This window comes from Peromyscus eremicus, chromosome 7 (genome assembly GCF_949786415.1).
Source record: "Peromyscus eremicus chromosome 7, PerEre_H2_v1, whole genome shotgun sequence".
In the NCBI taxonomy this organism is placed as follows: Eukaryota; Metazoa; Chordata; class Mammalia; order Rodentia; family Cricetidae; genus Peromyscus; species Peromyscus eremicus.
Window position 1 is genome coordinate 4901343 of NC_081422.1, and position 72089 is coordinate 4973431.

General features: G+C 45.0%; 1 protein-coding gene across 1 annotated transcript; it reads left to right on the forward strand.

Annotated features, from left to right (window-relative positions):
- Positions 1–21437: 21437 nt before the first annotated feature.
- On the forward strand, positions 21438–60652 carry Mmp20 (matrix metallopeptidase 20). Its single transcript, XM_059266653.1, has 10 exons — positions 21438–21560; positions 28868–29115; positions 32841–32989; positions 35167–35292; positions 36389–36550; positions 37611–37752; positions 43982–44118; positions 44984–45140; positions 59155–59258; positions 60552–60652. Exons 1-10 carry the CDS (start codon positions 21438–21440, stop codon positions 60650–60652), a joined length of 1449 nt encoding a protein of 482 aa, XP_059122636.1.
- Positions 60653–72089: the final 11437 nt, after the last annotated feature.

The window sequence follows — 72089 nt, forward strand, 5'->3', positions numbered from 1 at the left end:
GGGCCTCCTCCACGGGCTCCAGGGGTCCTCCTGCATGGGCACCAGGGGCCCCTCCTCCACGGGCACCAGGGGCCTCCTCCACGGGCACCAGGGTCCCTCCTGCATGGGCTAGATGTTGGATGCCCCTTTACAACAAACGTCTGAAGGACCACACGCAGGGACGGAGTGACAAGCAGACAGGAAGGGCCGGCCACCTTAGAACGGCCTGCTCACAGAGTCTGCAGAGATGGCTCAGGGCTAAGAGTGTGCACTACGATTGCAGAGGACAAGTTCAGTTCTCAGGACCCATGCTGGGAAGCTCACAACCACCTGTAATTCCAGTTCCTCTTGTGGACTCTGTGGGCATCTGTACTCACGTGTGCACATACACCTCCTCAAACACACACGCAGTTTAAAATAAAAACCAATCTTCTTTGAAATAAAGAAATCCCTGCTTATGAAATGGGACTTTAGCTGACCTCCAGAAAACTCAGAACTCGATCGTTCCCACCACCAGCTGCTAAGAATGACTCACAGTGCCCGAACAGTTTGTGTAAACAACCAGTTCACTCGGAACTCCTGCTCTCTTTCTGGAACCCTGGGACTTGGGGTGCATGCCAGGCAGAGGCAGGCACACAGAGCATCTCACCAGACTTGAGCAAAAAGGAAAAAACAAATCCTAGATATCATCAGTTCATACATGTCATTTCAACCCATGGCTGCTTGACGGACGTCTTGTGTGACCACAGCAGGACAGGAACTCTGGATACCTGGATCTTGCTTCCAGAGGGCTGGCCCAGTGTACCTTCACCTTGCTGCGACAATAGCTGTTTTCAGTTCTGGGTGAATGAGTTTATTAAGTACAGAAAAGCAACAGGTAAAAGAATAAACAGTGAGCGGGTGAATGAGTTTATTAAGTACAGAAAAGCAACAGGTAAAAGAATAAACAGTGAGCGGCAGACAGCAGAGCGTCAAGCCAGCAGAGCTGACTGGAGCACCCCCATTGAGAGAGCAAATAAAAAGTAATAGCGTCAAATCAGGACCCGGCAGGCAACCCCAGAAGCCAGCTGCAGATCCCAACTGAGAGTTGATGCAGAGCAGAGTGTCCTCCAGGTGAGACTTCAGTAAAGGAACAAGCGGCAGATAGACACTCAAACACCCGCAGAAACCGACCGGCCGGGAAGTAGAAACCGTTGGATTTCTGACTGAGCTTCTTATTGCCACTGCAGATGATTTTAAATCACAGGAAGAAGAGTAGTAACTCCTGCTGGAAGTGACTCACCATCTAGCTGTTCTCAAGGCCATGTGTTCTAATCTCTTAAATTACCTCACATTTATCTATATGTGTGTGATATACATGTGCATACCACTATATGGTCCCTGGGGTGGAAATCAGTTCACTAGGCTTTGCAGCAAACACTTTTATGCTGAGCCGTCTCACTAGCCCTGAATACACTTGCTTCCGTTTTCTATTTTGTCATACATCTGTTTGTACAATGTAATAGTAAAGATTGACATATAACTCCGCACATGCTCCATTTCATCCATCTCCATCTCAAAAAGCCTGGCTTCAGAGAGATCATTATAATTACAAAATATGGAAAAACACAAAGAAAAATTATAGTGCTCATGAAGGACCCCTGCACCCCATTCAAAGATAGCTGCTTCTGATAATTCAGGTACTTTGAGAAAAAATAAGACAACTGTAGTATACTTTAATAGATTCTATTTACAGAAAAAGAATTGGAATTCACAGTTTCAATAGAAGTAAGACCCTGAACCCTAACTTTAGCTAGAGGGACTGAAGTGAGAGAGACAGAAAATGAGATATAATAACCATGTTTCCATTTTAAAATATACCTTACAAGCAAGGATTCAAGTACCGTAGAGATAACACGGCAAAGATGCCGTCCAGAGGCTGAAGAAAGGCCGTCTGCGTGTTTGTTCGCCTTGAATCCTGGTTAATAGAAGGTTAGGAATCTATGTACCCTTTACTTATATTCCAAGGGTATCAGCAAAATAGGTGCTGGGAATTTATGTTCCAGTTACACATACACACAGGTTTTTCTAAGAATACAGAGCAGTCCATAAGAAAAATAATTGTGCTTCCATCACTACTAAACTCTACCAAAAAAGATTTAGATGGGTTTCATGGACTAAAAAGAAGTGTATATTGCACACACTAGAGAGACATAAACACACACAAATATACACAAATATACACCCCCCCACACACATGTACACACAGACACACAGAGATACACACAGAGAGACATACACATATGCACAGACACAGAGAGACAAACACGAAGAAAAACAGATACTACACACACGTGTACACGCATACACACACACACACACACACACACACACACACACACACACACCATGAAGAGAGTTAGAATTGTGGAGACTAGAAATTCCTGGTGAAGGCTACCAAAAAAAAAAAAAACATAAACACCAACAAAAGCACAAAACTTTGATCTGCAGTGATGTTGTGCCTGCATGATATGCTAGGACAGTAGTGACAGAAACCTTGTGGGATAACCAACCTGTGTCTGATGTGACTTAAGGCAACTCCATGAGATGGAACCTGACACTGCTTGGGTGACCGCAAACCAGAGGCTAGACAGCCCAGGGACCTGGGGGAAAACCAAATACTACTGGTCTTAACAGATAAAAGTAACAATAAAACAACTCCTAATGACATTCTGCTGTACTCATAGATCAGTGCCTTATTCAGCCATTATCAGAGAAGATTCCTCCTCCGGCAGATGGGAACAAACAGAGACCCATAACCAGACATTATGACACAGGGGGAGAGACCTTGAAACACACAGCTCTAAATTGGATGTCTCCATCAGATCCCACCCCTCGGAGCTCAAGGAACACTGCAGAAGAGGAGGCAGAAAGAGGATATAAGAGCCAGAAGGGATGGAGGACACCAAGAGAACAAGGCCCTCTAAAACAACTGAGCAAAGCTCATATGAACTCACAGAAACTGAAGCAGCATGCACAGGGCCTGCAGGGGTCTGCACCTGGTCCTCTGCATATATACTATAGCTTTTAGTTTAGTACTTTTACAGGACTCCTGAGTGTGTGAACGAATAGGTCTCTGATTCTAGTGCCTTCTCTTGGGGCTTGTTTATTTTTTCTGTTGGCTTGGCTTGCCCAACTACCATATGCTGGTTTTTGTTTTTCCTTATATTTTGTTTTGTAATGTTTGGTTGTTATCTCCTAGAAGTCTGTTCTTTTCTAATGAGAGACAGAATGGGAGTGGATCCAGATGGTGGGCAAGGTAGGGAAAAACTGGAGTGGAGGAGGAGAAGAGGAGACTGTATTCAGATTATATTGTATGAAAAAAGAATCTATGTTTAAGAAAAGAGAAGTAAATACACAAAAATGAAAATAAAAAAAGAAATTCCAGCCAAACCACAGTATTTGAACAACAGCAATGAACTGAGAGCTTGACCTCTAAGAATTCCCAAATCCAATTCAAGTCCCGCCACTTAGCAGCTGAGGTCTGCAGGCCATATCACTTCTCCAAGCCAACCAGTAAAACGGAGAGTGGTGTTCAGCTTGAAAGGTTAAGGTATGCATTGTTTGAGTGCCTGGCATACTTAAGAAAGAGCCAGGCGGATCTCTGTGAGTTCGAGGCCAGCCTGGTCTACAAAGTGAGTTCCAGGAAAGGCGCAAAGCTACACAGAGAAACCCTGTCTTGAAAAACCAAAAAAAAAAAAAAAAAAAAAGAAAGAAAGAAAAAGAAAAGAAAAAAAAAAGAAATGATTAGTCAGAGTTTTTGCTATGCTGCTAAAATAAGATTGTGAAAGTACATTGCAATATGTACTTGTCCAGAGTGGAGGTGATCTGTGTCTTGCTTTTGCAGCTCAGCTGCTAATCCCTGCCTCTAGAAACACCTGTCCCTGCAGATACCAATCAAGGGACCTGTTGTGTGCTCCATCTTGAGTCCTTTCACCCTGAACAGTCTCCCCCCTGAATTAGCATTGTGTAATGTATTTTCAGTGCCTCTCTTTATTGTTTTGTGTTGTTTTGTTTGATTGACTGCTTGGCTGCAAGATGGTTTGTTGGTTGCTTCACTTTGGTCTCAGTTTTGTTGTATGTTAGGTGTTCTGTTTGTCGGGCTTTGGATGGGTCTCACTATGTAATCCAGGCTAGTCTCACACTGAGTGCTCAGACTCTGCCTCTTCTTCCTACAGACACAGGTTATGACCCATTCAAAGCACACAGTGATCGCACACTGGTCACATGCAGGTCAGTGCAGGTCATGTGGGGGTGTGTCTGGTCTGCGCTGAAACTGAGGAATCACCTGATCGACAGGAAAGCTGGTGGATTCCAGAACACAGAAGGCAGGACTGAAGTGTGGTCCTTATTAGTCTTAACAATAAAAACCTGGAGTCAGACATTGGGGTGAAAGCCGAAATATCGGAGAGACAGAGCAGCAGCCACTAGAAACTTCTTACCTCTACAAATCCTCAGGTCAAATGGGGACAGGGCTGAGATCCTGTCTCCACCTGCCTTATATCCCTGTCTCCACCTGCCTAGTGCTGGGATCAAAGGCACGCACCACCACAGCCTGGCTCTGGTTCTCTTTTAGACTGGTTCAGTCTCATTTAGCCCAGGGTGTCCTTGAACCTCTGATCATCCTACTTCCTCCTCCTAAACGCTGGGATTAAAGGTGTGTGCCACCACTGTTTGGCCTCTATGGTTAACTAGTGGCTAGCTCTGCCCTCTGATCTCCAGGCAAGCTTTATTTGTCAGGACACAAACAAAATGTCACACAGCACAGGATTATCAAACCTGGAAGGCATTATCTCCACTTCTAGATGGAACTTATTCTGAAGCAGACCGTGAGAGTCAGAAAGCCGGGGGCCCTGCACCTCAGTGCTTCCCTCACGTGCTCCACTTGACAGTGAGCAGAGGCTACCCCACCTCATGTATCCAGTCCCCCTTGCCCATATTGTTCAGATTCGCCCATTCTCCCCTTCTTTAGTTGAGGGCACCAGCATCTCTACTGGCTTATCTCTACAGCCAGCCCCTGGAATCCCAGGTCCTCCAATTTTCACACCAGGCGAAAGCAAATTCTCCTAAAATATTAATAATGTGTGAAACACTTTCCTAAAACTCCTCATTATCAGACTTCTTAAAAAGACATTTGTCAGTGAGAGGAAGAGAGAACCAGGTGTTGAGTGGAACCAGGATATATTATATCCAAGTATGAAATTGTCAAAGAATAAATTAAGTTTTAAAAAAAGTAAAAGCATTTTTTAAGATTGGGGCTGTGATGGTCACTCTTCACTGTCAGCTGGACTGGACTTGGAGACACCTAGAAGATTCGCCCCTGGCATGGCTGGGCAGGAGCTTCCAGAGAGGTGTAACAGAGAGGAAAGCCACTCTGTGTGCAGCACCACCCTGTGGACTGTGATTCTTTCCGCTGCTTGACTGGATGTGGTGTGGCCAGCTACCTCGCGGTCCTGCTGCCGATCCTTCCAGGCCACATGGACTGTATCCGCAAACCCAGAGTCAAACAAACCTTCTTTCCCTTAAGCTGCTTTTTCAGGTACTTCGTTACAACACGGGGAAAAAAATAAGTAACATACACAATCTCCACCCTGCTTCCTCCTCCTCCACTCACCCAGCCCTTGCTTAGCCGAACAAGGCCAGCTTCTGCCCACCTCCAGCTCTTCGCACGTAGTGCTTTATTCTGGAAGCCTGTCTGTCCCCTGTCATCCTCATCTCCTGCCCTGTCTGATCATCTAACGATCCCTCCCATACTGTTCCCTGAGCCTCACAGGGTTCTTCTGCCACAATTATCAAAAATCCTTATGGTGACAAAAGGTGGACACCCCCCCCCACCGCCCCCGCCAAATTATCAGAATTAGCAAAACTCATATATCTTGACCTGACCAATGAGAATCAGCGAGACAACCACCACATACACTATTCTGAGCCCTCTTGACCTGACCAATGAGAATCAGCGAGACAGCCACCACATACACTATTCTGAGCCCTCTTGACCTGACCAATGAGAATCAGCGAGACAGCCACCACATACACTATTCTGAGCCCCAGAATCCTTCAGCCCTACAGAGTCAAGCACAAAAGAAGAGCCAGAAGCAGAATAAAATGGCTGAGGTAGGGATCTAAAAGTATGAAGGGAAGACAAGGATTTCAACACAAAGCTGGTGGTAATGCTCACTCCAACGACAGAGCACAGCGAACTGGCACCTGGCAGCTTGAGAAACTGAGTCACCAGCACCCCCAACAACCCATGAATGCTGCAATCTGGACTGGCCTTACTTTTTTAGAGCCCTATAATCAGTTCTGGGTCTAACTTTAGATGATAGGTGCTGGATGACCAGAAGACTAGAGGAAAGAAAACAAAGTTTGGGATGTGTGTCTGGAAAATACTACAGTGAAAGAGTGTGCAAAACTGTAATGATGAGAAATCTCACTCTCTGACAAGCTGCCTAGGGACAAAAGCATTACACTTGTTAATATTCTAGTCAAGAATGAGACTCGCCCACATCCTACAAGTGCATGCTCAAATGAAGACATAAGCAGCATGAGTCCGTGGGTTTGAATGCCAGCACCCATGTAAAAGCTAGGTGTGGTGGCATAAACGTGTAATCCCACTGCTGGAGAGAGCCGAGGACAGGAGGATTCCTGGGGTCGCTAGACAGACAGCCTAGTCCAACTGCGTGCCCTGGAAAGCTCATGTTTCAAGAAAAAGGAATATCAAGGTGGACCAGCAGGATGTGGTGGCACACTCCTTTAATCTCAGCACCCTAAAAACAGAGGCAGGTGACTGACTGTGAGCTTGAGAGCAGCCTGGTCTACACAGCAAGTTCCAGGCCAGCCAAAACTGCACAGTGTGTACCTGTCTCAAAAAAAAGTAAGGTGTTCTGCAAACACTACTCTAATGACTTCTTAGTCTGCTGCAATATACTTAATAAACTGTTTTCTTAAACAAACAAACAAAAGTCAAGGCGAATGGTTCCTGGGGAATAATGCCTGAAGTGGTAACCTCCACGCAAATGTACCCACGCCCACACATGTGCATGCACAAAAACATACTTACACACACGCACACTACACACTCACACAATGACAGACACATGCACATTTCCTTTCTTGGGTATTTTAAAAGAAAACTACAGGGTAAGCGCGTGTTTGCAAAAGCTTCAATTCTTGCCTCCTTAGACACCGTGACTGAAAGGCATCTGAGCCCTTTTCAGTCCTGATTCTATGACATTTGTGGAATCGAGAGCATGATTAGACCTGCAGAGCTATAATAAAGCAGCCTCACGTGTAATTATCATCTCTAAAAGTGCCTGCTTCGTCTCTTTTGCTGATGTTGCTTGGATTTTTCATCTAAACAGCTTGAAGCTGCAAACTAGCATTTTCCAAAAAATCCTAGGGTTTCTTGGTGGGGTGGGGGTGGAGCAGCAAACACTTATGATTGCAAAATACAATTTTGCTTCCAGGTCAATATTTCTATTACTGCGATCATTTCTATGCCAGAATGAATATCTGTCGATTGCTCTCTGTGGTTTATATTAAGTCTTGTGTGTGTGAGGAGTCTGAAATGAGTGAAATGTGAGATTGTGTGGGCATGGTGTCTGTTTCTCTTGTGGATGTAAGTAATCCAAGAAGAAAGGAAGAAGGAAAGACAGACAGAAGGAAGGAAGAGAGGGAGGAAGGAAGGAGACCCCAGGAAGCCCTGGGAATGAGAACAATTGGGTGCTGGGGAGAGGAGATAAGTTTAGAATCATAAAGATCGGGAAAGGAAAGAGTCTGAGGGAAAAGGCAGAGTACACTGTTAGAAGCACCCAGGAACTCTACACACTTCTGCTAGATCTCAGCCTAGTTGATGCAATTCAGGTCAAGAGGGAGAGGCATTGAAAAGCTTCGTAGATGACGCACACTTTGTGGTTGTAATAATTAATATGGTGTTAAACTATAATTTTATGTTGTATGAACATAATTTCATACAATGATCACAATAATCTCTCCATTACTTTCTATGTTCCAGACTGTATGCTAAGCATTCAACGCACATTCTCATGCAATCCACATGACTCAGTAGAGTAGATTTTAGCATCCTTGTTTCATAAAGAAGGAAACTAAAGTTTAGAAAGGCCAAACAGCTTATCTGAGATTGCACAGCTATGGTGTCTCTTTCTCTTGTGGATATAAGTAATCCAAAAGATTGGTAACTCGGGCTACTTCAGTCATGATACACACACTCTAGAAAGGGCTTGCTGAGACCAAAAACATCACTGATAATTTCTATTCCAAATGGAATATTACTGTAGTTTAGATTCTAGTGAATTTATTTCTTTAAATTTGTTCTAAATTATTAGAAAAAATAGGTTACAGTGCAAGACTGAAGTTTTAGCTACCCATTGTTTGAATCTTGAGATTTATTGACATGATTACTTTCTGATTATAGACTAGGGAGATATATAGTTCTACCCTCATAAAAATTAAAATTGTGTGAGAAGCTTGATACATGGCAAACACATTATTTTTTTTTTTGGCTTGGAACACTGGATAGGAATTTCCGTTGTTAACTCATCCATGTGTTCATGAATAGCTCTGATTACATGGTATGGGACAACTAGGTTTTGGTTAAATACACTTCTCTTAAACCATTACTACCCACATTGTGCTTCATTCATCATCAGAATACACTTATGTAGAAATACAATGTTCATGTTGCCTGACTTTCTGGTTTATTGAGATGGGGCCTCATGTAGTCCAGAATGTCCTTGAACTCAATGGCTTTGAAGTCTTGATCCTCTGGCCTCCATCTCCCAAGGTCAGGAATTAAAAGGGTATGCCACCATACTTGGTTGACTTCCTCATTTTTACTGAAATCCAGTATCTGAATTCTAAGATTTTGAAATATTGCTTTCCCAGAACTCAGTTTTGAAAATCTGTTTTTTACTTTTCTGAGCAGAAACAGAAAATGCAATCATGGGCATTAATGAACAACTAATGAAACTAAAAGTGAGTCTCAAATTATCTCAGGAATTCCTATTTTTGTTTGTTAGTTGTTTGGTTGTTTGGTTGGCTGGTTGTTTGTTTGTTTGTTTGGTTGGTTGGTTGGTTGGCTGGCTGGCTGGCTGGTTGAGATAGAGGCTTGTGGAGCCCGGGCTAGTCTTGCTGGGAGAGTGACCTTGAGCTTCTGTTCCTCCTACCTCCACTTGATAAGTGCTGAGAGAGCAAGTGCTCCACCATGCCTGGGTTGTTCAGTGCTAGGGATGGAACGCGTGCTTTCATGGATGCTACCCAAGGACTTCACCAGCAGGACTGCTTCTCAGCCCCTTGTGCTTTAATTTGCTCTGTTCACAGTGTGTGCTTCCTGGAGTTCTGGTGACCCTCACACATACCATCTTTTGACCCAGCTCCCTTCTGTCCCAGTGTTCTTGCCCAACTGGATTTTATTTTAAGTCCACGGGTAGCTCCTGGTACTCTGCCTTCAGGGTGCCCTCAAGGTGAAGAAGAGAGCTCTGCCCAGCTAGCTGCTCAGGGAAGGATTCTGCCATTACTGTTGTGCTTCTCTGGAGCTCAGTGGAAGGTTGGATGCGCGTCCCTGGCTTCCTGTGTGTTTCCTTCAACCTTTAGGAGCCTGGAGGAGTCTTGAGAAACGAATCTTCACTCTTATCCGGTGTTAATAGAGTCCCAAGCACCTAGATCATAGACTTTGTAGGTGGAGTCAACACTGTGGGATAATGTCTAGGTGCTGCTACCTCACACTAGAGGATTTATCCCAACACACACACACACACACACACACACACACACACACACACACACTTCTGCAGACAAACATGCACCCACACACTGAATTTTTAAACATACTCATCTCTTGTTTGTTTTTATTATCTAATGCTAACATTTTGTAGATATTCAATAATCAACATAGTAGCATATCCATTATTTAACATCCTAGACCTGGGTGACATCTACAGTAACACTGTTTCTGACCATTGTAATTTTTCCTGAGAATTTGCAAGCTCATACAACTCTCCATTCTCCATTCTTGACCTTGATGATTTTAAAACCGTAGCCCAGTCACTCTGTAGAGTGTTCCTTGATTTGGATTTGTGTGCCATAATCTCAGGATTAAGGATGGCCTTTGTGCTTTTGTACAGAAAAATGACAAAAAAAAATTGTTTCTTTCTCTTTCCAGCACATTGGGTGCCACACAAGTCTATTTATTCCTTAAGGTAACATCCACTTAGTAATTCATGTGTCTGTGGAATTATACTTTATAACTATATAAATCCCTTTTCTCCCATTTTTACCCATGGAAAAAAGAAAGCATCTTCAACAAATGGTGCTGGCATAATTGGATGTCAACATGCAGAAGATTGCAAATAGATCCATATCTGTCGCCATGCACAAAACTCAAGTCCAAGTGGATCAAAGATCTCCCATTTTTACCTGCTGGTTTTAACATTTCTCTAACTCCACTGTTCCTAAGATGGTGTCTTAATTCTTATTTTCTAAAACCATTGTCTGCCAATATTCACTCACTGGCTTTCTGCTGTCTTCAAGGCTATTTCTCTCCACCACTGTTTGACTGTCCGTAACTGCACATTCCTAAGTTAATATTTTATTCAGTAACTGCGACCCTCTATTATCATATATATTGGTGCCCAAAGTATCCCAGATTGGGCCAGGGGGAGTTCTGATGAGCTGGTGTGAATCCCTTAGACATACCTGCATCATTCTCTAAGCGCTCCCCTTCCTACCTTGCATCATGAGATCTTTTGGGTTGGTCTGTGTATTCAGGATGCTCTAACAAAACACCATAATCTGGGGAGCTTATCAACAACACAAAGCCAGTTCTCACAGCCTGGACCCAGTATGTCTAAGATCAAAAGGCCTTTCTTGATTCCTAGACTGCAGCTTTCCAATATATCCTCACATGGTAGAGGAGGAACAGCTTCTCTCTGGGGCCTTCTATAAGATCTCCAATGCCACTCACGATGGTTCTGCCCTCATGACCAAATCAACTCCCAAGGTCCCTATGTCCTAACAGTGTCACCCTGGAACATGGGAATTATGGAGGGACACACATCAGGTGCTTCACAATGGTTAGATCAGGGCCGGGGGACACTTTCAAAAGAAGCTGAAGAGCAAACCACCAACTTCCAGAAATTGCTGATTCTCATACCGAAATAGGTCTATAATTTGAACTGACTCACTAAATGCTTGGGCAACAGGGAGTGCACTCTAATCAGACTTCTGACATGGCATGCTTTGCACAGGCAGCTATCAGCACGTATCCTACCCAACATCAAGGACTCATAGGTGACTGCTACATCACAGTCCAAGGCTTCCACCAGGACAAACAAAATGCTAATTATACTGAACCGCTTGGGTCCCTCCACCATCTGACCGGTCCTCCCTCCCATCGTCCCGCCACTCAGCTGCCCCTGGCCTTCATCAGACTCTCCAATCCGGGCTGCAGGCTCCTTTCTGCACTCTTTCTGTAAATACAGACTCCATCCATCAAATCTTTCCCAGAACTCCCAGCAGTTTCCATCACACGCCTTTAGTTTCTAGGAACACAAAGCTGCCACGAGGCTCAGTCCACCACCACCCTCTCCCCACAATTCCTTTGGATGAACCCTTACTGCTGCCATGGCTGCCTCAGGCTTGCTCCCTACCATGTTGTTCACATGCTGCCTTCTTTGCCTGACAACTCTATCCCAGCCCTGTGCCGTGGAGCCAGGACTAGGGCTTCCTCTCCTGGCTTTCACCTTTGTCAGAGCTCACCCAGCAGATAACTCCTGGGCTCTTCCTGAGAGTTGCAGCCACTGGATTTGTGGGTGAGCAAATGCCCCCAACAGTCTCTGCCTTCCTTCCCAACCTTGTCTTCAGCTGCTGCTCCACCCTCATAACCATGCGTGTAGAAGTAACTTCAGTTCCTGCAGAACAGATGATTTTGGACATTGCCTCACTCCACAATCCCCTCTCTTCCTGTCACCACCTCCCATTGTCCTGTCCATCTTTTGGCTGCCCACCCTGACTCCTCTTTTCTCCTTCCCATCCCCACCATCCGCTTCCTGGGTAGAGATGGGCTTCCCCTCCTCTGCCTTCATTTAGCCCTTCAAATGACGCTGCACTAACCACACTGTAGTCTACCTCAAGTTCATATCCCAGTACCTCTCCCTGGACAATCTATGATCACTGGAGATTCAATTACCTTTACCTTATGTCCCCAACACAGCACCTGGTGCCGGCAGGTAGAATACAAGAGAGTCTCAGACTGTGTAAATGGTCAGGCATGAACAAACAACCAATGGCTAGATTATGCCACTGAGTCCGCTTTAAATTTATTCTTTTTTTTTTTTTTTCAGATACAAGTGTGGAGCATTCGCTCTCACAATCTTGTGAAAACTCACTTACTCTCTTTTTAAAATATGTAGATTATGCTGAAGGAAAATGCAGAAGTGTTAGGTATGAGAGCCTGGCACCCCCAGCCAGAGTTCACATGGCTCCGTTCCTTTCAAACACTCTCTACCTGCACTTTTCAGCTGATCTAGAATCATCTTATATACTCTCCTGCCTTTCAGTTAAAAGTCATTTTTTTACTATAAGACAGACTGTTAATCATCATAAAGTTGTGATCACTGAGTCTACTCCCCTGTGGTCATTACCAGGTTGTCTTAGCAAAAATTCTTGAGTGGAATGTAGTGCCCAAATATAGTTTCTCCACAGTTCTTAGCATGGTTGATTGGAAGGATGCAAATGTACTGCTTTGGCACAAAAACTCCATTTTTAGCTAAGGTTTTCTCCACGCCTGGTATCTCCTGTTGTTCTAAACACTGAGTTCCTGGGATACAAAAACAGGTCTCATAGTTATATCTAAAAATAATTGGCATTCAATAAATACTTTGAATACGTGAATAAGAAGAAATATTTTCCCAGGATCTCTGTGAGTTCCAGGCCAACCAGAGCTACATAATGAGATCCTCTCTCAAAAAAAAAAAAAAAAAACAGCATTTTTATTATCATGCCATTCCTAGAGAAGAAAACCTCAGTGGCTTCCCATGGCAAAATTGTAAATAAAATATATAAATTATAACTATTATGAATAAATAACATAAATTATATAAATCAATTATCAATTATACATATGAATAAAGTTTGGAATCCATATGAGTCTGTTCACACAGTCCACGCCTGAGCAGACAGGCAGAAAGGGAGCTGGGTGGTGTGCTGACAGCTGATAGCAGAACCCACCTGGCCCAGTCCTTTCTGCCCTCCACTTTCTGTCCCATTTTCCCTCCTTCCAAGCTCCTGGCCATTGAATGCACAGCCTCACGAATGCTAGGCACAGCCTCACACACTCTAGGCACAGCCCCGCACACGCTAGGCAAGTGCGTTACTACTAAGCTGTCCCCAGCCTGAGACACCTGAGCACACCTGCTCCAGTAGTTTCTTCCAGCGCTAGGACAGCTGGGTCAGAAGGCTACACAAAATCACCTGCTGTGCTGAGCATTCCTTCTCCTCTCTGGCCTCCCCTCCTCTTCCTCTTCTAGTCATGATAAAGGAACTGGCTTCTCGATTCCTTGCCAGGCCACCTCTGAGCGTCTCATCCTCACAGGGCAAGTAAGGTCATTTGTTGACTTTCCGTGTATGATTTTGATGTTAGTCTTGGGTCTCCAATACAGTTTAAAACTTTATTTTTAATCCCTCTAATTCTACAACATGTATTTACCTAGGAATTTGGGTTATTGGGTGATATTATTCTGCTTTGTTTTTGTTTTTGTTTTTCGAGACAATTTCTCTGTGAAACAGTCCTGGCTGTCCTGGAACTCACTCTGTAGACCAGGCTGGTCTTGAACTCACAGAGATCTGCCTGCCTCTGCCTCCCAAGTGCTGGGATTAAAGACGTGCGCCACCACTGCCCGGCTGCATTTTTAAAGATAGGGTGTCATGTATCCTACACTGGCTTTGAACTCACTAGATAGCTTTGAGGATGACTTTGAACTTCAGATCCTCCTGCCTCCACCTCCAAAGTACTGGCATTATAAATATGTGCCACCATACCTGGTTTGTTCAGTTCTGATCAAAGCCAGCATTTCATGAATGTTAGGCAAGCACTCTGTTACATGCTACATGCCCAGCCCTATTATTCTCTCTCTCTCTCTCTCTCTCTCTCTCTCTCTCTCTCTCTCTCTCTCTATCTCTATCTCTCTCTCTCTCTCTTTCTCTCTCTCTCTCTCTCTCTCTCTCTCTCTCTCTCTCTCTCTCTCTCTCATTTGTGTGTGTTGTGTGCATGCATATATGTATGGTGAATGTATACACCTGTACATTACATGTGGATGTCAGAGGAGGACATTGAGTGTCTTCCTGTATCACTCTGCACCTCATTTTCCACCTTTTTTCAGAAAGACTCTCTCATTAACCCTGAAGAAACATTCTCAGGTCAGTTAGCCTGGCTGGCTAGGGAGCTCCTGGAACTCCGTTGTCTCAATTTTTCTGTAGGTGCTGGGAATTAGAACCCAGGTCTCTTGCTTGCTTAACAAGTACTCTTACCCACTAACCCATCTTCTCTATGTTCTTAACAAAAAAATTTTAAACACTCCTCTTTTCCCAGAACTTTACATTTATTTACTTAGTGTGTGTGCATGTGTTCATGCATGTGCACATGCCGGTTTTCTCCTGCTATGTGCTCTCCGGGAATGGAACTCAAGAGCCGTTACCCACTGAGCCAGCTCACCCGTCCCCTAAGCATTCCTTAAGTCTGGTATTCAGTAGCTGTTATTAACCAAAGGATCCGGAAGAGGTTTGAGGCCACTTGTGGGCTGGAGAGAGCTGCTGTTGTGGACAGTGTGTCGAGTCCTGAGTTTAGAGAGTTTTACTGCCGCGGTGAAACAAGGACATTGATCGAGAATGCACAGCCTGCCGGAGGTGTCGGCATGACCTAGGAGAGCTGGACTTGGGTTTGGAATGGGTGGGTCTGTTAAGTATGTAGCAAGCAAAAGTAAGAGAGAGACTAACAAGTAGCTAGAGACACAATAGGCAGATAACAAAACATCGTGAAATCAGAGGCTCACAGCATCCAGCTGTGGTTACTAGCCCACATCAGAGCAAATAGGGAAGCTCAGAGTCGGGGGAGTAGCCAGCTGAGCTGTCCCTGAGGTTTAACTCCTGGCTTCCTCTCCATTACAGTGTTAACAAAAGCACTCTCTGCTGGGATCAGTTTCTCAAGGATGCAACATGTCTAATACCCTATTTGATCACACTGTACATCTGGGACTGTCCACCTGTAAATGATGAAGATCCCACCAGATCACACTGTACATCTGGGACACTGTCCACCATAAAAGATGAGGGTCCCACAAGATCACACTGTACATCTGGGACACTGTCCACCATAAAAGATGAGGGTCCCACAAGATCACACTGTACATCTGGGACACTGTCCACCATAAAAGATGAGGGTCCCACAAGATCACACTGTACATCTGGGACACTGTCCACCATGAAAGATGAGGATCCCACCAGTCACACTTCAGCTCTGGTCCCCACTGTCCTTATTCTTGCTGGTTCTCCCAGACTGGAGCTCCAACTCTTTGGCAATTCTCTGATCCACCCAAAAATACAGATTCTCTTACACAAGCCAAATGTGGTTTACACAGCATGATATTTAAGAACAGTCACTGTTATCAAATCTGGACAGTGGTTGATCATTGTTGAGTTCTAGGTTTATCTAAGTAACAAACCTGTGCCCTTCACTTAAGGAAGACAACCATAACCTCCATGCCTTTCCATGGACCCAACACACACACACTGCAGAGGCATGCCCAGACACCTGACTGTTGAAGGACACATAACACACACACACACACACACACATGCACACACGCACACGCACACGCACGAATAATACATACCAAGAGGTAGAACGGTGGATATCAGAGCCTTCTAATAGTATCTATATCACTTATTTACTCCACTTTTCTTTCCAAAGTAGAGTTTGCCATACTTCTTCACATGATAGAGATGAGAATATTTCTTGTCCTCGGAAGTTCAGAACATCACCCCTCCACAGCAACCCTGGTATACTGGTTGACTATTGTCATGTTGACAATGCTAGAGTCACCTGAGACGACAGGATCTCCTCTGAGCAGTGCTCCATCATACTGGCCTGCGGGCGTGTCTGTGGAGAATTTTCTTCTTGATTAACGGTTGATGTGTCGGGCCACTGTGAATGGTGAGTGTCGAGCCTGTAGGCCTGGGGCTATGTTAGAAAGCAAACTGAGAAGCCATGAAGAGCAAGCGCTTTAGCGCGACTCTGTGGTGGGCCTCCTGTCCTGCCTGAGTCCCAGCCTGAGCTCTGGCCCTAGCGATGGTGACGGGCTGTAAGCTGTACGGCAAACAAATCCTTTCCTCCCCTAAACTGATTGTGGTCTGCAGTTTTCATGGCAACAAAAAACAAACTGAGTCATCTGGCCCTCCCTGTGGTGCTTTCTGTTGGGGTCGTCAGGATGAATTACTAGAGTGTGGTTGAGGGAGGAAGTAAGGAAGCGTCAAGACCGTCTGCTTGTTCGACTTGTACTTCAGCTGCTGTGAAGGTACATCAGGAGGGCTGTGGAAGGCACATGGGCTTACAAATTTTGAATGATTGTTGTAGTGTTTTTTTCCTTCCTGAAACCAAAAGGTGATAATTAGTCTGTACGTTCATTCATTCGTTCATTAAACAAATATAAGTGGATTGCTTTCACTATCAAACAATCAAGACGCTTATAATTTAGTCAGCTGAATGAGGCTAGTCAACATTTTCTTCCTTTTTTCTCTTGAGATGTGTCTTGTTCACCCAGGATATGCAATCAATACAATGTCAGTACCTAACAAATCGGTTGTTCCTGAGACCTGTGGCCTGGTGTAGCTCCAGCTCCCTTTTCCATTCAGGAGAGGACAGCAGAGTGAACAAGGAGAGGAAGACACTGTGAGTGTAACCTTGAATTCATCTAACGCGAAAGGAAACCTTTGCACACTCCCATGGTCCAAGAGGTACTGGTGATTAGCTGTTTACAGAAGACTTTGCAGATGACTTTCAAACGATAGACATCACAATAAAATGCATGGCTGCAGACCCAAAGCAGCACTGAAGGCTTCTTGTGACTGACGTGCTCTTGATCTTTTTTACACTTTCTTCTTATTTTACCTCAGACCCCATGGTTATGCTCACTCAGCCAATCCAATGGTTCTCCAATGTTACCATGCATCAGAATTGCCTGAAGTGCTTGTAAAGACTTAGAGTGAGGTTGGCTACATGGTTCAGTGGGTAAGGGAGCTTGTTGCTAAGCTAAACCTGACGACCTGAGTTTGATCCCTGGGACCCACATGATGGAAGGAGAGAACACTGATTCCTACATGCTGTTCTTTGACCATCACACAAGCACGTGACCCATGACCTCTACACACACACACACACACACACACACACACACACACCAAAATAAATAAATAAATAAAAATAACAAACAATTAAAAATAAATAAATACATAATAGACTTAAAATTTAATTGTTCTAGTGGAAGCCCCACCTCTCTGCCCAGACCCTGCCTCTCAGAAAGTCCCGCCAAACACAGCTCATCCCCCAGAGATGTTCAAGACCATTCTCACAGGGTATTTAAACTGCCCCCCAGAAACAGACAGGTGGTTTTTCAGTCTCTTGTCCCTGTCTCCTCTCTGGGGGGCTGGAGAATCACCTGGGAACGCTTTACCCATTAAATGGGGACGTTTTCTAATTCAGTCTGATTTGGTCTAATTTGGATTGCTACATTGGTGAAGAGGCTTATCGGGGTGCAAAAAACTTTTCAGTAATTTTTAAAAATTAAAAAAAATAGACAGCACCCATTGTACTCAGTGCATTATAAAACAAAAGACTGTAGAGGACATGAACTTGGGAGGAAGAGGGTGGTGGTGATCTGAGAGGAGCTGAATTGGGAAAGGGTGGATTTCATCTGAGTACATAGCGTTCATGTGTGAAGTTATCAGAAAATATGTTAAATGTTGAACAGTTCTCGGGTGAGGGTGATGCTGGAACCACACCGTGAGAATCAGAGACTCGTGTTCCATCCGTTCCTTCACCAACACATTTATTAAAAGCCAACCAGGCTCCAGGCAACAAAGGAAAAGTAGCAGAACCGACTTCATATGCACGAACACTTTCCCCACACTGTGCTAAAATCTCTACAAAGACATGATTTGCCCCATTCGTTTTAAGTTGGTATCTTTCTCCTATTTTAAATATGAAAATATCACAACCGAAAGCAATGAATCAATCTGACAGATCATATGCATATGAGTCAGAATTATGATCTGAACTGGCAAAGCTTAAAAAAATATATAGATAAAAAATTAAAAATGAATAAATAATAGCCCTGAGTGAAAAGTACTTACAAGGAAATAGAATTTATGCAAGGTTGAGGAAAGAGTTACAGTCCAAGGTACACACCAGGGCAAGCCACAGCAGTGTGCTGCCCACAGAAGGAGGGGTAAGGAGTTTTTGTTGGAAAAAAAACCCAAAGGAGAAACATGCATGAGCTGCTTGGCTACAAAATGCATTGGTGTGGGAGACCTGAGGCCAGAGCTACCAGCCCCGAGGTGGATCACTCAGGAAAAGCTTCTTTTCTGAGTGGCTGACACTTTAAATCATGCTAAAAGTAAGGAAATCAGTGCAGAGTGTGGAGCACATGCTGGGGAGGAATCAGTGCAGATAGAGAGTGGGGAGGACATGCTGGGGAGGAGTCAGTTCAGGGAGAGTGGGGAGGACATGCTGGGGAGGAGTCAGTGCAGATAGAGAGTAGGGAGGACATGCAGGGGAGGAGTCAGTGCAGATAGAGAGTGGGGAAGACATGCCGGGGAGGAGTCAGTTCAGGGAGAGTGGGGAGGACATGCCGGGGAGGAGTCAGTTCAGGGAGAGTGGGGAGGACATGCCGGGGAGGAGTCAGTGCAGATAGAGAGTGGGGAGGACATGCTGGGGAAGAGTCAGTTCAGGGAGAGTGGGGAGGACATGCTGGGGAGGAGTCAGTGCAGATAGAGAGTAGGGAGGACATGCTGGGGAGGAGTCAGTGCAGATAGAGAGTGGGGAAGACATGCTGGGGAGGAGTCAGTTCAGGTAGAGTGGGGAGGACATGCTGGGGAGGAGTCAGTTCAGGTAGAGTGGGGAGGACATGCCGGGGAGGAATCAGTTCAGGGAGAGTAAGGAGGAGTCAGTTCAGGTAGAGTGTGGAGGACATGCCAGGGAGGAGTCAGTTCAGGTAGAGTGGGGAGGACATGCCGGGGAGGAGTCAGTTCAGGTAGAGTGGGGAGGACATGCCGGGGAGGAGTCAGTTCAGGTAGAGTGGGGAGGACATGCCGGGGAGGAGTCAGTTCAGGTAGAGTGGGGAGGACATGCTGGGGAGGAGTCAGTTCAGGTAGAGTGGGGAGGACATGCCGGGGAGGAGTCAGTTCAGGGAGAGTGGGGAGGACATGCCGGGGAGGAGTCAGTTCAGGGAGAGTGGGGAGGACATGCCGGGGAGGAGTCAGTTCAGGGAGAGTGGGGAGGACATGCCGGGGAGGAATCAGTTCAGGGAGAGTGGGGAGGACATGCTGGGGAGGAGTCAGTTCAGGGAGAGTGGGGAGGACATGCTGGGGAGGAGTCAGTTCAGGGAGAGTGGGGAGGACATGCCGGGGAGGAGTCAGCTCAGGTAGAGTGGGGAGGACATGTGGTGAGGTTCATGTTTGTCTCCTGTATGTTTGAGTTGGCCACTGTCCCAAGTCTGTTCTGATCACAAGTAAAATGTGAGTTTCTCTCCCTCATATATTCCTGGCTTTTCACTGTCTCTGAATCCAACAAGGGTGACTTCATCCATTTCTCAGATCTGGGGCACTGGAATCCAGGTGGCACTAACTGATACCGTTCTGTAGCCAGTGATGCCCTGTGACACTGAAGAGTTTACACATTCGAAGAGTGTTGTGGGTCTTTGCAGATATAAAACACACAACTAATGCTCCCAGAGATTAAATCATTAGTCCAAACCCACGTTGCTAGGAAACATCTTACAATTTAATCCCAGTCTTTCTGGCCTGCCAACCTTTCTCCATGCCACCTTTAGTTTGAAATCAGAGTCAGATTAAAGAATATGACCCAGGGGCTCCAGTGATGCTTAAGTGAAGCACTTGCCTGAAGCACAAGAGCCTGAGTTCCACTCCCAGAACCCATGTGAAAAATCCAGGCCTGGTTAGCAACAGGGAGGCCTCAAAGACCACATGGGCCTCTGCAGCCCTGAGCCAGGCTCTGAAGGAAGGGTTTCGAACCTCCTTAAACAAACAAACAGCAAAGCCAAGCAAGGTGGCATGCACTGGTAAACCCAGAGCTGAGGGTGGATCACCCTGGCTCTTTTATAAGCTCCATGACAGTGAGAAACCTCGTTTCAAAAAAACCGTCGTCTTCTGGGCTCCTCATACACAGGCATCTGAACCTGTACCCATGAACACACACACACATCTGAACCTGCACACATGAATACACACATCTGAACCTGCACACATGAACATGCACACACAAATACGACTCCTAACTAACCAGGAAGCACTGAAAATGGGAGGTTTTGTCTTGTTATGGTTAACAGACATAACTCTGGTGTTATCTCACTGAAAAGCCTTCTGGTATTTGTGGGTTCACTCTCTACCCTTTTAGGCATGGTATCGTGGAAAGTCACCTTGATGACTCAAGACTTTGTGTGTCTCAGAACCACCAACAGCAGCAGTGGCTGCCACAGTCTTTCCTGAGGAACATCGTGGGAGATGCAGATACAGGATGCTGGAGGTTGGCATGAATGTGTAGACAGCTCAACTGTATTATAATCCAACTATGGTTTAACCATTTAACTTTTCTCATTTTTAAACTTGCATTTATTTACTTATGTATTCATGGAGTACACGCAGAAGGTGCCACAGCATGAATGGAGATCTCAGAGGACAGCTTGGGAGAATCATTTCTCTCCTCCCACCACGTGGGTCCTGGGGACCCAGGTCATCAGGCCTAGAGTCACTGGCCCCTACTTTTTCTATAATCAGAATCAAAAGGGGTACAAAAGTAGGACTAACCAAATGTTTCAGTTGGGTGGGATTCAAATCACCCAATTTGTGTGCATAGTTAACAAGCACCATTAAAAGTGACCATTTCTCTCCTTTATGACTCGGTCAGTCACAAAGAATGAAGCTTTCCCTGATCCCTGTGCACGGCTGTTACCCCGTCATCAGGGAAAGAAACGAGCTGTGTAATTACCATCTGAGACATGAATCATCACTTGCGGGGCCCAGACCTGCGTGAGTCTATAAAACCAACTCCGGTCCAGGTGCAAATGTGCACGCCTGCCACCCCCGGGCCGATAGGATTGCCAAGCGACCGAGAGATGAAGGTTTTACCAGCCTCTGGCCTCGCTGTCCTTGTCACAGCACTAAAGTTTGCCACTGCAACCCCCACCCTACTTGCATCCACCCCCAGGACCTTCAGGAGCAGCTACCACCTCGCACAGGTTTGTGACTCTGCCCCATTCCCTCATCCTTCTCCTAACCCAGAACATCCAACAGGGCACAAAGAAACAGTCAACAAAAATGTATTCTTTTTGAAAGTCATTTTAATCTCCACAGAAGCCTGATGAACCGCACCATCTAAGATTCATGTCTGGTGCTTATCGGGTGCGTGTGTTCCATGGATGCATTAATGACTGGATAATTGTCTGTGTAGGTGTATCACATAATGCAGAACTGGAGTGGGGTTATAAAACATACAAAATTCAAAAGCAAGTATTTAAGGAAAAATAAGATCGGAAATAAAAAGACTGGGAATTTTATGCTGAGTGCTCAGCAGTCACAAGGAAAGGGGGTCTTAGGTTCACACTCTGAAACATGACTTTTGTGCTCAAGGTAACCTTGGTCAGAATTTAAGGTAGGCCAAGCTTCCTTCTCATCAGAGAGTCTTTCCTCCCTAAGCTGTGTTTCTCCACAACCCTTACCCCAACTTCCCTTTCCCCCTGTGGTCTCTTGCACCTGACTGTGATATGAAGGAACCTACTGTGGTGTGAGGGGTCTGAAACAATCAATTATATATCAGAATTTTGTAAATATTTCATAGCTGAAAATCATCCCAAATGCAGGAAAGTCTGTTAAAGGAGAATAGTGATTCTTGACCTGTAGGAACGAATTTCTATGACAGATTGCTAGCTATAGTGAAAGGTGTTGTAGATGTGCCCCCGGGCCTCTCGTGGGAGTCTAACGAAACTACAGCATGCCTGTGATTCCATCTCCGCCTGGGGCTGCTGTCCTGTCAGCTGAGGCTGGAGATCCTGTCACCTGGGCTCCCTGGACTGTCCCTACCAGGTGTTTGGCCTCTCGCCCATTCCAGTCGATTGGTTTCTCTTACAGCATGAGAGAATTCAGGGAGCATTTGCAAAAACTGCCCTGCATATAAATAAGCAAGTTCAGCTCCACAGTGGATGCCAGTATCAATACTAGATGCCCACTTGAGCTGAACTTTCTTTGACTACAGCCCATGTGTAGATGAATTCAATTCAAAGTAGCTCCAGGCACTAAAATTGTAAATTGTCTTGTACTGGTACTCTCTGTGGGTCCTCTCCTTCCAAATGTCCTTCCCCCTCCAGACCTCCAGATTAATGCTCTAGTTCAGAAACCATAAAGCTTTGTGATACCCACTTCCTGGCACACACACAGCAGGTAGTGCTCAGCCAGAACAGATCTGAGCCAGTGGGAGGTTCTGACTCTGGTCCAGGGTTTGGGTGAATGTCATCCTACCTGCCAATCTTGGCCAGACCATTAGATTACAGGCTGTTGTGCTATAATGGCTGACTACGGTCTGCAGAACCAAAAATCAGCCCTTTACCGAAGGAATAGACGGTCCCACTGTAAATAGGACTAAGGTCAAAGTTTTGGTGAAGCCATCTTTACTGGTGTGACCAGGTGGGGTGGGGGCACATTTCAAAGGAACAGTGTGACTGAGGCTGGGGCTGCTAGACATCCTTATTCTTCTCTCTAAGCAAGTCTCTGTAACACCCTCGGGATCATGAAACTTGTCCATCCCTTGTCACTGGGCACACAGAGGTTCCTGTTGCAGCTAGCCCAGGCATCTGCTTTGGAAAGAGCACTTTCTTTAGGAGGCCACAAAGATGAGGACAGAACTCTCATGTTAAACTAGAAACAACTTATGTACCATCTTGTAGCTTACAGAAACACCCACCAGCTTTGTGAGCTTATAGAATCACAGATGTAAACAAGGAGTTTATATTGTTACCGATCATCTCTGGGCAAAGCGTGGGTGAGAAGAACGAGCCCGTCTCTGCTCTCACGGCGCTGACGGACAGGAGCGAGGCTGAGGTGAGAAGGCAAACATGTCACTCAGGTGCACGAGCTTGTTTCAGAGAGTGGGAAGCGATACTGGAAAGAGGCTGACTGACTGGGGCTGTCCGGGGAAGCCTCTCAGGGAGAGCCACATCTGGGATGAACCTCAACTGTAGAACGAGTTAGAAAATCCTGGAGACAGAGCAGGCTGGCAAAAGCATCCTCAAGTGCAGGAGTTCAGCACAGAGGAGTGTGGGATGCAATCATTGTGTGACTAGAGCTAAGAGACTTTGGAAGAGGTCACTAGATCATGGGCAACTAGAAAGCATCTTCCACACTGTTCTTTTCTTTCTAAATTACTAGCTAAAAAATAACTCCAGACACCTGGGTCCCCAAACCCACAGACATAAACATCTGCATTTGAGAGCTTAAATAGCTCTTGTTTAATTTATTTAATGTCTAGTTGTATCCTTAAATTCTGGTTTGTTAATCTGCATTTGGGCTTTGAAATGACAGAACGGGACTGTAGATACACTATGAACTGAGCTGGAGATGTAGCTCAATAGTGGAGCACTTGCCTAACATGCCCGAGGTCCTTCATTCAGTCCTCGGCAGTGCGCGCATACACACACACACACACACACACACACACACACACACACACACCACACACACGATTTATTTTAGGGTTTGTTTTTTTAAAATAGTTTCCTGGTTTATGGTGGTGTTGAATCTTCATGACCTTCACAATACAAGAGTCCAAGAGCTTATCAAAGCCACTGTTGGACAGCACAGCTGGCTGGTGTCCAGCTTGCCACTGTGTGGCTGGGAGCTGTGGTCAGGGCCGAGGCTCAGGATCCAGAGGCAGAGCCTCCCCACGTACTGCCAGCCGAGGAAGACTGTGAGGGAAGTTTTGAAGAGTGGTTTGTACTGAGGGGGCATCACCTTCACAGTGTCATGAAGTCAAAACTCATTACCTCTCCCTATTGGAACATGGGGACTACCTAGTAGTGTTGACATAACATTGAAAACAAGCTTCTAAAGTGTCTCTAAAAGTAGTACAAATTCTCATTTACACATGATCATGAAAAGTTAAGCCATCCAAAAGAGACTCCTAGATTCTGGAACCACTGATACCACTTCCTTTTCTGTATTAAAGAATTTTTTAATTGTTATTATCTTTAAATTTTGGCTTCTACTTATCTCGCTGAATATTATACCATAAAAACATTTTGACTTTTAAACTATTTCTATAACTTTATTTTAAAGAGTTACAAATAGGTGCTAAAGAGTTGGCTCAGAGTTCAGTTCTCAACATCCACATGGCCACTCACAATTACCTTGCAGCTCCAATTTGAGGACATCTGATACCCTCTTCTGGCCTCTACAGGTCCTTCACATACATGGCACATACATTCACTCAGGAACACACACATACACATAAAATAAAAATATATATTTGAAATATTTTAATTATTAAAAAAATCACAATCACTTCTGAATACAGGTACGTTATCATTTCCTTACCCATTTCTTTTGTTAAAGAAACACATTGTTACCCTCACACTGGTGTGATCAGTAGGTAAGACAGTTGGGAAGGCTGGAGCTGGCAAAATAAAGCTAAAGTAGCGGAATTCAAAGAATTTCCCTGGGCTGTTTGTGTATAGCCTGCACTCAGACAACACCAAAGTCCTTACGAATCTCTTTCGGTGACTCTGAGAGATAGAGGGAATGTTGGAGAAAGCACACCCTGGTCATTCCTCAGACCGGTGACACTCAGGAGGAATATTTCTAAATGTCCTAAGACGCTGCAGGAGCCTGGACCACTAGTCAGCAGAAGCAAGCCCTCCCGGCCTCCGTCACTTCCATTTGTCAAACACTAGAATAGACGTGGGTAGAGGACTGCTTGAAGCGAATGCTAAGACTTAGTGACTTTAACTACAGGGAGGGGCAGAGGGTGGGGAGTTGTCAACGGGACAGCGTGAAAGTGGAGGCCTATAAAACAGAACAGTTCTAAGTGTACCTCTAACTGCCAAATCTTGACTCCAGAATGGATGCCAACGCCTTGTCAACAACTCTGGCAAGAAAGTCCCCAGAGTGCTAGGCTCTCGCTAACTTAGATCATATGGCAGTCCCCAGAAGCGGCATTTCATTCTATACCCAAGGAAATCACTAAGCCACCTTCTCCTTGATGCCGTTTCAGTGACAGAGTTTTGTCTTTTTGTTAAGTAGGAATAACCTTTGAGTCTATTTCATTGAAACTGGCCGCTCTACTTCCATCTACCAAGTTCAGCCTTAAACTTTTAACACTACAGGTTTGGCAACCTGTGCATATTTTAAAGGAAAAGAAAATGTTATAAAGATTGTGCAGATTCATAGGAGAAAACATAAAAACTATAATCGGAAAAGAAATGCCGAAGATCTAGAATCAGCATGCAGCACCGTTAATACTTTAGTCCGTAGCTTTCAGATAACTAACTCCCCGTTACTCAGGGCAGGGCTTTGGACAAGGCAAGCAAGGGCTTGGTTTTGGTGTTGAGGTTTGGGGTTTTTTTTTAAACTTTCTATTTATTCTTTGAGAATTTTATACATGCAAACAATGTATTTCAACCATATTCACCCCGCCCTCCAGCTCCTCCAGATCCTGTCAACATTCCTCACCCCAAACTCACACTTTGTCTTTTTTAAAATGGCCCCCTGAGTCACTCAGTGCTCCCCGTGCATTCGCAGGTGTGGGGCCATCCCGAGAAGCAAGGCCAACCTGCCAGGCACCGCACCCGTGAGAACACTGACTCCCCCCCCATGCCAGGGGTGGGAGTCTCCGGTCGTCATTTACTCCTTCCCAATATGATCCTGCTAGCACTTAAAATTTTGAGGGTTTTTAGGGCTTTTTGCATTGATTTTAGGGGGGTGCCCAGTGTACAAATGTGTTATTTCTTTTGATCGTTGAGTTTTTGGAAACCTCCCACTGGCTTCCCTGTGCCCTTGTTGGTGACTATGGCACTTTAATATAATAGCAGTAAGTATGGGTTTTGCCTAATTTATCATAAATATTCCCCTTCTATGGTCACATCTCATAAAGCAGACATCAGAATGTTGAGTACAGCACATTCTCAAACATGGGGGGGGATACTCAAAACTGAAACCCTTTCAGAAATAGAGCATCTGGTCTTAGATGCAGTTCTCCGTTCTCCAAGGAGTGTAACGGAGACATTACTCAAGCTGCCACAGCATCAGTTCGCGCACAACCAGAAGGCCTCCACGTGGCTTCATCCTCAAAAAGAAAGAAAAAACAAGCAACAGCAACAACAACAAAAAACCCCGTAAAACTCCTGCCACAGATGGGGTGGAGCCAGAATCACCCCGTGTGTCAGAGCTCCTCATCCATAGAAAGGTCTAAACTTAAAAAAATTAGTTTCAGATTTATTTTTATCTATGTGTATGTGTTTGTATGAGTGTGTGCCACATATGTGTGTGCTCACAAAGGCCCAAAGACGAGTCAGATCTCCTGGAGCTGGAGTTACAGGTGGCTGTGAACCACTGACCTGGGTGCTGGGAACCAAACTCAGGTCTCTGGAAGAACATCAAGCACTCTTAACTGTTGAACCATCCCTCTAGCTCCTTAGCTAAACTTCCTGATGGGGGATCACCAGCAAAGTCACCTCCTCTTACCAGCAGGACGGGAATGTGGAAATAGAGCATGAACATAACAACAGCCAACTTCACCACAAAAAACTTGTGGGTATAGAGAGCACGAAAGGGAAAGTACTAGTCTGCAACTGCCCCGCCCACAGACAGCCAACACTGGCACTCAGACATCCCCGCCTCCCTTCACTGTTCACGGCATGCACTTAACTTCTGAAATTGCTGGGTTCTGACAGAGATTGCTCTTCTGTTTCACTCTATGTGCACTGCTCCATTGAGAGCATTTTCTATGCCATTAAATATTTACCTTCCAAAAACATGATCTTAGTATGGACCTAGTTTTGTGTCACATAGATATATAATAATCTTCCTAACAAGTCACACATTGTAGGTGGGACACAACACAGCAGCAGAGCACTTGCACAGCAAGCCAAAGTCCCCGGGTTCACTCCCCAGCACTAAAAGAAGTAGAAGTACACCCCTATTATAAAGAATGAAGTTTGCATATATATATATATATATATATATATATATATATATATGGCATAATTTATGGATAATTAAATCTATGGTTAAGATGGAAATAAATATTTTATTTATTCATAATTTTTTTTATAATATAATACAACACATACAATCAATAATCAACTAAACTAAATATAAGATTCTAAATCTCTAGCTGCATTGGACAGGGGAAATTCCTGGACCAAATATGGGCCTCAACCTTGCAATATGTACAGCCCTGTGCAGTTCAGGCCACCCTAATCCCAGTCTAACGTCCACAACAGGGCGAACAAGGTATCCTAAGGGGTTTGAAGTCTGTATGTGTGGGTGAAACTTGATCATTTAGGGAGGGGGTTAATATTTTTTCTTAATTCTTTGAGGATTTCATACACGTATGCAATATATTTTGACCATATTCATCCCCCACTGCTCCCCTCTGACCCCTCCTGGATTCTTGCCAAGTCTCACTCCCAGCTTCATGTCCTCTTTTCTCTCTCCTTTTTTTTTTTAACCCTCTGGATCTAATTGGCACTACTCACATGCACAGAGGCACAGGGCCACCCACTGGAATGTGGTCAACCTACAAGGAGTCATACCCCTAAAGAAAATGGTCCTCCTTCCCTCAGCAGCCATCACTGGTCTATACCTAAGCTAGGGAATGACTCGTGTGCTGCTCCTGTATCCATGCTGGAATATTGACTGGACGGATTTTGGGTAGTCACAACTGTCACAGGTAGTGGTCCTGTTGTGTCCAAAGGACCCTGTCTCTTTCAATCTTTCCACCCCCTGTTCCAGAATGTTCCCTGAGCCTCATATGCAAGAAGCCTAGTACCTTATGGCTTCTTTTCTTTGCCTCAATGGGTAGCGAACCTGATCAGGAAACCCACCCTATGAAAACAAAGGTCACCCACAACTCACGAGATCTAGTTGCCCTCTTTGTGTCTAATGAGAGGCTGAAGTGCAAGTCCTCTTGGGGAAAGACACTCATTTCACATTATGTGTTATGTGTTCTACACCATGTGATTAGGAATGGCGTGCCAATATCAACCTGTGGTCTCCACATGAGCCCACATAAGCAAGTGCACCCCCACACACATGTGTATACCACAAACACACCCAAAAGCTGTAGGGGGGTGGGGATAACAGCCTACAAGCCTTAGTATTTAAAGGTAATCATTAATAACTTTGGATATACCTGTTTAATCTATGCAAATATGTCTAAGTTTTTTAAATAAGAATATATACCCTACTTTTACATCAGAATATTGTCCCTATCTTAGCTGAGTAGGAGTGTTCTCCAAGCACACCACGGATGTGTCAGCCTGCCTCTGCATTTCAGGAATACCTTGACAAGTATTACACACAGAGAGGAGGCCCTCAGGCTGGCGAGATGGTGGTAAGAGGAGGCAAGCCCATGGTCAGGAAGATTAAGGAGCTACAATCTTTCTTCGGCCTCCAAGTCACTGGGAAGTTGGACCAGAATACAGTGAACGTGATCAAGAGGCCTCGCTGTGGAGTTCCTGATGTGGCTAACTACCGCCTCTTCCCAGGTGAACCCAAATGGAAAAAAAATATTTTGACATACAGGTAATGAGATTGAGTCTTTCCCAATTCAAAGAGAAAGACACACTTCACCCTCTTCTTTTCTTTCCAAGCTCTCTTCCTTTTGATCTGTATGAAAGGCAGAATCCGCAACAGCTGTTTGTTTGAAAACTCTAATCTCAGGATAACTGTCCACCTTCCCCATTACAGACCTGATCAGCTGGGAACAACTCTTAGTTTCGAGTTAAGTAACCCATGGTAAAATTGATAACCTTTTAATCTGGCCAGCTGAACTAGTCAAATGAGAGACCACCTCAGAAGAACAAGGTGGATGTCTCCTGAGAAACAACATTGAAGGTTGGCCTCTACCCCCCCCCACACACACACACACACTGCAAAAGACGCGTTAACACAATTCATTCCTTGATTCCACAGATTATTTCCTGATGACTTTGGCTACTGTAGACACTCAGTTTATGGAGTGTAAAGGTGAACTACTCATCTTTCTCCTTTCTAGTCTTAGGGGAGATAGACATGAACAGGAGAAAGAGGTGTCCTCACAGGCCTCAGTGGGCTCTGGGGCAGCAGTGGGGGCAGCTGGCCTGCCATACAGAAGTGACACCTGACCCTGAGTTGAAGGTAGTTGCAACTCCAAGCCCCATCCCACACCTGGCATCTTTAGACTGAGGAGACCCACCCCAAGGCGCTTGTCCCTCCCCCTTTGGCTCTGGATATGGAGAGCAGATCCCCCACTCCAGCTTCCTTGAGCCAATCCAGGTTAGACCTCATTCACAGGTTAGACCAAAGTACATCACCCAAAGTGCCCAGCCTCAGTGGGCTTGAAGGGAGCAAGTGACACTGTCATGCTTGTGCCTCACATAGGCCCCAGTGGTGTAGCTTTGGGTGGTTTTTGTAGATTTTTGTAGAACTTAGGCCATTTCCAAGCAGAAAACCCATCAACCAAGCTGAGTGAGATGGGCTGAGTGACAGTTCAGTCCCAATGCCCAAGCACAGTTCTGAAACTTGAGCAGAGTGCGCAGCACGGAGTGGTGGGAACCGAAGCTGGGGGGGGGGGGCAGTCTGAGCAGTAAGAACTAGGTACCGGGAAGGCCAGGATCTGGATCAGCTTACATTCCCAGGATCAGCCCACCTGGATGAAATTTGGAGATGAGGAGGGGCTGGGCTGCTGCAAACTTCAGCAGGTTGGAGCAGAGCACCTTCCTTACCACACGAGGAACCAACTCCAACGGCAGGAATTCTGGGGTCTGTTCTTATGTTTCCAAGAACTTCATGTCCTTGTTGCTAAGAAATGACTATATTAATGATGTAACTTTACAATTAAATTGTATTTTAAAACAAAGATAACCAAAACGTACTACTTCCTACTTTTGCATTTTGCCATCATCTAGATTCACAAGCTTATCCACGTCTGTTTGACCCGATTAGTTTCCACACTCCACAACTGGCCTCTTGACTGTTGCCAATGCGGCATCCCTGACAGTCGGTCACTATTTACAATACAGAAACCAGCAAGCCATGCAGGCCAGCGCGTTGTTCCCTGCGGAAGTAGGCTGTTGACCCATTCTGACAAACTGTGAACTGGACACAGGAAAGGAGAACTTGGCGGAGACTTTTGTTAACTGCTACTGGACTCTCCGTCCACAAGATGGCGCTTAAAACAAAGAAATCTAAACAACACGGCCATCTGCGAGGGCTAACCACAGTCTGAGAAACAACTTAAGACCTTAAAAAAAAAGCAAATTCATGGCATCTTTTCATAATTTTCTTCAACTGTGTCCTATAATTTTAGGCTGTGACTATGCACAGTTAACAGCAGTGACATGAATCAAGACAGCCTGACACTTGGCGATGTGTAACACTCTGTGATAAATAATGCAGCCCCGAAACTCCTCCACACAACTCCCAACACCCAGGCATCCCTGCTTCCAGACAAGCTGACTGGCACCAGCACTCCTCTCCAAGACCCTAGAGGCTGTCTTGATGCTTTACAGCTCCTGGGTGTCAGAATCACATCTTGTAACAACACCAGATGATTACAATGGACAGCACAGCAGAGCACTCCTGTGCACAGGCTTTGAAGGCAGACAGAGCAGGACCAGGCTCCTACTAACCACAGAGTGCAGGCCTTGATCACCATCATTACCACTGCCTCGGGACTGTGAGGCCTACACAACATACCACCTTAAAAAGTGCTTAGAACCCTGTCTAGTGCAGAGCATGTCTTCAAAGAACATTGCCTAGGATTACCATCAGTTCATGTTTTTTTTCAATCCGTAGACCCCGGGTCAGGGTTTTCTCCACCTCCTCTTCTCTTCTTTTCTCCACCTTTATCTTGGCTGTCTCAGTGTCCATCATCAGCTCAAGGATACAGTTGCTCTGCCTGTAACAAGAGGGAATGAGGAGGTGCTGTCTAACTGGTCCTAAATCATAGGACCATACTGTGCCATGTTTTGAAATCATTAAACAGTCCAGAACTGAGGAAATTCCATCCTCTCTTTTGGTCCTTCTTTTGAGTACCCTAGGATTTTGGTCTCGTATGCTGGTTCAAATCATATCACCTGCATGAAAATAACCTAAGATACTTGCTAAAATACAAGTTTCAGGACTAAACCAGTACATTTAACGAGCTTGCTAAACAGTTGTTGTGGATCCTAAAGTTTGAGAGTCCCAGAGCATCCTTAAACATCTAGCCTCGGTCCCTCCACCTGCCGAGCACCTAATCTGTGTAAGACGCTGGAGCCAAAGGGAGAGGCTTCCGATCTGCCGCCAAAGTCTGAACATCTGCCTTCTGCTTCTGTAACCATTATTCCAGCCCAGTCAGAGTCCCCACTGAAATTCTCTCCCTGACCTTCTTTTCCTGCTGGCAGAACCCCAACCTATGTGCTTCAGAGCAGAAGGAACCCCGGGATCCGGCAGCTCTGTTTGCACACACCTGTGTCCAAACCACCGTGCTCCCCTGCGTTGTCGCTCGGGGGCTTCCTGAAGTGCTCAGCCCTTGAAGTCTCACCCAGTGTGCATTCTAGGCCAACACATCCTCTCCAAGGAAAGCACACACGGGGCTGGAGAGATGACTCCAAGGTTAAAAACCTGACTGCTTTTGCAGAAGATCCAGGTTCAATTCTCAGTACCCACAAGGCAGCTCACAATCATCTGTAACTCCAGTTCCAGAGGGATCGATGTCCTCTTCTGGCTTTCATGAGCCCTGCATACATTGCGCACAGACAATTTGTGTAGGCCAAACACCAATACACATAAAATAAAAATAAACATTTTTCAAAGTAAATTTTAAAATTTTCAAAAGAAACTGCATCCCTCTGCCTCTGTCTCTCTCTCACACATGCACACAGACAGATACACACACACACACACACACACACACACACACACACACACATACACACATTGACACTCATAAGCTACTCCCCAACTCTGGGGAAATCTCGTTGGCCTTTGATAAAGAATTGAGATAGCAAACCCTCAAATAAATAACAACGAAAACTAAACTTTCAGAAGCCCAGGGTTGTCTCTGCTTTCTGGGTCTCTCCATAGTGTCCTGTTTGACATGAGACAATTTGAGATGTTCCAAAGCAGAGTAAGAACTACTGATTCAGGGAAAGAACTGTAACGTGGAGACCCGGGCCTGTAGTGTGAGCAGCCTGTGCCAGGAAGACCGGGCCTGCGTTCTGTGAGCAGCCCGGGCATTCCCTCCCCTGCCGCTAAAGCCCACACATCTTCTTTTCCTTTTCCAGAGTCTCTAAGTACACACCTTCCATGAGTCCTGCTGAGGTGGACAAGTCCATTGAGATGGCCCTGCGTGCCTGGAGTACCGCAGTCCCTCTGAACTTCATCAGAATAAACTCGGGGGAAGCAGATATCATGATATCTTTTGAAACCGGAGGTATTGTGCTGTTTCTTGGGTTCTAGCTCTAAGGCCAAGGAGAATTGCCCCAAACTTGCTCCTTTGACAGACTGATGGAGTGATCAGCACAGGGTTCCATCGCACAGCATTGGGATAAGCGAAGGCCAAGACCACAGCAAAGATGAACATCTTACTAGAAGGTAGAACGGGGCAATCTTAGCACTGTTTGTCATCTGTAGCCTCCACTGTGGGACAGACTCACTGAGGTGCACTTCCACTGTGGCTCTGCCCCAGGAGAGGAGAAGTTCTGTCAGCCTTAGTTTTCCCAGTGGCTAGGGGGCTGGATGACTCCAATGTCCATCTCTATCACCTGGTTCCATGTTACCCAATATTCTCCCACTTGGAGTCCCCACTGAGGAGTCAGTTCCCCAGGGACCTTGTGGTAGCCAGGCCCCCCAGCAATGGTTACAGAAGTAGCATTCAGGTCTTACCCATGCTTGAACACTGCCTTTGGGAAGTACATGTGAAGCTTGCCTCTACCTGCCTGCTTCTCCATTTTCTCACAGCCTGACACCAAGTAGAACATGACTTTGAACATTATTGGTAAAGCTCTGGGTCCCTTGCAGAGACACACAGGCAGGAAATAGATGAAACAAGAGGCCCCTGAAATTCTCCCCTCCTCAAGTTCCAACAGTGAAGTTGAGTGTCTCTGCCTCTTCCCCTGCCCAGATAATGTTGCTAAGTGCTCTTGAGCCCTGAGCTTGTTCCAGTCTGATGTTGCTACAGGGAATGTGCTGGGGGAGGGCGGGAAGGAGGTCAAGAGAGCCATGAAATGGCCTTGGAATCTGGCCCCCGGCAGGTCCTGTTCCTGCCAGGCATCAAGGGCACTTGGTGAAATGGCAAGACATTGTAACTCAAGGTAGGTTCGGGGACATGGAACTGACCCATGATTCTCTGTCTTTCAAACTGGTGTTCTGTCCTCAGCACAAAGGCTGACTAGAGTCCAGGCAGTCATCTCAGCATCTCCTCAGACATGTAGACCTGATTCAGCTGCATCGCCTGAGACCTGAGGAATAGCATACTGAATTTAGGAGTGCTGGCTTTAAAAATGATGGACAGGGCCAGTGGGGGACTCAGCCAAGCACTGCTGCCAAGCCTGAAGGCCCCAGGTCGATCCCAGAAACCTGTGTGGTAGAAGGAGAGAAGCAGCTTATGCTGCCCTATGATCTCCACATAACAGTGAGTGCGGCCACTCACATACACACATACAAAGTAAATAAAATTAATGAATGAATTAATAAAGTGAAATACCAATTTTTAAGTGAACCAAAAAAGTGAGCATTGTCAGCCGGGTGGCGGTGGCTTACGCCTTTAATCCCAGCACTCGGGAGGCAGAGCCAGGTGGATCTCTGTGAGAAACCCTGTCTCAAAAAAAAAAAAAAAAAAATGAGCATTGTCACCATAAATCCTGAGAAATCGAGAACAGTAGCTTCTGCTCCATCCTCCAGATGGTTTCCTCTCCTGTTGAATTTAGAATGCTGTTAACTACAGAGGAGATAAAAAGCACCCACGGCTTCGGGTGCCAGGATTTTCCTAACTACCTTTACTTTCATAGGCTTTACATGTGAAGGTATCAAAGTTAGAAATTCATTTTCTTTTGTTTTTTGACACTTAAATTATACTGTGCAAAACAGACAGAAAGCAGGTGTTCAGTTTACTGAAACCCTCTCAGGGGAATCGGATTTTGAAGACTCTTTCTGCCAACAGGTTCATATTGTGATCAGTCAGTGGGCCTGGTTGCTGTCAAATGTCCCTCAGTTCTTTCTCCTTCTTTGATCTGTGCTGTGTGACTGTCTACCATGTGCTGTGTGTGGTGATAAAAACCATTACAACAATCTTATCTGTTTGCAATGTCTCCTTTGAAGTACAAAACAATCTTTTTACTTTTCAACTAGAGAAACGATGTGGCAGTTAAGAGCTCTTGTGCTGTAGCTCTAGCTCCAGGGAAATCTGACGCCCTCTTCTGGCCTTCCTGGGCACTGCACTCATGTGCACATACTCCCACAGGAACACGCACACATACACATAATTAAAAATAGATCTTTAAGATGAATATTGAAAAGTGCATTTAAGGGTCAATGTTGTTGAGAATGTTGCCCATTTTCTGTGACCCCAAGAATTACTATGTCTTAATCTGACTGGTGTTTCCTACTTAGATCACGGGGATTCCTACCCATTTGATGGGCCTCGAGGGACTCTGGCCCATGCATTTGCACCTGGAGAAGGCCTGGGAGGAGACACACATTTCGACAATGCTGAGAAGTGGACTATGGGAATGAATGGTATATATGCACAATTCACCATAACCTGGAAACTATTGTACCTTCTTCTGGGCCTCCATCATGAAACCTTGAGGTTCAACGTTCCAAGCCACCCTTTAACTAGGGGGGCTGGCTAGGAAAAACAAGTAAGCCAAAAATCCAGAAGGGAACACACAGGGGAAGACCTTCCCACACTGATGCTATAGACTAGCATGCTCTCTGTTTCTTGGCATTTAATCTACAGAACCAATCCCATCTCAACACACAGCTTACTTCTCAATCAGGTGTACAAGATTTATGGCTCTTTACCTGTATGTGGAAATAGACTATATTTAAAAATTACCCCAGGAAATGAATTAGTACTCCCTGAGGAGTGTGATGGGGGAGGGTATAAAGTTCCCAGAATGCCATGTGAATCATCTGAAATGTAAAACATGATTGAAAAAGGAAACTGGTACACCTCACACACTTAGGTATAGTTATTAGAACTCAAGTTTTGATGTCAATTAAATTAGAATCTCAATTCCTGGCTCCATCAATTGCTAACTTTAACCATGGGTAAATTATTTCAAGTCTCTGAACCTAGTTCCTCACAGCATTGATTAAAATGTTAAATGTGTATAATACTGAGTTGTATGAAAACAGATTTATTTTAAAGCCTTCTTTAACCTTCCCATAACTGAATTCAGCTTTATGTATAAGCCCTCAATTTGCCTATAGCAGAAGATAATTTGATTGCATTGTACTACATTCAATTTCTATTCAGTGATTTTTTTTTCACATAACCAATTTATAGTATCAAAATGGAGTAGGCTGTAAAAGCAGAACATGATCCAAATCTATGCATTATAAATTTCATCACCACTGCTAGCTGCAAGACCTCCATCACACATGGCCGACAATGGGAGACTGGATTGTTTTACATTCCCTCTGCCCCATCCCCCAAAGGGTGAGGGAACCAAAGAGACTAAAGACAGGAAAGCCGAGTGCTAGACAAGCCGACCAGCCTCTGAATCTGGGTATGAGAAGGAGAGCTAACTGTGATGTGGGCGCAGACTCTCTTGTCAGACAAATGACAAAACCCAACTGTGTGGACTTTCTCTCTGCTGCTGTCTAGGGTTCAACTTATTCACTGTCGCTGCTCATGAGTTTGGCCATGCTCTGGGCCTGGGCCACTCCACAGACCCATCAGCACTGATGTACCCAACTTACAAGTACCAGAACCCCTATAGGTTTCATCTCCCCAAGGACGACGTGAAAGGGATTCAAGCATTATACGGTATGATTTCCTCACTATTTCTAACCCAAAAGTGACAGGCATCCCCTCCAGGTTAGAGAAAGTGCATTTTCCCAGAGCTGAAAAGCATTGCTGTCTTTTCTTTCCTCCAGAACATTCTGGCCCTGAAAAGTCAAAGAAAATGGTCCACTTATCTAATTTTCCAAAGCATATAAAATTTATGCATTGGAAGATGGAAGGTGGTGATTATAGTTTATGGTACACACACACACACACACACACACACACACACGCACACACACACACACACACACTTACACATAAGTGGTCTCAGCTCACTAAAAATAGCAATAATGATGTTAATAACTAACTCTAGCACTTGACCACATAGACAATCTGTTGCTTATGACACCTGCTCATGCTTGTCATCCATGCCAAGGGTGTATGAATTCTTATTTCATAGCTGAGAGTTTTGAAGGTTAAAGACAGTAGGGATCCTAAGATGTTTTTAGCTACCAGATTGGTTATGTGTAACAGTAAAAATTAGCAACCACTTCTTATATAATATTTTCATTAATTCTTTGAGAATGTCACATATGTATACAACGCCTTCTGATCATATTCATTTCCCACACCACCCCATCTCCCTATTCACAGGGCTCCCAAAGCCTCCTCCTAACTCTATGCCATCTTTTGTTTTTTACAACCCACCAAGTACAAATTGTACTGCCTGTATATTGGAGCATATTTGGCCTACTAAAGCCCACACCCATAGACAAAACTGACTTTTCTGTAGTCAACTTTTAATAGTTTTTCGGGTATTATTTAAGTTTCACACAATATTCACAGGTAGATCCTACTAGTACCACTCCCAATTTACAACTGATGTAGCCATGGCCTTAAGAAGTAAATTATTTGTTTTATATCATACAACTAACAGCTAGAGAAGCTGATATTCGAGCCTAGGTCTGCCTGCCATTGGAAGCCATTTCCCTAAGACACGGCCGTTTGCAGAGGGAATGAATGCAGACTTCTAGTGTTCTCAAGAGTAGAAGTGTCCATGCTCTGAGTTGCTGGCATCATTTTACATTTTGAATCCTAGGACCCCGGAAGACATTCCCGGGAAAACCCACTGTGCCCCATATTCCGCCTCACAAGCCATCCATCCCCGACCTCTGCGACTCCAGCTCATCCTTTGATGCAGTAACGATGCTGGGAAAGGAGCTTCTGCTCTTCAAGGATAGGTGAGCCCAAGACTCCCCAAGCCTCAGCCCACACCAACCAACATCATTGTCTCAATGGCTGAAGAGTGTGCAGAAATGCTACCTTGACTGGACATAGGGCAGACAGTGGAGTCTTAGAAGACACATGACTGCACAAACAACTGTGGATGGAAGACCTGCCATGGTCAGGGTGCTCTGCTGAGTGCTTTCCTAAGAGCTGCAGTATTTATTCTAACTGCTTTCATGGTAGAGATTAGAACCCCCAATGTACAGGTGAAGACAGTAGTTGAAAGGCAGCAGCTTGGCTTCCCTGGGCATCAGCCCAAGTGTATTGGGCTACTGTTTGGTGTTATGTGCCTAGTGAGAGGAACACAAAGGCTCATTCAGTATTTGGTGAATGACAGTTAGCTAGTTGGACAGATGAGTAGATGCGTGAATGCATGCAAACATGAGTGAAAAGATGATGGATGGATGGATGGATGGATGGATGGATGGATGGATGGGTAGGTGGGTGGATGGATGGGTGGATGGATGGATGGGCGGATGGATGGATGGGTGGGTGGATGGATGGGTGGGTGGATGGGTGGATGGATGGATGGGTGGATGGGTGGGTGGGTGGATGGATGGGTGGGAGGATGGATGGGTGGGTGGGTGGATGGATGGGTGGATGGATGGATGGATGGGCAGATGGATGGGTGGATGGATGGATGGGTGGGTGGATGCATAGGTAGGTAATTCTAGTGAAAAGCTCTTTCTAAACTCATTTTCAAGGCCTCCAGGTACTTCAATGTCAGTCAGCTGTCATCATAGGTAGCTTCTGTCCCCATACTCTGGCTTCTGAGAGAGTCTCACGTTGTCTTCATGATACCACCATGACTGCATGGAGGAAAACAGAAACAGCAATATTCACCCATATTCTCTCCTCTACTTCAGAGGAGATCTAATAGAACCAGAATAGATGTAGGACCCCAGGAACATGTGTGTAACTTTTTCTTCATTGGAAAAAGTGTCCAAGTACTCAGAGTGTCCATTGAGTCCACACTGGGTACCAGGAACTATCATACTGTCAAAAATTACAGAAGAAGATGTGCCCTGGCACACCTCATGAGAGGGAACATTCAAAAATCAAGGGCAGGGATGTAGCATGGGCTGTAGAGTGTTTGCCTTCCAGGTTTAATCCCTGGTACCTTGTCAGCTCGGCAGTGTGGTACATACCTGTAGTTCCAGCCCTGGGAGGTAGAGTCAGGAGGATCAGAAATCCAAGGTTATCCTTAACTATATAATGGGTTTTGAGGCCAGCCTAGGCTACTAGAAACTGTCTCAATTTTTTTTATCATTCCAAGACAGAAGCTCAGGAGACAGAGCTGTGTGCAGGAGTGAGGATGTGTTCAGGAGACAGAACTGTGTGCAGGAGTGAGGATGTGTTCAGGAGACAGAACTGTGGGCAGGAGTGAGGATGTGTTCAGGAGACAGAACTGTGTGCAGGAGTGAGGATGTGTTCAGGAGACAGAGCTGTGTGCAGGAGTGAGGATGTGTTCAGGAGACAGACTGTGTGCAGGAGTGAGGATGTGTTCAGGAGACAGACTGTGTGCAGGAGTGAGGATGTGTTCAGGAGACAGACTGTGTGCAGGAGTGAGGATGTGTTCAGGAGACAGACTGTGTGCAGGAGTGAGGATGTGTTCAGGAGACAGAACTGTGTGCAGGAGTGAGGATGTGTTCAGGAGACAGACTGTGTGCAGGAGTGAGGATGTAGGAAAGCAGGTGGTGGTGGGGTGCTAGCTTAGCTAGTTTTGATGTATTAAGAAAGCTGGGTGGTGGTGGTCCACACCTTTAATCCCAGCACTCAAGAGGCATAACCAGGCAGATCTCTGTGAGTTCAAGGCCAGCCTGGTCTACAGAGTGAGAGCAAGGACAGGCAGAAACCCTGTGTCTGGGGGAAAAAAAAAAAAGGAATCCAGACAAAAAGACAGATGGTGAGCCACGACCTCTGACTCTGTCACTGCCGAGCTCTCTCTCTTCTGAGTGAGAATGCGTCCTTCCCTGCCTTCACGAGTCATGGCTTATGCACCCCCTTGCTCCTCACATGGGTATAAACTGTTAGAGCTCCGGTGCACACACTTGACTTTCTAACCCACACCTGGCTTTATAAGCCCTGCTTTCATGGCTTCAGTGAACTAGACAATCATGGTTGATTTTTGGGCCTCTGAAGCAATCTGATTAGTGAACCCCAAAATGAATGCCTTCTCACCCACCGATGTGACGGTATATAATTCAAAGTTTTCAGGAACAAGTTTCAAAGGAACCTTACCTGTCTGGTAAACACTGTACTTAAAACTTACATAGCAATACTCTGGTTCTCTTCAGGTCATGTAAATCTTTTAAATTTTACATAGCATCAATTTATTGTAAAATAAAATATGTCTTTTAAATTTTTATACATAAGTGCCTATTAGGGTTTATAAAGCAGTTTCTTTTTTTAAATCCCCCTTATTCTTTTAGGGGATATGTTTGCAATGTTCAAGAGGGGCTAGTTGTAACAGAGTTGAAGTTACCACTTTTCTCTGCTAGATGAGTGTCTAGCTCGGTAGCTGGACCTTCAGCCCACGCGCTCTGCACATCAGCCTCAGTCCAATACTGCTCCAAGGGTGAACTGCTGTCTGCAAAACAGTCATTACTGAAGGGTAGCCTGTCTTTGAAAATACAGTAAATGTCAATTAAAATGCAGCCGCTCCTTCAACATCGATCATTTTAGGAAGCAAAGGAGCATCACTAACACTGTGTGTGCTGAGGAATTAGAGAGTAGATAGGGAAAAGGCAGTGTGGGTTGGTGATTAGTGCACAGGTGGCAGAGAAGAGAGCCGAAGGACAGTAAGGCAAGGTCAGGAAGATGAGGCAGCCCTGGCTAGGGGTGGAATGAAAAGAAAAGGCGGTATGGAAATACAACTGGATAGCCTAAAATCACCCCAGCTCTGAGGCTTCTCAGGTCTCGTGGCAGGTGCTGCTCATGCAGCCTTCACAAGTCTTGCTGAGAATTCTGGTCCCATCCCTGGGCAGTCCTTCCCACGATGGGCTGTGAGTACTGGTCACACTTCAGCTCTGACCAGACCTCCACCTCACTGAATTGCGTATGGCTTTCACTCAAACTGTCTTCCTCATTGTCTAGAAGTATTCAGCTGGCCAGGGTTCTCATACACTCCCATGGCAATTGCTCTGGGTCCCAAAGATGTATGGTTCCAGGAGGGTCTGTTTCCTCTAGGGTGACTATGCCACCATTTTACAATGACATCTTTTATCTGCTCTGGTTGAATGCCAAAAAGAGGGGGTTTCCCTGGCACTCCCTCTTCCTCTGTCAGTGCATAACTTTTAACTCCCTTCTCCTTGGTTTTTGCTCTTTAAAGTGTCTGTTACTGGAATACAGTGCAGATTTTCAAAGGTCTTAGGCCATGGCTCCAGTCTGGCAAGCAGCTGGAATGTGAGAACTCCCTAAAGTACAACCATGCCTCCAGGATAGAGTCTGAACTTTCTCTCTCTTCTGCTCGCTAAGTTTGCTGTTTTGCTTTGTTATTGAAACTGGAGATTGTTTGGCCATCACTTACCTCCTCTGATACCTGTTACCTAACTTTTCCTGGTCTATTCCCGGGGATGCTGGCAGGCCATGTCTGCAAGTCTTCTGCATCCTGTTTCTCTCTTTGTACCACATTGCCTGACCCCAAAGGAATAGTCAGCAACTAGGAGCATCCAAAAGGGGAGAAAGATACCTCTTCCCCCCTGAACGTAGGAAAAGGATACCAGAGAAGCAGACTCAGGAGGGTGTGGAACTAATATGGAAGGAGACAAGAGCTCCGGTGCAGATTGAGCTGGACTGTGGTGACTGTCCGTGAAACACGGTGAAAACATCTCCTGAAAGGGAAAGACAGACATGGATCTGCCTAGGCAGGTTTAGGAAAAAGATGGTCACAGTGTTTTGAACTGAGAGGTACAACTCCAATTGGAGGGAGCTGAATGTAGAAGAAGCAAAAGCTTGTCAACCGTAAAAATTTTCTGAACAGGCAGTGACCAAAAATTTAGTTAAAAATCAAACATGTAATGAATCTCAGGTGTGACTGGCAGCTCTCATCCATGTTGTATTGTGTGATTTCACCACAGTCTTGGTTCCAAACATGCAATCTGCACAGCTTGCATGGGCATAGTATCTCAGCATGAGGTGCTGATGGACCCAGCCCGATACTGCCACTCAAATTTGAGACTGTTGAATTTCTGTGTTATGGTACATACAACATTTTCTGCTCTTATCATAGTTTATAGAAAACAATGATTTATAATATGTTCCCAGAGTCATCCTTCCTATGGAAGTATCAAATCAATGTATCTTTGAACTGTCCTGTGTTAGACAATCAAACATCTCATTGAAGGGCACATTTGTTTTCATCATTAATAAGTGGAAAAACAAAAATTTATGTGTATGCCAAACAAATTGAAAATTAAGATGGAATTCTTTGTGATTTATCATCAGTAAATTGTTAATTTGTATAGTTATTTTATATGTCTATATACCTGGGTTGCTTAAATCTTTCTCAGAAATAAAAGAGTCATACATGGGGAAATTTTAAAAAAACCATTCAGCCTGGGAGGTAGCTCTATGACTTAGCAGGATCCAGAGTTCAATTCCCAGAAAAAAAGAGAACAAAAGTCAAACAACACAGGTCAGATGTCCAGGCACTATGGTAAGCCCCAGGATAAAAGACGAGTAAGACGTGGTCCTGCCTGCCCCCAGAGTTCCAGAACAGGCACAGAGCAAAGGCCAGGGAGGTTAGCAGTAAGTTAATCCCAAATTTAATGAGTTAGTTCTAGTAACAGGATATGTACATTTCATAAACTATGAAATTCATTGATCAAATGAATTCTGCTCAACCCTCTGGCATCAGCTGACAAATATTTACTGAATCTTGATTATGTTAGCTACCAGGTACACAAAGATAAATAGTGGTAGTAAATATCAGCTGGTTGGTGATACCAAGTTCTACTGTTTTCCCTTCCTCATCAAAGATTAGATTATGGACTGTTGATATCCATCTGCTGTATTACATAGTTCCTGTATGTCCTAACCTGTCTTTTATCAACAAGTCTCTAGATTGGAAAAAGTTTCATTTAAATTCTTTGTTCAATTTTAATTCATCTTTTGCTTTAATGCTGAATCTGTATGCTGTTGTTTTATTATCTACCAAACATAAGTTTTCTTCACCCGCTAGCTTATGGAAAGTTTTTGTGATAATTTACATAAGTAGTAGATAATACTATATAGAATACAGCACCGCATGGAATGTGCACATTGTAATTGAACTGTTTAAAACAGCATTTCCTATCTTTGGGATTACTGATATTGTGAGTCATGGTAAGTCTTGCATTGGCTACTCCTAATACTGAGAGCACTTCCCAGCCTTAGCTATGACAACCAGCATTGCCACCAGACCTTATCAAGTTCTGTGTCCCCAGAGGCACAAACATTTTAACTAGATGACTGTTCTGCTTCAGGTTAGTCTTCACAATATCTGCAACAGCTAAATCAAGACGGACTCGGTGTGAAAATCACGATTCTAACACTCGGGGAAAGCTTCAGAGCCACACTTGGGCTGCCTGCCCTCTTAACACTCCCCTGCTGTGTACCACAGTTGCCCATCTGTGTACCACTACTTCAGATGACAAGACTTTAATTTTTGCCTAGCTCCTTGTTCATTTTGCACTTTCTTTTGGAGATTTTAGTTCTGGAAATACTAAAATAGAATATGAAAGAGAAATTTGTATGTAGCGGTCTTTGGGAGTAAAGGATGCGTGTTTAATGAATATCCCACTGCTCCGCCATCTATGTTTTGAACGTCCTCACATAAACGAAGTCTCAGAGGTGCTAACACAATGAGAAAGAGGAAGAAATGGTGTATAAGGTTAAAAGATGAAAACCAGACATGACAGCACGCAGGAACCCAGCCCACAGGAGGTGGAACCAAGCACCAGAAATTTAAAGTCATCCTTAATGAATTTGAGGCTAGCCTGGGATTCATGAGACACTGTCTCAAAAATAATAATAATAGTGATAGCAGAGTAGCAATACAATGTGTTACTCTCTAAAACACGGCAAAGGGCATGGGGGACTTCACAATGTTCTCTGCCGTGTGGCTTATAGCATCATTTTAGTCTCCGCAATCTAAGATCTCAACCAATCCTTGATGTTGATTTCTTCTGGCCCACCCAATAGAATTTTCTGGAGAAGGCAGGTGCACTTGGCGGCAGGGATTCGGCCCAGCACCATCACCAGCTCTTTCCCCCAGCTCATGTCCAACGTGGATGCAGCTTATGAAGTGGCTGAGCGGGGCATTGCTTTCTTCTTCAAAGGTATCTGCAAATCCCTCAAAGACAGATACGCCAGAACCTTGGTGCCATACCTGTGTTACTTGGTGGTCTTGGGGCAAGTTTCAGTTGCTCTTTCTCAGGTTAGGTACTAAACGTCACTCAACACTGTTGTAGCCATGGAAGGAAGGGTTGTCCTCAGGACCAGCCTTTGAGTTTAGCAGGCACTACATGGCCAGGGTTAGAGAGGTTACAATCAGTCCCTGGCCTCTCTGTTCGGAACAGCATGACATACTCTAGTGAGATCCTTTAGCATTAGTTGAAATCCTTGCTACAAAGTCATGCTTAGAGCAGCTGGTGGCACACAAACTCCTGTGATTTCGGGAGACACAGGAGTCCAACCTCTGGCTTCAGCCCTTCATTATTTAAATAATGTTAGGACATTATCCAACTGCCATGAGATTTTGTTTCTCATCTGCAAAGTGATTGGAATAACACCAATCTCAGCAACAGATAGCCAAGCAAAGCCACCCAGAACACACCGACTGCCAGGCTTCACTGATACCCAAGACTGTTGTTAACTTAAGTGAATTGCATCATTAGATGTCACTTATCCCCTCTTCCTTGTGCACATGTGAAGGTGAGGGAAGGTTACAAACAAAAATTACATTGAAAACAAAAAGATGATAAGTTTAAGAAGACACAAATATATCAATACTGCTGCTTTCTCGGGGTATATGTAGCCTTTCCTCCAGGGAAGTTTGAAGTCTATTACTGCTTCAGTTGAGTGACTAGATATTTATATCCACATGAACTAGCTCCATTTACCATCCATAATAGAGTGTCTTCGTGAGGGAAATGACTTGACGAGGGTTACAGAACTGCCGTAGACTCTAGCCTTTGCTTCCAGGTCCCCACTACTGGATCACACGAGGATTCCAGATGCAAGGTCCTCCCCGGACAATTTATGACTTTGGGTTCCCAAGGCATGTGCAGCGAATAGATGCTGCGGTCTACCTCAAGAAGCCTCAGAAGACGCTTTTCTTTGTGGGAGAGGAATACTACAGGTACGGTTTTGCCCCTTCATTTCTTCGCATGCAATTGATGGGAAGGAAAAAAGAAAATCTTTTGCAAAAACTATGGCAGGCGACTTGACAGAAGGCTGCTGACCTGTCGGCCACAGGGCGGTCTTTAAGATACAGAGCTGTAGTCAACCATCTGATTGTCTTTAAGACCAGCATCTTAATAGTTCAGTGCATCCATTAACGTGGCCCCAGTGGCCTGAAACAGCAGAGAGGGTGCCTCCTGGTTCACCACTACCAGAGAGAAATGCCTGAGTGGGAACAGATTCCACCATTACATGAGATCACAGGAATCTTTGTGATCTGAGGCAAAAGTGGAGGTGGTCACAGAGGAGGAGGTCACAGTGGAGGAGGACACAGTGGAAGAGGTCACAGTGGAAGTGGTCACAGTGGAGGAGGACACAGTGAAGGAGGACACAGTGGAGGACACAGTGGAGGAGGACACAGTGGAGGAGGTCACAGTGGAGGAGGACACAGTGGAGGACACAGTGGAGGAGGACACAGTGGAGGAGGACACAGTGGAGGACACAGTGGAGGACACAGTGGAGGACACAGTGGAGGAGGACACAGTGGAGGACACAGTGGAGGACACAGTGGAGGACACAGTGGAGGACACAGTGGAGGACACAGTGGAGGACACAGTGGAGGAGGTCACAGTGGAGGAGGACACAGTGGAGGACACAGTGGAGGAGGACACAGTGGAGGACACAATGGAGGAGGACACAGTGAGGTCACAGTGGAGGAGGTCACAGTGGAGGAGGACACAGTGGAGGAGGACACAGTGGAGGAGGACACAGTGGAGGACACAGTGGAGGAGGAAACAGTGGAGGAGGACACAGTGGAGGTCACAGTGGAGGAGGACACAGTGGAGGAGGTCACAGTGGAGGAGGACACAGTGGAGGAGGTCACAGTGGAGGACACAGTGGAGGACACAGTGGTGGGGACACAGTGGAGGACGACACAGTGGTGGGGATGCAGTGGTGGAGGACACAGTGGTGGAGGACACAGTGGAGGTCACAGTGGAGGAGGACACAGTGGAGGACACAGTGGAGGAGGACACAGTGGAGGAGGTCACAGTGGAGGACACAGTGGAGGAGGTCACAGTGGAGGACACAGTGGAGGAGGTCACAGTGGAGGAGGACACAGTGGAGGACACAGTGGAGGAGGACACAGTGGAGGACACAATGGAGGACACAGTGGAGGAGGTCACAGTGGAGGACACAGTGGAGGAGGTCACAGTGGAGGAGGACACAGTGGAGGACACAGTGGAGGACACAGTGGAAGAGGACACAGTGGAGGACACAGTGGAAGAGGACACAGTGGAGGACACAGTGGAAGAGGACACAGTGGAGGTCACAGTGGAGGACACAGTGGAGGAGGACACAGTGGAGGAGGACACAGTGGAGAAGGTCACAGTGGAGGTCACAGTGGAGGAGGACACAGTGGAGGTCACAGTGGAGGAGGACACAGTGGAAGAGGACACAGTGGAGGACACAGTGGAGGACACAGTGGAGGAGGTCACAGTGGAGGACACAGTGGAGGAGATCTCTAATGCCTTCAGAGGAAATAGCATCGCGGCTTTGAGCTGGATCTCTGTGACCATCTATGAAGGAAGAGTCTTTACTTATTGTTTGTTTGTATTTGCTGGAAGGCACACATGTCAAAGGACAGCTCGCCAGATTCACTTCTCCCCCTTCCACCATGGGAGTACTAGGGACTTAACTCAGTCGTGATGACAATGGATGTTTCTCTCTGCTCAGCCATCTCAACAGCCCAGGGAAGAGCCTTCAGTAATCTAGATTAAGAGAATCCCTTACCAAGTTGATCTGGGACACTGATTTAAGTGTTAATGAGCTCAATTTGTCCCTTAGGGAAGGAAGCCATTTCCAGGGTGTTACACGGTATGACGAGCGATGTGTTCAGACACCCGGCAGGCACAGGGTCTAGAGCTCAGAAAGTGGAAGTCTTCAGCAATAGTAAACCCCGTCATAACTGACAAGTAGTCACCTTTAAAGCTGTGGTCATTAACAAATGATTAATTTAACCTCGGTATCCCCCTGGGCAGCAAGAAAGTCTAGGAGCAGGTCAGAGCTTCCTTTTGAGCTGTTGGAAGCCCGACATTAGACTGAAATTACTGCAGTTGCCAAAGCATAGACACATGTATGCATGACAGGAATCCGCTGATTTGTGCTCTGCTGTGTGCACTAAAGAATTTAGACAACTGACCTACAGCTGAGAAGTCCAGAATAAAAAACCTACTGACAGCCCTGTGGGGAAAGCTTTGCAAAGCCTCAGGCACAGCATTACAATTGTCACACCAACCCTTATGCTGCTTGGAAAGTATGGTCAGCTCCAGGTAACAGTGATGCCCCCTCCCGCCCAAACCACTGTGGCTTCGATACTTAAGGCATTTTTTTCATATACATCAAACAGCTGGAGCAGAACTCCTGGGGGCTGGGGGCTCCACGGTCACTGGGACCCAAGTTTCTTCAGACATTTTGTCCCCATATGTTTCATTTTGTTACATTTTTGTTTATTTTCTACAGAGGGGAGGTTGCGGGCCACAGTGCACATGTGGAGGTCAGAGGTCAGAGTCTGTGGGGTCCTGGGGACTGGGCTCAGGGTGCCAGGCTCAGCAGCAAGTGCCTTTCCACACCGAGCCATCATCTTCTTAACGTGAGGCTTTCATTCTTGGGGCTGCCCCAGGATTTGGAGGGCTGGTGGGAGCTGTTCAATACTTCTTACTTCTGAAAAGAAAACTTTGGAGAAGAAGGCAAAAGAAACAAACGAAGTTTCAGGCCAAGCGTGGGGCCACACTGAAACACCCAGAAGGCCACACTAAAATACCCAGGAGGCCACACTGAGACACCCAGGAGGCCACACTGAGACACCCAGGAGGCCACACTGAAACACCCAGGAGGCCACACTAAAATACCCAGGAGGCCACACTGAGACACCCAGGAGGCCACACTGAGACACCCAGGAGGCCACACTGAAACACCCAGGAGGCCACACTGAAACACCCAGAAGGCCACACTAAAATACCCAAGAGGCCACACTGAGACACCCAGGAGGCCACACTGAGACACCCAGGAGGCCACACTGAGACACCCAGGAGGCCACACTGAAACACCCAGGAGGCCACACTGAAACACCCAAAGGCCACACTGAAACACCCAAAGGCCACACTGAAACACCCAGGAGGCCACACTGAAACACCCAGAAGACCACACTAAAATACCCAAGAGGCCACACTGAGACACCCAGGAGGCCACACTGAGACACCCAGGAGGCCACACTGAAACACCCAGGAGGCCACACTGAAACACCCAAAGGCCACACTGAAACACCCAGGAGGCCACACTGAAACACCCAGAAGACCACACTAAAATACCCAGGAGGCCACACTGAGACACCCAGGAGGCCACACTGAGACACCCAGGAGGCCACACTGAGACACCCAGGAGGCCACACTGAGACACCCAGAAGACCACACTGAAACACCCAGGAGGCCACACTGAAACACCCAGGAGGCCACACTGAAACACCCAGAAGACCACACTGAAACACCCAGGAGGCCACACTGAAACACCCAGAAGACCACACTGAAACACCCAGGAGGCCACACTGAGACACCCAGGAGGCCACACTGAAACACCCAGGAGGCCACACTGAAACACCCAGGAGGCCACACTGAAACACTCAGAAGACCACACTGAAACACCCAGAAGACCACACTGAAACACCCAGGAGGCCACACTGAGACACCCAGGAGGCCACACTGAAACACCCAGGAGGCCACACTGAGACACCCAGGAGGCCACACTGAAACACCCAGGAGGCCACACTGAGACACCCAGGAGGCCACACTGAGACACCCAGGAGGCCACACTGAGACACCCAGGAGGCCACACTGAAACACCCAGGAGGCCACACTGAAACACCCAGGAGGCCACACTGAAACACCCAGGAGGCCACACTGAGACACCCAGGAGGCCACACTGAGACACCCAGGAGGCCACACTGAAACACCCAGAGGCCACACTGAAACACCCAGAGGCCACACTGAAACACCCAGAGGCCACACTGAAACACCCAGGAGGCCACACTGAAACACCCAGGAGGCCACACTGAGACACCCAGGAGGCCACACTGAGACACCCAGGAGGCCACACTGAAACACCCAGAGGCCACACTGAAACACCCAGAGGCCACACTGAAACACCCAGAGGCCACACTGAAACACCCAGAGGCCACACTGAAACACCCAGAGGCCACACTGAGACACCCAGGAGGCCACACTGAGACACCCAGGAGGCCACACTGAAACACCCAGAGGCCACACTGAAACACCCACGAGGCCACACTGAAATGGCCACCGCTTCAAGTCAGGGAGCGAGGGTCTCACGAATGCCCAGATCGTGGGTTACACCCTGCTGGCCGTAGTCGTTTGTCGGGCTCGGTGTCCAGGACAGTTCAGACTGTGATACAAACTGAAGTTCAGTTATGCTCCGGAGTGGGAAGCACTCCCCGAGTCCCGGGCTGGTCAAGATTCCCGCCCTCGTCCGCGGGTTAGCTCGGCCGCTCGGGTGAGGCCTTGGGGGACCACGTGTCTGTCACACAGCCGCAGCTTACACACAGGGCTCGGGTGAAATCCCGAGGAACACTTGACCAGGCTGGCGCCTCGCCCACCACGCGTTTCCTTCCCTCTCTAACACGCCCGACTGAGCCCGCCAACGTTTCTCTCTTTGTCCCTCTTCCGTCAGTGACGGCCAGTCCCCCCTTCAGGGCTCTCCTTTACCTGCCAGCGGCAGCAGGAAGATGGTGTCAAGGGGTTCCGTGGGGTGGGAGTGCCAGTGTCTCCGTCATTCTCCGTTATGATCAATGGTTTCTGAACTCGCGTGGAGGGATTGGCAAGTCCACAGGCCCCACGCCCTTCTCCTTCACACTGGGCAGTGAGAACACAGGCCGTCTATGTGGGAGGCTGAGGCCTCACTACATGAAGGACACATTTCACATTCTCCTTTCTGGATGCCCCTGTAATACTAGAAGATATTTTCACTTAAAGATCTTATGGTTAGTTACAATAGAGAAAGATAAGTGGAAAAGGCAGGAATAGTAAAGTATAAAGTTACTTGTGAACTCTTAAAGTAAAACAACTCATTGTGAAATCACCTGAGTAAACCCAGTTATTGGGTATGAGTACATCCTAGGCTGGAATCTTGATACTCAAAGAAGGCGCAGTTTCCAGCTAAGGTGTACAGCAGGGCTGAGGCCATAGCTCAGGAGTGCACAACCGTACCAAGTTTGAAGCTTGACTTCAATCCCTGCACTCCCCGGCAAGTGTGAGGACCTCAGTTTAATCCCCAACATTCTCATAGCAAGGTTGAGGTCCTGAGTTTAATCCCCAGTGTCACAAACACAAGACAAACAAGAGGTGTGAGCAGGAACAAGGGCGCCCTAGTGTTCACATCAAGTTGACCAGCAGCAATCAGCCAATCTCTCCATTTCTTTATTTGCAAAATAGAGACAGGAACTGTACTCACTTCACAGAGTTACCGAACTGAAAGAGAAAAAAGTCTGTGATGCCTGTCACCTGATAGATCCTCATTAATCATCCTACAGATCTATAGACAAATGATGAACAGAGTTCAAGTGCAAGAGCATCCTCATGGGAGACGGCATGGCTTTCAGGGAGCCAGATCAAAGAGGAAACAGGTGATAGCAAAGGTATCAGGAAGGAGTCCCAGAGAGGTGAGGGCTGTATTCTGTGAGAGCTGCGTGGGAGTTTCCCAGGCAGGAGTGGGTGGGGGCCGCGGCTTCCAGGCAGAGGCAGCAGATGAAGTAAAACACCCAGGCAAGAATAGGCTGCGAGTGTGGGGAAAACCACAGGTGATTCATTCAACGTGGCCTGGGCCAAGACAAGCAGGGTAGAACAGATCGGGGCGGACCCACGACTTTCTACAAAGACCGTGTCAACTCTACAGAAGGAGGCATTGTTAAATATCTTAAACAAGAGATTAACTGAACATGTTTTGTGATGCAGAAATATCTCTTGGTCAGCAATGTGAATGACTGGAAGTCAAAGGGTGAGACCACAAACCACAGAAAGCCTATTCAAAGTGTTCAGAGAAGTAACTCCCAGCCGACATGCTTCATGCAGCAAAGCTATCATTTAAACACAAAGAGACTGGGCATGATGGTGCAAGACTTTTTAGTCCCAGCTTTGGGAGGCAGAAGCAGAAGGATCTCTGTGAGTTCAAGGACAGCCTGGTTTACAAAGTAGGTTCCAGGCCAGCCAGAGCTACATAGTGAGAGCATGTTTAAAATAGATATGGGATGGGAGATAGATAAATAAAGAGAAACAGAACATTCTCAAGGAAACAAAATCTGAGAGAATTTGTGGCTTACTGACTTGCCTTTCAAGAAATACTGAAGTTATTTATGCTGAAGGCAAGTGGTCCTAAATAATACACACAGACACACTCACACATGCACACAGCACCAGAAAATGTAATTATGTAATAAGAGAATAATATAAATGTGCTTCCTCTTCTGTCATCTCTTAACGGACTTGGAAATCTACTTAAGTGACGTATATACACGTGCATACACTTGTACTGTGGGCTGTGACACAGATACACACATGCAATTACCACTGCTTGTGTGGAAGGAAAGCTGTTCTGAGCTATAGAAGTGACATCAAATGGTAACACACATTCACAGATAGTGCTAATTAAGCAGCAAGGCTGATGTAACAAAAAAATGTAGATAAATACTTGCATTCTTGTCCCTCAGTATCATTACAAAACATGTAATTATTTAAAATTATAGCTATAAAAATTATTTACAGCTTGTAAATGTATATTACAAAATCTCAAAAAGGATGGGAATAAAATAAAGCTATTTAGGGGTAAATCTCTATCTTACTGGAATTAAGATACTACACAACTGAGGCTCTGTTTGAGGTCTTGCTTCAAGTTTTGAGTGCATATGTATATGTGTGTGTGCATTCGTTCAGTACAGATACACAGTGTGGAGGCCGGAGGACAGTCTTGGGTGTTGTTTAGACTATCTACCTTTTCTTTTTTCTTAAGTCTTACTGGCCTGGGACTTGCTAAGTCGGCCACGTTTGCTGGCCAGTGAGCCCCAGGGACCTTCTGTCTCTGGCTCTCCAGCACTGGGACAATAGCATGTGCCACAGTGCCCAGCTGTTTGGATGGGTGCTGTGCAATGACTTTGGATGCCCAGGCTTGCAAGGCAAGCATGTGACCAGCTGAGCCACCTCCTCGGCCCTGGAAGCTGAGTGTTTGGAGTGAAAGCATATATAGACGAGGCATTGGGCGTAGAGTGTGCCTGTGATCCCAGCACTTGGAAAGTGGAGGTAAGAGGACCAATGGTTCTGGCCACCCACAGCTGCACAGTGAATATGAGGCCAGCCTGGCCTACATGAGACTCTGTAAAAAAAAAAAAAAGATATACATAATAATCCCATGAATAACCACTAATGAAATAACTTAAGAAAATATTAAAAAGTTAAAATGCTACTTTAGAAAGTTTTCACTAATACAAAGACAACATCAAGGAGGGATAGAGAAAAATGTATATGATATATAGATGAGGGAGCAGACACAAATCCAACTTCATCAATAATACATAGCATAGCAGTGATTATCAGATTAGATTTAAAAATAAATAGGATCCAATTACATGATGTCTACCAACGACAGATTGATTTGTTTGTTTTTATTTTCATCTGTTTAATTGTTGGAGGGGAGATTTGCATGCCATCATGTGCATGTTCAGGTCAGAGGACAATTTGCAGGAGTCAACTTTCTCTTGTCACACATGGGTCCTGCCGACAGAGCTCAGCTTGTCTGCTGGAAGTGAGTGCCTTCCTCTGCTGAGCCAGCTGATAGAGCGGATACTGCAAGGATTTGCCGCTACTCCAGGCTACTTCCTTTTCTCTTTTTAAGATCTATTTATTTTTATTTTATGTATATGGTGGTTTTGCCAGCTTGTATGTCTGTGTGCCACATGCATGCAGTGTCTGTGGAGGCCCGAGAGGGTGTTGGATCCCCTGGGACTGGAGTCACAGGTGGTCACAAGCCACTGTGTGGGTACTGGGAATGGAACCCAGGTCCTCTGGATGGGAAATCAGAGCTCTCAACCACTGAACCATCTCTCTAGCCCCTAGTTCCTTTGCAACAGCTAAAGATTATCACAGTTTCTGTCAACTGTTAGTCTAACTAAAAAGTTATATAAATTTTTGCTTCATTTTTAATTTTGGCTTCTAATGTGTTATTCAACCCAGAGATGGTGGCTCCCTATTGAGTTCAGTCTGCTGGGAACAGGTCTTACTAGATACCAACACTGTGTCCCATGGACTGTCAAAGGAAATATGCTTCATTTGTTAAGAAAATTTCATTATGATGGTTTTTCAGAAGTTATTCGAGTATATTTCCAAATATAGAGAGAAGTTTGTCTGGTCTTATCTAAGAGAAGATTTTTGTATCATTTTAGTCACTGGACATTGATCCCAACTTGCCTCGTGGCTCAAGCATAGCAAATAATGTCCTATATGAGAGGACATTTTGAGCTGGGGTGTACTCAATGGGAGAATACTTGCCTAGCATGTGAGGCCTGGGGTTCAACCCTCAACACCTCAAAGGGAACACCTGAGAGGACATTCCATAATTGGAGTTAGGCCTTTAAACAGTTCCCATTTAGACGTTCTAGCCTCTGCTTTTCCTCCTCCTTACTTGATACAGAAATGTTACAATTCATGCTCTTTTCCTGTGCTGTCAACCATTGCTTTTTATTACAAAGGCTGTGTTATGATTACATACATACACACATACTCAAATACTCACATCCCTCTGATGGAGTGAATCTTTAACACTGTGACTTGTCCCTTTTTGGGTAAATGGTTTTTGTTTTTCTGTGCTTCGGGTAAATAGTTTTTGTTATTCTGTGCTTTGGGTAAATGGTTTTTGTTGTTCTGTGCTTACGATTGTTCTGTTAACACACAGCATGTTAGTTTTATACTCGCTTTATTTTCTGATAAGTGGTTATGGACACAGTATTTTGTTTTTTGTTTATAGGAGGTGGGTTTTTTTAGACAATATCTCTCTATACAGATCACATTAACCTCACTCAGCAATCCTCCTGCCTCGGCCTCCTGAGTGCTAGAATTACAAGCATGTACCATCATGCCCAACTAGTATTTTATTTAAATAAGAAGACATTTAGTTGAAAGCAAAAACATGTACCTATTTTAGAATTCCTGATAACTCCGCATCTACTGTCCTGTTCCTCGGTTTAGCACCTCCTGTACTCTGTCCCCTTTGCCCACACTTGCCGCTGCATCTTAAGGACCGCTAGCCATGTCTGATGGTTGCTGCCACACAGGATCTGTGCAGATGGTGTGCATTCGGTCACCTGTCAGTGCCTGTGTCTGACCAAGTTCCTTTAACCTTATAAAAAGAACTGACAGTTTTTGTGGTCATCAACTGTTCCTTAAAAATGTTCCTTGGTACCTGTGAGCACACATATGCATGCATACACATTCATGTACACAGATGCACACACACATATGCTTATTAAGATAAAATAAATCTTTAAAGAGAACAATATTACAAATTCTTATAAAATAAAATTTATGCTAAATATTTCGAATTTAAATAATACTGAACAAATAATTTTACAACATTAGAAATTCTCTGGAAGGGTTTATTCACCAGTGATTTCTACCAAAACATTTAAAGAAGAATTAATACCAAATTTTCACAAACTTAGACGAGAGCAACACCCGGCAGGCTGTATGAGCCAGCAAGTCCTTGACGCCCAAACTGGGCAAAGTTGTTATGAGGAAATAAAGAAATTTATTTGTAAATATGAATCCAAAAGTGCTCCAAAAATACTGTCTAGGAATCCAGAAAGTATTTAAAATAATTATACACAAAGAGGAAGAAGGGATTTTATGGGAATGTAAGAATATATTAATATCTAGAAATCAAATAGTGTCATGTTTTGTGCTGATAGAGTAAGAAAAACCATGGGATTGTCTTCCTGGATGCAGAAAAGATGTTTGGTAAAACCCAGCACCGTTTTATGATAAAAAGCAAACATGGCAGTAATAGAAATAGAATAGAATAGAGAGAAACTTCCTGAACTGGAGAAGAGAATCACAGCTGGCCTGAGACTCAGCAGTGATGAGTGATGACTGTCCCCACCAAGATCAGGGACGAAACAGAAACCCCACTCTCCACTCGTTCAGTGTTTCCAGGAAGTGCCAAGCGGGCAGTGGGGCGAGAACAAGTGACATGGAAGCCGTCTAGACAAGAAAGTCAAACTGTTTCTCCTTGTGCATGATTTAATCTTTCCATAGAAAGACATAATTAAGACTCAAAACAATTCGAACTAACAAATGCACTCAACAAGTCTGAAAGGATGAAAATAAAATAAATGACTACGTAATATAGCATCAAAGAGACTAAAATATTTTAAAAAGTAAACTAAAAAGAAATTGAAAGATATGATGTCTAAAAACTGAACTCTCAATGAAAGAAATTACACATGAGCTCCAAATGGAAATGTGCTACCTGTCTGTGGGCTGCAAGCCTTTGTAGTTTGAAGACACCAGTACTTCCCAAACCAATCTGCAGCTTGAGCACAATATCAGAGTGTCACTTGCTGCTTTGTAGAAAGTGACAGGATGAACTTCAACTTCACATGGAAATTCATGGGCCCTCAAATGGCTCAAACATTGGGGGAAGAAGAAGGAATGAGGAAAATTTATATATACACAGTCCATTCTTCCTGATTTCAAGACTCACTACAAAGGAGCAGCTAACAGAGAAGTGTGACCATCATAAGGACAGACATATACATACATCAGTGGAATAAAATTTGAAGTCTAGAATTTGACTCATATGTCTACAGTAAGTTGGCTCACAAGCTGCTGAGGACATTCAGTGTGGTGGCAATACGTATCACAAACTCCACTGGTGCAAGTGAAAAGCCACACAAAAAAAGCATGGGACTGGACTCTTCACAGCGTGAATAAAATTAAGTCAAAAGTGGTTAAATAATGAGAAAAACCTTTAGAGAAAAATATAAGCTCCCTTACTTTGGATTTGACACTGTGTGCTTAGATATAAACACACACACACACACACACACACACACACATGGAAATCAGACCAATTGGACCTTATTAAATTAAGAAGTTTTCTGCTCAAAGGACACTACAAGAAAGTGTGATAAAGCATAGGGAGTGGAAAATGTAAGTCAGACCTGACAAATGACTTGTGTCATATAGCTCAATTACTAGAAAGACACACAATCCAGTTAAAATATGACAAAAGGATCTAACTAGACATTTCTCAAAAAAAAAAAGTTCAAATGTCCAAGTAACACATGGGCAGATGGCTGGCATCAATGTCATTGGATAAATATGAACCAAACCACAAGATGTCACTTCATACACATTAGAAACTCTAATCAAAAAGCCAAATCCTTTCAAGTATTGTGGGAATGTAGGTGAGTCAAGACCTTCATACAAGTGCTGATGGGATGGAGAGTTAGTGAGGCCACAATGGAAGACTATCTTCCATACCAGAGAAAGGTCAATAGAACTACATCAGATTCAAATTACACTCACAGGCATGTTCCTAAAAGAAATGAACGCTGTATACAAGTATTTATGGCAACATCTTGTAATGATCAAATCATAGAAACAATCTAAATTACCTTTAAGTGTTGAATTGGTAGATAAAATGTGATAAATTCATTCAATTGAGTATTATGTGGCCATAAAACTGAAGTAAGTATGGACACTACACGTGACTCTTGGAAGAGTATACTGAAGTATACAGAAGCTGGCTGTACACATACCAGAAATAGTGGAAGGTTGTCACACATGCCTCAGTACTGGGCAGACGGAAGCAGGAGGATAAGGAGTTCTGCTACATGACCAGTTCAAGGCCAGCCTGGGAAGACCTTGTCTCAGAAGAACAAAGCCATGCCAACAGAGGTGCTTGACAAACCTTCATTGTAAGTACAGTGTTATGTTCAGTTAAACAAAAGTGCAGGCCCTTGCCAACATTAGTCTTCAACTACAAATGTGGAGAGGAAGGTGCACCTGAAAATCTACATAGAATATCTCTGCACTGTGATATCACTAAATCACTGACAACGATTCGTGGCTGTATCCTTTAATCCACATTAAATGATGGGGCAAATGTTCATGAATGAAATGATCATACTTACAGAGAATTATTTGTAATTTGGTATCAGGTGTCATAGACAAGACTTTAGCAATGAGAAAATAAAGCATCAATTTTAGCATATCATAGTACATATCAGATTATCAACAAAAATATTTTCTGTATCAGCTAATAGTCATTTTGATGGCTTGCCATGTGGCAGGAAGTATACACTATCTCAGATCAAATTATAGAGTCTGCTAGACCTCATACTAAAAAGCCAGAGTCAATGTTCTTGAGATTAAAATAAAGCACAGTGTCTAGGACTGGAGCTTGTCTTGGCTCCTACCTGAGGCTGTGGAGAGTGGCATAGGGGAGTGTATGTGTGTGAGTTGTCTTGTTCTCACGGCAGCTCTTTTCCAAATGAAGGCTTACAGCTCAGAGTGGATTCTCATATTCCCTCCACTACACCTTGGGTAGATAAAAAATTGAAAGCCAAACCCAAAGCCGTTTACCTGTAGATATGATGCTCTCTGCTCTGTTGCTGAAATCCCCAAATATCTGTCCACACAGGGCAAGACCATCACCAAGTTTTCACAACAAATTAAGAATAGCACTGTGTCATAAAGGGGGAGCATGTCAGCACTGGGAAGGTCACTGGAAAGGACCATCTTCTATTCCCAGCTTACATCCTTTCTGCCTTTCTTAGTGATAGCTAGCTTCCTTCTTTGTGAAATGATGATGGATGATGGAAATAAGCAGTAACCAGAAACTTGATGATTATGTTCTTACTCAGCAAAAACAAAAAGCAGATAACTTTGTGTCAGTGACACAGAACCCTGGTCTTATGACTACATCAAAGGTCTCAGTTGGAATACCAGTACATCATAGTCGATCTGTTGATATGTGGGGAGCGTTATCTTCTCCCCTGCCCATAGCACTCTAGAGAAGAGCACGCCTCAGTTCCACCAGCCTGAACACTTCTTTGTGAAGGCTTCGTTTCTCCTCAGACCTCGGCTGCTGTTTTCCTCTGTCCTGTGAGACAGAGGCACATTTCAGGGGATGGTGGGCATAATCTGCCATAGGAAACTACCTGATAGCCCAGGGGGAAAAATTATCGGACTGACTGGTGAGGTGTGCACATGGGAATGCCCCAGCTCCAGCTCTGTGCTCCTAAGGAAGGGACTTTCTCATCTTTTAGATGGAGTTTAGCTGAGGAGTCATCTCCACCTGTGCTGAGCTCATACAGTACCGCTGACTCACAGCCTCTTACAGCAAAGAGACATGCTGACCGATTTCAGAGCTGGAATCCTAATCTCTTTCCAGGAAAGAGCAGTGGGGTCCAAGTGACCTGATTTCAAAGATAAAAGGCTCATATGTGACAATCATGTGGAGCTGCCTTTTGGGCTCTTCAGTGGGTATACAGCTAAGGACAATGACTGCCTATCCCCCAGAATCCACCTCGGTTCTGCATGGTGGGGTAACTTGAAAGCGTGGGAACAATGAGAGAAGGTGCAGGGTCCTAGTACCCAGAATGTAAAATGTGCATGTTTGAAACTGTCGAAGAAATGCAACAAAAGCCGTTTTTTAAGACTTGAAGGTTGTTATTACAGATTTGCTCAGTTCTGATGTGCTGATCATTCACACATTCATTTGTTCATTTAAGAGAGACAGAGACAAAGAGAGATTTCAAATATGTTCAAAATCAGAGCTGGCTAATTATACTCCTGACCACCTTGATGTCCCCTATATTCAACAGTAACTTATTTGTGAAATAATATTTCCTCCAGCTATGATGAAAGAAAAAAGAAAATGGAAAAAGACTATCCAAAGAACACTGAAGAAGAATTTTCAGGAGTGAGTGGCCAGGTAGATGCCGCTGTGGAATTAAATGGTGAGTGTCTCCACAGGAAACGTGCCCTGGGAAATCACAACAGGAAATCTGGGCTCTGCTTTAACTTGATAGAAAATGGGTTTCGGTGAGAGTCACTGGTTCTTATTTTGGTCCTAAGTCATTTAGTAAACTTAAATAGCCAGGTTACATACTAGAAAGCGGAATTATTTTTTTAAAAATCCCCTATTAAAAAAGTAAGTAAGTAAAAATAAAATGGTGGCTCTCCTTTTACTAGCAGATGTGTTTAAAAGTACAGCTTTAAGTTGGGAATGTAGCTGACCCTGACCCTGACCCTGACCTAGCTATTATGCACAGCCCTGGGATCAATTCCCAGCACAACGTAAACTAAACATGTGGTTTGTAATCCCAAGCACTTGGGAAAGGGAAGTTCAAAGTCATCCTCAGCTACATAGCAAGTCTAAGGACAGCCTGGAATGTGTGAGACCTTTCTCAAGTGAACACGCAGGAAGTGCAGCTCCGACCCATAATCCCAGCGTTCAAGAGGCTGAAGCCCGTAGATGAAGAGTTTGAGGTCAGCCTGGGCTACAGAGTGAGACTCTTTCTCAAAAACAAACAAACACCAACGCAATGCAGCTTCAGTCCAGTAGTTGTGGTCTGAGCCTTCCCAGATTCTTCTACCTTTTCATCACCCGACTCCTGAAATCTGACCTAGCTGAGAAGGTCATATGAAGTGAGTGTTATACACAAATGAAATCCATTTAATTCCTTCTTAGTGTGTAGCACGGAGACAGACAGTGTTCAGAAGTGCAAATGATCTTCCAAATGTGGCCGCTGTTCTAATGGAATGTTGAGCATCCTTGGGAAAGGCCTATCTATCTAACACAGATGAAACTACTGGGAGACAAGACAGTCTGTGCTCTAGTATTGACTGGTGTTAATAGGCTTCACAATGACTTCAAGAAGTCATTGATCTGAGACAACAGGGCCAAATGGGGCAGTTGGCTATATTCTGATGAGACATTAGCTGGTTCTGAAGGCCAGTCAGACATTTGACAGCTATAAAAAGGAGAAAGGACTAGAAAAATCATGAAGCATGATGAGGGCACCTTATCGCATGACCCAAAGTGAAGACCTTACCCTTCTGATGCAAAGGACGGGGTGAGGGATGACCTGAGAAGGTGACAGGTTGCCAGAGCCGTCCAGAAGACAAGCTCACTGCCTTCTGACAGCCCCCAGTTCCTCATTGGTAGCACCTCAGAAAGCGGCAACCTTACCCCTTAGGGACCCACACGTCATCTCCAGTAACCCCAGTTTCAACTTTATCTCTTCTAGGCTACATTTACTTCTTTTCAGGACCCAAAACGTTCAAGTACGACACAGAGAAGGAAGATGTGGTCAGTGTGGTGAAATCCAGCTCCTGGGTTGGTTGCTAAATCCACAGGGTTAGTCTCTCCACAGGGATGAAGACCACTGTGAGCAACTGATGACTGGACATGAGGGGTTAGGCACATAGCCCGGGACACTCTTCCCGGCCTTCAGTCAGGAGGGTTCCTTGAAAATAATAACAATTCCATTGTTTTCCTAATTATTCTTTCACAACTTTAATCCAAATAAGAAAGTAAGCCACCTTACTCAGAATCATATAACACACCCTTTGGTTGGGCATTCTTTTTTTAGCCTACTATACTAAAGCAAATTGATCAGTTTGGTTTCTATTTATAGGAAAAAGACTGCATACGTGCGCACGCGTGCGTGCACACACACACACAATTCTTTCATTAAGAAAGGTCATTACCATACAAATTATAATTATCCTTTAAAAACAATGGCCATCATTTATTATGATGAGTATAAATGTTCCTCTTTATGTTCTGAAGCATCACTAACAACACGCAGCACTGAGCCTGTGTCTTGGTTGGGTAGTTCCCTGTGCCCCACACTGGTCTCTGAAGTGGGTGGTAGACAAGCATTCAAATTCCCTTCCATGCTCACCAACAGCTGGGCTCTGTGCAACAGGGGACCTTTTTAAGGAAACCCAATAAAAATGGTGTGTTAGAACAGCTCCTCACTTCTCTTTTCTGTTAATATTTACTAGCCCGTATCATGCTTTATCCGGCAACAAATTCTGTGTACCTGTAGAAAATGTAAACAATAGTATCATAAGTACACAGAGCCAGGAAAAATAACATAGCCTGACCTATTTCCTTCTTCCTGGTGGCACACCCAGTGGGGACATCTTTGATCCACCTCAGTTTCTTCTGAATGGTTTTCTACTTAGGGAAGTTTTTGTTGTTTTAGTTAGTGTTTTCTGTTTGTTTGTTTGTTTTGTTTTGTTGTTTTTTGTTCAAACTAAACCTTTTCTTCCTAGTTCTACCCAGTTAACAACACAGACATAATTATGGCTATCAGTCTTATAGTTTTTAAAACTTTAGCCTCTAGAATTCTATAATTAATCTAGAGAAACTCTACCACCTTTCAGGAGTTCTGAAACTGAATAATGTTTTACTTCATAGGCTGCTTAGAAGAGCTGCAGTTATAACAGCTATAACCTGTTGCTGTTAGCATCGTTCATTAAATTCGCTTCGTGGATTCATTAAAAGCCTTAATGACAGTTGCTGCAAGCATTCCACTAGGTTTCTAATATGGAAAGTCATGGTGCATATCCAACCAGATGTTGACTATTGAAGACAACATCTGGTGTCTTTGCTAAGGTCAAGGTGCTCCTATTAAGAAGCAGAACCATTTTGTTTTCATTGCAGGCAGGAAACATCTTACTACCAATAAGCAAAAAAACAGAGGTTAGAGGTATGACTCAGAGGTTAGAAATACTTGCTGTCCTTGCAGAGGACCTGAGTTCAGCCTCCAGCACCCATGAGGGCAACTTACAACCATCTCTTAGCTCCAGTTTCAGGAGAGCTGATCCACTCTGCCACCTCCTTGGGCACCTGAACATACGTGTGCATACTGATACACATAGACATATGTGTGCGTACTGACACACATTCACATAAATAAAAATAAAATAAATTGTTTAAAAAACAAGCAAAGAGCAAAGTAGTGTGGCAAGCCCTCACAATGTTAAACAGAAGCACAGCAACTACACTACTGTATATATACATATGAGAAATTAAAACACAAAAACCTGTACATAGATGTTCATGGCAGCATTATTCACAATATCCTGAATAGAGAGGAAATATGTCCATCACATGATGTATGTGTGAATAAATTGCAGTAGATTCAGACAATGGAATGTTTAGAAAGCCAGAGGAGGAGCGAAGTGCTGAGACATGATATGATACGGATGAAGTTTGAAAACGTCGTATTAAGTGGGAAGGTGGATACAAAAGATCACATGCTGTATGATTCAATTTATATGAAATGCTGATGATTAAAAAAAAAATACAAAGATATAAATGCCAGTGCCTGTTAGGCAGCAGGGAGCCAAGCAGCAGGGGACAGGTGTAGAGTTTCTTTACTGGTTGGTTAGGAATGTTCTAGAACTGAGGGTGGTGATGGCTGTACAACTCTGTGATGGTACAAAAGCCACCAAATTGTACATTTTAAATACGTGAATTATGTATTTATAAATTCTGTCTTGATAAAGTTGTTATAAAAACATAAATAAGCAAGGAGATCAGAGTGGTGTAGTGATTCATGAAATTCCTGCGGTGGTGAGAAACTGTGGTGAGAAACACAGAGCATTGGTGTTTGATGAAGCATTGGACTGGAGACATCTGGTACTGAGCAGCCAGTAGGTACTTTCTTTCTATCCAGCACTCCCCAGGAGAAGAAGGACTGACGGCATTCACTGTGCAGAGGGATGTCCCGGGAAGCAACAGAGCGTGTGCTCTGGGGACAGGCTGGCTGCATTCCAAAGCCAGGGACTTGTTTTCAGCTGTGTGGTGTTCATGATTGCCGATCTTTTCTTGATTTCCTCCTTTGCAAGACAAATCGGAATAGCTCTTGACCTCCTGGGACATTTAGAGACTTAAAATATGACTCAGACCACACAAAGTTCTGAGAGCACTTCCTTATATTCTGAAGGCTTTACTAATTGTTATTCTTAAGATGATTAGTTAATTTTGTTCTGAGATATTGTGGAGAATTCAGACTTCCCTTGAGATCTCACAAGATCTGGTGACCTGTAACAGCATATGAATTGACACTTGGTAACTTAGAATTTTTCCTCTTTAAATTTCGGATTAAGTCAAAAACTAGAAAATATGCTGTGGTTAACTCCATGCCCCCCCCCCAAAAAAAAAAAACCTCTCAATTTGTCATCATTTCTTTGTTGAATCAGATGCATCTGGGAAAATTCAGGCTCTAAAGCATAAGAGACAGTTTTTGTGTCATTACGTATGGCACTGACCCTATCAGATGTGAGAACTATTAAAGAAATAACTTATACACAGTGAGATTTCCATATCTGAGGATCTCTTACCCACAGATTTGCCAAACAGGGATAAAATACAATGACAAACAGTTGCCTATGTATTGAGTATATGTATTTTTTATTCACTAAAATGATACCATTCTGCTATCTGCATATCATTTACATTGCTTTAGATACTCTAAGTATCTAAATGACTAAACTACATGTGAGCATGTGTATAGCTTACCTTTTACAGGGGGAACCTGTGCGTTGCTAGACGTTGGTATCCATGGAGTCAGGATCCAAGGGACACTGCTCTCACTCAGCTTCAGGGAAACTAAGTGGAAAACGGCCATGCAGTGACAGTCCACTCTCTGGTAACCTCGGTGGGGACTGTGGGCAGAGCCCTCTGCAAGCCCCAGAAAGGCTTCTCCTGGGGGTGCTTCCCTAGGCTCCCTTTCAATGTTCTGTGACTGGGGTCAGATGTTCTTCACTTAACCTCATCCAAAATGGCAGCCCTAAGTCGGCTGGGAAGCACCAGGATCCAGCATAGGTCTCTGTGTTACAAAGTGGACGCTAAACCAACTAGGTTTTATTTAGAATTCTGAACATGTATTTCTGAGTTCTCAGAAGGTCTCCAGGGTGTTTTCATTTAGACACTTCCATGTTTTGTCCTTATTTCTGTTTTCATCATTTTCTATAATGGTATCAAAGGGTCTTTGTGAATATTTACAATCACAATACCCAGTAAAGTACCATTGAGAGAAATTGTACAGTACTGCCCTATGGGGTGCAGTTTCTAGAAGACTCTATGGGAAAGGATACTCTGCCTTTTCCCCCCCATGGGCCTGAAGAAAGGGAGATACAGTGTCCTTGGGTTGTTTCACACCTGCCAAGCGTGTCTTCGGTGTTGATCCCATCTCAACGTGACTTGATGATGTGGTCATATCACAAGGCATCTTTTGTCCCCCGAGTTCTATAGTCCCATTATGGAATAATCTTATTACCTAGACTCTTGGAATTGAAACAGGAGCAGAACTGAAAATCTTCTGGTAAATAAATTTTAGTTTGAAATTAGTAACTGACTTTCAGGGACAAATTAGCTTGTTTTTCAAGTGAACATGTCTTCATTGTAATCTGGTCTCAATCTACCATTTCTCTCTCTAATCTAATATGTCATTTAACATGTTTGAGGATAAAATTAAACTTTTCTTGCACAACGCAGTTGTTCTGGCCAGAGTTGGAGGACAGATCAAAAGACAGTAGGACAGGAGCCAATGAGAAAATCGTAAGAGAACACAGAACACGGAAATCCCTCTCGGGTTGTTCACAGTAGGGAAAACCATGTGTTGGTATGAAATAACAACTTGCTTATTCTTGGACTATCTCAAGACAATAATACAATGTTAAACATTAATAATTAAATGATAACATTAGCCTGAGGTTAAATTGTGAACACATTTCTATATGTGAGTCTGCTGTACATTCATAGGTGACTACCACCTACGCTTTTGAGAGAATATTTATCTGGAAACATATCTAAGAACAGAATTGTTGGGTCATGATCTGTGAATGGATTGAGTTTTTATATGTACCACCAAATCATTTCCACAGTGATTGTAATTATACTATTGTACATTTCCACCCACAGTGTGTGAGCATTTTCATTGAGTTTTATTAAATGATCTTTCTATAGAGCACTCATTGTGTGCCAGACACTGTTGAGTTATGCAGGTTGTTTATCTCCACATTAAGCGAGATGAGTGTTTCTCTTTCTCCATTTCCAAACTAAGTGAACTTAAGCTGTCAGAGCTGAAAAAAGACAGCTGTGAGTGGAACCTAAGCCCAACACTCTTAGACCTCCTGAGACCCTGTGAGTTCTGTCACACTCAGAGCAGATGCGTGTGTTCTTCATAGAACACTAAGTAAGAGTAGTGTTTTGCTCTGCGCACACATCAGCTCTCAGCTCTGCACTGGAGCCTGCTGAGGGTGGTGAACAGACAGGGAGCTTCCAGACAGACCCAGTGTGGGAAGAAGCATGGGGAGGCACGGGCGGGTGCAGGGTGTGTGGGGTGCGGGGCTGGCAAGGCAAGGCTCAGCAGTGAGGATGCACAGTGGGGCCGAGAGCCTGCTCCCACCCTGCCCTCAGCATTGGCACCTTACACAGGTGACGTCTTTGCCAGTGAGTCATCTGGTTCTTCTAGAACTGTCTGAGAAGCATGTAGACAGACCCAAGTACCTGCTACCCTAACCTTTCCCTGGGCACCTCTCTTCAGTTATTTACTCTGACCCCTCAGGCCTTTGTTCTTGGGTGCTGTTTTTTTGCCTCTTTTCCTCTTTCTGCTTGGGCTGAGATCACCACACTGCTGGGAATTCCTCTTAAAATGCCCACAGTCTCTTTAATGAACCTTGCCTGCAAACTTATGGTACGCCCTGGGCAGAATGCCCTGAGCCTCTGAGGCAACTTCCCAGCTTTCCACAATGCACAGCTAGAATGCTCCAGGGCACAAATGGTCCACATTTTCCCCCTTGAGAGGAGAATGGGACGTGTAGTGGGGTGGTTTTTACTGCTGTTCTGTTTCGTCTTAGACTCAAGGCATTAGATGGAGGTTTCTCTAGGTAGTTTACAGGACCCTCTTCTCCTCTCTGCTTCCTGACTTACGGTGTCAGTGGTTTTCTCTCTCATGCAGGCCTGCCGTACGGTAACAGCCTGCCGCAGACCTTTGCCAAGAGTTACCAAGCACATGGATGCATTACACCACAGTATAAATCCTCTATATTTTGAAATTTATATTTATAAATTGTGGAACAGATATTTACAGTTTGGACAAATGGGATGGACATCTAATTTCCTGTCCACTGTGCCTATGGCCATCTTATAATTTGTAGAAAGCCATGAGACAAAGGCTGGAACATGTACATTTAACTTTGAGACAACTAAATGGTGGGGGAGGTCAGGCTTGGATCCAGGGGCCTGAGACAGGAAGTCCAAACACTTGTCTGTTAACCTGTTTTAGAAGTGAGACCTGCCCGTGTGACAAAAGTAAGATCAGAATCCAAGTCCATGGCCATGCTACATCTCACCATTGTCCCCTGCATGTCAGCCAACAGTTGGACACAGCAAACCAAGTAACCCAAAGTAGTTCCCAGTTTCAACACTGGATTATGGCTGCCGTCCTTCAGGTAACATGGATCTTGGCAGAACGGGGTTAACAGCACGAACTAAGGTTAGACCTGGGCACTCCCTCAGGGACTTGGGTCTGTCTTCCCTGCGTAGTCACCAAATTCAAGCCCTAAGGAAAAATTCTGTGCCTACACAGTTAGCCTTGCTAGTGTATAGATCCAGGGTGTCATTTCAGGCCAGTGTGGACGAGGATGGAGCATGGAGGTGGGGAAGTCCAGACAGCAACGTGCTTCTCAGGAAAGAGGAAGCAGTGCAGTTCACGGCCACCACAGGGAACTCCTCTGACTGTGCGAAGTACCATGGGAAATCCTCAGGCAAGAATGACTAGAAGGAGACTCGGCACCATGACTATACCAAAGGAGTCGAATAAATGGGGGCTGTTCTTTCTTTATGACTGAATGAAATTTCTTCAAATCAAAGAACTAGGGAAAAAATAAAGAAGCCAGGTATGGTGGTGGCAGCCTGTAACCCCCACAGTTAGGAGGCTGGAGGAGGAGGGTGACAAGGTCAGCGTGCCTGGGCTGCACAGTGAAACCCTGTCAAAGGGAGACCAAGGAGGAGGAGGAGAAGGGAGAAGAAGGCAGCGGAGAAGAGGGGAGGAGGAGGAGAAAAAAGGGCAGTGGAAATCCTAATGCCAAAGGATTGACTCTGTTACCTAACAGACGCGCACACGCAAACCTTGAAGTGATGCTAACTAATGGAAAATGATTTACGTCAGGAGCGGGAAAGGTCAAGAGTGGGAGTCGGGGAGGTGCTCAGTGGTCAAGAGTGCTGATTGCTCTTCCAGAAGACCTGAGTCTCTCATATCACATCAGGCAGCTCACAACCACCTGTAATTCCAGTTCCTGGGGATGCTACATCCTCTTCTGGCCTCCCCAGGCACCAGCCTCACGTGGTATACACATGTAGAAACACACACACATGCATTTTTAAAGGCCAAAAGTAACCAATTGGGAATTACCAAAACCCCCAGCTATTACATTCAAGGGCAGGCAAGGGACCCCACACGCCTAGCTTTACTCCCCAAGGCCTTCTCCTCTAAAAGGGGATTTAATAGTTATAGGTGAGTTTAATCGAACCAAAAAAAACTGACATGAGATAAATATCATAGAAAATCTGAAGATTTTTAGGTGTTAAAACCAAACTCTGAACTTTAAAAAAAAAAAATAGCTGAGGCCTAGGGATGTAGATCATTGGTAGATCATTTCCTAGCATGTATGAGACCCTGAATTCAAGTATATGAGCATACATACACATGTACACCATACGTGTGTTTGTGTGTGTGTGTGTGTGTGTGTGTGTGTATAAAATAAAATAACAAATAGTTGGCCATGGTGCCACATCGATAATCCTAGCATGTAGGAATCGATGGCAGAAAAATCAGGAAGTCAAGGTTCTCAGCTACATAGCAAGTACAAGGCCGGGCCGTCTCCAAAGCCGTAAAAACTTCTGTCATGCTGGAGCGTTCCTTTAATCCCAGCACTCAGGCAGAGGCAAAAGAATCTCTGAGTTTGAGGCCAGCCTGGTCTACATAATAATTTCCAGGGCAGCCATGTCTACAGAGAGAAAGCTTATTTCAAAAAAATAAACAAAAGAGCTATAAAAACAAACCAAAACCCACTGCTAATAGATGTTTATGGTGTTAAATATATTTCAATAAACCTATTTTATAAAAACAGGATTAATATCTGCTAGGCTTTCTTGAAAATTACATATGTTGCAGTTGGAAATTCCTTCTCCATTGTAGAAAAATCAGTTATTTTTATTTCATGTTTTTAGCCACATTTTTTTAATTTATTTTTATTTTTATTTTTCGAGACAGGGTTTCTCTGTGTAGCTTTGTGCCTTTTTTGGAACTCACGCGGTAGCCCAGGCTGGCCTCGAACTCACAGAGAGCCGCCTGCCTCTGCCTCCCGAGTGCTGGGATTAAAGGTGTGCACCACCACCGCCCGGCTTAAATTTCTTAAAGGCATGTAAATATCTGTACTTACAGAAGGGGAAAATATCATTTCCTCACTCCCTTTCACAGTGCTGCCTTGGGGCAGACCCACTTAGCAAAGGATAGATTAACTAGAGAAAGCCAAAAAGGCTGACAACTGTAGATCTTGTGTGCACGTGGCAGAGAGTCGGGGTGGGGAGACACAGAGAGTCAGCTGCAGGTGGCTTTGGACCCTGGCTGGCCAAGGTGGGGAAGGTCCTGGAGGAGCGTGGTAGGTGGGTGAGAACTACACAGCAGGTCTGCCCTCTTCCCCATTGGTAAGAATTTTCAATGATGTAAAGATCCTTCTCTTTCTGGTGCAGACACAGGACCAACTTTACAGATAAAGGTTTCCTCTAAAGATAGATGTTGACTTACAGCTGGGTAAATTCTCACTTTCAGTTTCTCAAGAGTCTACTGTTCCCTAAATCATCAGTTCAAATTAATCCATATGCTAATGAGGTCAAATTAGGTGGTATCTTCTGGTCTCCCACAGCCATATTTGGGAATGTTATGTCCCTCCAAAAGCTGTAATTTTAATGTACCTATATATGTACCTAAATTTTCAATAATGCCAGAGAGATGAGAAAGTAGACTGAATCATTAAGAACATGGGTTTGGGGGCTGAGGGGTTCAGTGGGTAAAGTGTTTCTTGTGTAAGTATGAGGACCTGAGTTCAGATCCCAGCACCCACTTTAAAAGCCAGGCTGGTCAACATGCACCTATAATCCTTGGAAGGCAGAACAGAGGACCGCTGGGCCTCTCTGGGCTCGCCAGTCCAGCTAAATCAATTAGCTCCAGGTTCAGTGAGAAGCCTTGTCTCAAGAGGGAAGGTGGAGAGTGAGAAAGACAGGAGACATTGGCCTCTGCCCCCTACGTGCATGGGTACACATATGTGTGCCCCACACATACACACACATACACACACACACACACACACACACCACACACACACCACACACACACACATACACACACACACCACACACACACACACATACACACACACACCACACACACACACACATACACACACACACACAACACACATACACACACCACACACACACCACACACAACACACACAACACACACACACAACACACACATACACACAACACACACACACACACACACACACACACACACACATACACGTTTGGTTTCGGACCAAGCTTACAGTTGATCTCAACCACTTACTAATTGGTTACCTTCATCTTCCTTGTCTGTAACATAACGATGGAGATGAGCATGGAATACCGTGATGGCAAAGAGCATGGGGATCCTGCCACCCTTTCACCCACCAGAGAAGAGTTCGTGCCTGGACAGCCTCTAACAACGGGCCTGCTGCCCTCTAGCCTCACACAGGGCACACTCTGAGAGGTAGGAGGAGCTGGTGCTCTCAGCCCTGAAGCCACCACCTTGGTCTGGAGGGGAAGTGAAGTGGTCACTTCCGGGATCTGGAAGATTAGCAGGTTATGAGATCAAAAGCTAAGATTTCTGGGAAAGTGACAGAGTGAACTTGGAGAAGGAAGCACATGACATGCAAATCCCTCTGCCTCACCTCAGTGCACCCAGACCACCTGCTGAGGATCGAGTGCTGAGGTAGCCAGTCTCTGACCTCACCCATGAACACGACGCACCCACTAAACAATGCAGCCATGGAGAAGGCATGAGCCCCACACTGCAGTCCATCTGCCTGAGGATGACAATGATGGTGGTGATGAGAGGGTCTGATTTGAAATGACTGAATCCTTAAACAAGGCACCACCCATCGGGAGAGCCAAGTCGCCTTGGGGCAGCCGTTGGTGTTGATTAGGGCTGACAGACTTCCTAAATGTGGCTTTGCTTTCTCTGCCCTCGGAGTGTCAGTCACTGAGCCTGATGCTTGACTCTCCACCCGAAACTCCCCTCATACAGACTGCATTGCATTCTCATTCTGTGTCTGCTTCAGCCAAGCTGCCAGCTGCCTTTTAAAGATTTGTGTGTGTGCCTGAGTGCACGAGTGTGTGCGTGTGTGTGTGTCTGTGTCTGTGTGTCTGTGCGTGCGCGTGCGCGCGTGTGCGCGCAAGCGCATGTGTGTACCCTCAGAGGCCAGAAGAGGGCATTGGATGCCCTGAAGCTGGAGCTAGAGTTATAAATGGTTGTGAGCAATCCACATGGGTGCTGGGAGCTCAACTCCTCTGGAAGGCCAGCGAGCACTCTTAACCACAGAGCCATCTCTCCAGCCCCAAACTGGCTGCTGGGGAAAGAGTCCATGTCTTACTCTTCGCCTTGCCCAGGCCTTCTACAGGACCAGATGATCTGGCATGTGTTTTATGAATATTTGGTCAGTGTGTGAATGATTCTACAAGTCATGCAGACACTCAGAGGAGGGATGTTAAGAACCATCAGTTGGACAGTGGTAGTTGCTTCCCATACTCTCCTGTCCTTTGTCCCCCACGGCATGCTGGGTCATAGTAACCAAGAATAGATGGCAACCTACTCGACTCTGGTTACAGGAAAAATTGACACAAGCAGTAATTCTGCTGATGAAACTGTACAATTATCTATCCATTACCCAGGAGTGCAACAACGCCAAAAAAAAAAAAAAGAGAGAGAGCACCGGAAGTCTGCCACATGTGTGTCTAGTTCTAACACCTAGCGCCATGGTTGCAGCATCACTGAATGAGCTATCTATTTAATGAGTATTGACAGTGTGGAATACTACAGGGAGGGTGGGATTCACAGACAATCCAGCCTGGATTCAAATCCAAGCCCTCTGGGGTTTGGAAGATGAAACAATACCTTCCCATACCACACAGGACTTAGTTGTCTGGACGTGTCCTCAAACTCAACCCACACTAGCTCAGCTAACAGCAGACAATAGCTGTGGGAGACCTTCATCGGCTTACACAGCAAGGGAGTCACATGACTGAAGGACAGAGGCCATGAATGAATTGGCCTTTGCTTTTTTTTTCCCCCGAGACAGGGTTTCTCTGTGTAGCTCTGGCTGTCCTGGACTAGCTCTGTAGACCAAACTGGTCTCGAACTCACAGATTTGCCTGCCTCTGCCTCCTGAGTACTGGGATTGAAAGGGTACACCACCGCCACCTGGATGCCTACTTTTTTTTCAATGAATAGAAGTTTAAGGATGTAATCAAGCAGATGTAGGAAAATTCAAGCATCAAGGCAGGATGCAGATCTAATCATTAAAACATTTATTTACTTAGAATTGAGTATTGATTATGAATTTTTAAATTTTGTTTGCCATATGGGGCCATCACCTACATTCCAATGCTCACTGTTCTCCCATAAAATCCATACTGTCCCACAGGGCTGCTTCTTGTGAGT

Bases quoted from the DNA above. Each gene is read 5' to 3' on its own strand.
- Mmp20 (XM_059266653.1), top strand. From the start codon at position 21,438: ATGAAGGTTTTACCAGCCTCTGGCCTCGCTGTCCTTGTCACAGCACTA. The intron at 21,561-28,867 runs GTTTGTGACTCT...TCTGCATTTCAG, and splicing joins GCAGCTACCACCTCGCACAG to GAATACCTTGACAAGTATTA. The intron at 59,259-60,551 runs GTGAGTGTCTCC...TATCTCTTCTAG, and splicing joins TGCCGCTGTGGAATTAAATG to GCTACATTTACTTCTTTTCA.